This window comes from Hevea brasiliensis, chromosome 9 (assembly GCF_030052815.1).
Source record: "Hevea brasiliensis isolate MT/VB/25A 57/8 chromosome 9, ASM3005281v1, whole genome shotgun sequence".
NCBI lineage: Eukaryota > Viridiplantae > Streptophyta > Magnoliopsida > Malpighiales > Euphorbiaceae > Hevea > Hevea brasiliensis.
In genome coordinates, this window is record NC_079501.1 from 26608947 (window position 1) to 26681035 (window position 72089).

General features: G+C 31.6%; 5 protein-coding genes and 1 long non-coding RNA gene across 14 annotated transcripts; 5 read left to right on the forward strand and 1 right to left on the reverse strand.

The window, feature by feature from the left end:
• Nucleotides 1-2044: 2044 nt before the first annotated feature.
• On the reverse strand, nucleotides 2045-6864 carry LOC110636333 (uncharacterized). 5 transcript variants are annotated; one of them, XM_021785991.2, is made up of 9 exons: nucleotides 6591-6862; nucleotides 6354-6500; nucleotides 6161-6258; nucleotides 5548-5620; nucleotides 5397-5457; nucleotides 5216-5301; nucleotides 5035-5124; nucleotides 4787-4858; nucleotides 2045-2270 (listed from the first exon to the last, which is right to left on the reverse strand). In XM_021785991.2, the coding sequence occupies exons 1-8, from the start codon at nucleotides 6693-6695 to the stop codon at nucleotides 4796-4798; spliced, it is 723 nt and encodes a 240-aa protein (XP_021641683.2). In that variant the 5' UTR covers nucleotides 6696-6862; the 3' UTR covers nucleotides 2045-2270; nucleotides 4787-4795. The 5 variants fall into 5 exon arrangements, with proteins under 5 accessions (XP_021641683.2, XP_021641685.2, XP_021641682.2 ...); XM_021785990.2 differs by lacking the exon at nucleotides 2045-2270 and adding an exon at nucleotides 2279-2408; XM_021785989.2 differs by lacking the exon at nucleotides 2045-2270 and adding an exon at nucleotides 3924-4320.
• Nucleotides 6865-11482: 4618 nt separating this feature from the next.
• Nucleotides 11483-13930, forward strand: LOC110636318 (non-specific lipid transfer protein GPI-anchored 7). The gene is made up of 3 exons (XM_021785973.2): nucleotides 11483-11933; nucleotides 12105-12137; nucleotides 13576-13930. Exons 1-3 carry the CDS (start codon nucleotides 11609-11611, stop codon nucleotides 13659-13661), a joined length of 444 nt encoding a protein of 147 aa, XP_021641665.1. The 5' UTR covers nucleotides 11483-11608; the 3' UTR covers nucleotides 13662-13930.
• A 908-nt stretch (nucleotides 13931-14838) lies between these two features.
• On the forward strand, nucleotides 14839-22490 carry LOC110636317 (FAM10 family protein At4g22670). Its single transcript, XM_021785972.2, has 11 exons — nucleotides 14839-15076; nucleotides 15166-15217; nucleotides 15338-15499; nucleotides 15625-15712; nucleotides 15813-15893; nucleotides 15992-16056; nucleotides 16184-16324; nucleotides 19239-19355; nucleotides 19443-19646; nucleotides 20000-20057; nucleotides 22152-22490. Exons 1-11 carry the CDS (start codon nucleotides 14967-14969, stop codon nucleotides 22247-22249), a joined length of 1176 nt encoding a protein of 391 aa, XP_021641664.2. The 5' UTR covers nucleotides 14839-14966; the 3' UTR covers nucleotides 22250-22490.
• Nucleotides 22491-32403: 9913 nt separating this feature from the next.
• On the forward strand, nucleotides 32404-35054 carry LOC110636313 (MYB-like transcription factor ODO1). The gene is made up of 2 exons (XM_021785969.2): nucleotides 32404-32826; nucleotides 34050-35054. The coding sequence occupies exons 1-2, from the start codon at nucleotides 32564-32566 to the stop codon at nucleotides 34618-34620; spliced, it is 834 nt and encodes a 277-aa protein (XP_021641661.1). The 5' UTR covers nucleotides 32404-32563; the 3' UTR covers nucleotides 34621-35054.
• A 2020-nt stretch (nucleotides 35055-37074) lies between these two features.
• LOC131183224 (uncharacterized) lies at nucleotides 37075-38319 on the forward strand. The gene is made up of 2 exons (XR_009151353.1): nucleotides 37075-37573; nucleotides 38006-38319. It is a non-coding gene; the product is annotated as an uncharacterized LOC131183224 (long non-coding RNA).
• A 13289-nt stretch (nucleotides 38320-51608) lies between these two features.
• Nucleotides 51609-54476, forward strand: LOC110636332 (uncharacterized). Of its 5 annotated transcripts, XR_009151354.1 has the most exons (5): nucleotides 51609-51774; nucleotides 52593-52685; nucleotides 52781-53327; nucleotides 53988-54311; nucleotides 54420-54476. XR_009151354.1 is itself a non-coding variant. In XM_058153581.1 (4 exons), the coding sequence occupies exons 3-4, from the start codon at nucleotides 52806-52808 to the stop codon at nucleotides 54147-54149; spliced, it is 684 nt and encodes a 227-aa protein (XP_058009564.1). In that variant the 5' UTR covers nucleotides 51609-51774; nucleotides 52541-52685; nucleotides 52781-52805; the 3' UTR covers nucleotides 54150-54370. The 5 variants fall into 5 exon arrangements, 4 of the variants coding, with proteins under 4 accessions (XP_058009564.1, XP_058009565.1, XP_058009563.1 ...); XM_058153581.1 differs by lacking the exon at nucleotides 54420-54476 and having other exon boundaries at nucleotides 52541-52685; nucleotides 53988-54370; XM_058153582.1 differs by lacking the exon at nucleotides 54420-54476 and having other exon boundaries at nucleotides 52541-52685; nucleotides 54075-54370.
• The last annotated feature ends 17613 nt before the right edge of the window (nucleotides 54477-72089 follow it).

The following is a 72089-nucleotide window of genomic DNA, read 5'->3' on the forward strand; positions in this document are numbered from 1 at the left end:
CATCAGAAGAACAAAATTTCTGCTAATTCAGCATTATAATCTTATGCATTAATTAAGATAAACAAAATTTTCCTTGAGGAAAATTTTGGCATCGTCATATTTGGATCATTTGTCAAATCAATCTTAATCTCATAGTAGCTGGGATTCTTCAAGGACTAGAGCAACCCCAGGTGAGGCGTTGAGGCCCCCATGCTCAGGTTGTTGTTTACAATAATTTCACATCTTATTTATATTTTAACCGGGAGCTCAAATTAATGGGTCTGAGTCCCCAGTTGGGGGTCCACAAGCACAAGCCACTCGAATTAATTATGTAGCTTCCCCACTTAGCCCATGAGGCCTTCATCGGTTCTCGCCCGCTCCATTTTCTTTTCTTATCTTTCCTTTTCTTTTCCGAGCACTTGAACCGCATCACATGCTCAGACACCACTTTTAAGGAGACACGTGGTGACTTTAGTGATCATCGCGTCAGCTTTTTCACTCTGAAATTTTGCCTCCCACTATCGTGAGTGAGTCTCCTTTAAAACACCCTTTATTGGGGATGGCAATGGAGTATATCGGGGATGGGAATTGTCGTCTACGTTCACTAGAGATAGGACTGTAGCTTACAATGCGATGCAGCTAACAAACTATTCGCAAAGATATCCGCCAACGGTTCGTTTGTGGGCACATGATGAACAACAATCTCTCTAGCCCCATTGAATTTGTTCTTGAACAAAATGAAGGTTAATTTCCAAGTGCATCATTCGGGCATGATTCATCAGATTTACTGCCAGGTACGTGGCGGTTAAATTATCACGTTACAGTTTAATTAACAACGATAGAGACGCATGGGGATATTTAAAAAAAAAAAAAAAAAAAAAAAGATTTTAACCAGCATACCTCGGCCATGACAACTGCTAGAGCACAGTTGTGAGCGGCCAGTCACAATACCTTTGTAAATGTATAGGTCTAAAGCTATATAAGCTAGTTAATAGAAAAGATTGAATCAAGACATTGATTATGAAAGTGATGGCATGGAATCTCTCAAGGAGGATTGAACTGTCAATTCATCTTAAGATGGGTTTCAAAGTTAATTAAGCTACGAAATGTGTTAGGCACCACAGTTCACCTAAACAACCAAACACCACTAGATTAATTTAGTTTATTTAATTATGTTCCATTAAATTGATACCTTAATCGTGCAATATATTCACACACCACTGAAATATTATTTATGTAAGCACATAATGAACAAATATCATTAAAAAAATGGATATAATTAGTCAAAATAAACAAAACACGCCCCGCACGATTTATGTCGATCATGACATCAGGCAAAAATCATGTTGATAATGGAAATAAAACAGACGAATGAGTAATAAAGCCTTGAGAGGCTCCAAATGGTAGACCTGCAATTAAAAATGGTTGCCTGAAAATAGAAAATACAACCAGAACATCATTTTTGAAATCCTGCAGTACAGAGGACCATACAAACTACGTACAAAGGTTTTTATTTCTGTATGTTCCTTATAAAGGTCCATATAGGGTTTTCTGAAAAATCACTTTTTTTTTTTGTTCTTCGAGCAATGCTTTAGGAAAATGGATTTCTGACGATCCAAAACATACCAGATTCATATAAAAGGTTTTGAAACACATCAATAAAATAAATAGACATGGAATTGAGCAAACTTATTGACTTCAGAGGCTTAACTTCATGAAAAGCTTGCACAAAGAACACAATTGAGTACATTTCAGACTTTTGAAGCAATTTGTGATCACTCCAATGACTCACCAAGACTCAAGGATTGAGAATTGGAAAGGGGTTGGAACTTGTTTGGCCCTAGAACACCCTCAACAGGATTTTCTCTCTTTTATCTTTCTAAAATCTCCTAAATTTTAAGAGGATTCTGCCTCTAGGCTTTCAATCCCCTTTTTTCTGTAGATTTTATGACACATTTATAGGCTTTAGAGTTGGTCTGGTAGAAGAAAATCTCTTTCCTTTTCATATAAGGATTTCTTGAAATTAGGGGTTTCATGCCTCCACAAATGGGTCTTTCTTCTTGCCACTTTCTTTCCTTATTTTGAAATAATGCACAATAGAAAAAGGTTTGCACAAGCCTTTGAAAAGGTTTGCACAAGCCTTTGAAAAGGTTTATACGAAACTAAAACAGGTTCGTACAGCCTAAAGTCAACCAGGTTTCGTTCCAGCACCTCTGAAATTATCTCGATCACTAAAACCAATCGAATTATGCCGTTGACAAGCAGTCATTAGATATCATCATCGGGCAACCCTAATACAAAAATCCAACATTTATAGTTTGCCCCACTTTGGTGAAGCTTGTGCAAGTGATTTCATAGAACAATGGAACAAACGAGGCTGTAAAGATTAGTCTCCATGTAAAGATTATTCTGTCCAAGCTGTAAATAAGCTGTGCAATAAAACTCAGTTTAGAAAATGGAAAATGAAAAACAAAAAATAATGTATCAAAATATTTCCAACCATTTAATTTGATGAGTTGAAAAGTGGAGCTTTTAGGGATTATGAAACCTCTCTCACTCACTTTCTCTCTCTAAACTTTTAACCTGTAAAATGTTAAAGTTCAAGTTTACATTTAGTTATCCAATCATTAGTATTATACTTTCTCTTTTCTCCTCCCCTCTCCCTCCCTCCCTCTCTTTTTCCCTCTAAACTTTGAACCTTTAAAATGTTAGCATTCTAGTTTAACACCATTACTATTACTCTCTGATACTATGACTCTTCATTTTGCCCTGTCGTACCTGTGTCAACACGACACGACAAGACACGACATAAGACACAACATGGAATATGCATCCGACACATATTTATGCAGTCGAACACTCGAAGTGACAGAGATCTCTCAAGATGAAAAGCATATTGAATTAAAGGATAGGTAAAAAAACAAGTTAATAAGAGAATGCAACTTTGAATTAAAGGATAGGAACAAAAAAAAGTTAAAAAATATTTAATATTTCAAGAATCCAATAGTTGCAGATAACAATTAATTGTGGCTAGCCCCCTTTAAACAGATTACTTCAACCGTATTGGTCTACATAATGTATCCAAGCACCCATGTCTAAATTTAAATCCATTTTTATGTATTTTTTGTATACAAAGTTCACAAATCTGACACATGGATATGTAACCATTTCCGACACCCATACCCAAGTCCAAGTAACATAGCTATTACTCTATCTATCTCTATATCTCTCCCTCTCCATTTTCCTATCTCTTTCTCTATAGACTTTGAACCTTTAAAAGGTTAAAGTTCAAGTTTGATATTAAGCAATCCAACCATTATTATTAATCTCTCTCTCTCTCTCTCTCTCTCTCTCTCTCTCTCTCTTTGAACCTTTGAAAGGTTAAGTTTCAAGTTTCATACTAAACTATCCAACCATTACCCTTAATATTTTTCTCTTATCTTTTTTCTCTCCCTCCCTCCATCTCTCTTTTTCTTTGAAATTTAAACCTTTAAAAGGTTAAAGTTCAAGTTTGACATTAAGCTATCCAACCATTATTATTACTCTCACTCTTCTTCCCCTGTACAAATTTATAAGTGAATGATATGTAAAATATATCAAATAACAAGTAAAATTATTACGTAAATGAAATTGTTTGGGATAAAACGATAAAGTGTGATAAGTCTATGATATATCTAATCATAAAAATATTGAAATTTACAAACAATATAATTAATGAAGTAAAACTAATAGATTTTTTTCTTTGAAAAATAAAATTATTGAATTAAAATTTACAATCTATTAAAACTATATATATGTCTTAGCCCAGTCGCAATCTAGCTCTAATACCAAATATTAGTATTGAAACCCTAACATTTCAGTTATTGAAAGAAATAGCAATTACAGAGAAAGACAGAAGAAAGAATTAAGAAAGAGAAGGGAAAAGAAAGAAAAGAGAAAGAGACTTGAGAGAAAGAACTGAGATTTTATTAAAATATCTTGGAGTAATCAGTATTGAGCTTTCCAGCTCTGTTATACAATGATTACTCCTTGTTCCCACCAGATCTAACAGCTGGCTACATTATAACTGCCTCTAACAAACTCACATTCAATTAACAGCTTTTCCCTCCATTCTTTTAACTACTCTTCTCACTTCTTTCTATACCTAGTCCTTCTATTTGTAATAGTTCACAACTTAATGCTTTTAGGTAATAGGCAAGCAACTAGTTTTTACAACTGATTGGCATTAGGTGCCACTTTGCAAGTCAAAATAACTCACATATTGTTCTTATTTCTGACTACTGAGAGGCAAAGCTTCACTCTTTCCCACAATCAGGGTCTGGATCAACCAGATAGTCAAGCCTATAACAGAAACACATTATTGAAATCCACTAAACAACACCGTGTTGCTTGGAACTTAAAATCTTTTAATTGCTTTCCTAGTGAATGCACTTATTTTAAGTAACTATTGCTCTTAAGGGCTCAACTCCACTGTTCATGACAAATGCATGATATGAATGCATGCACATGCTATGATGGTTCAGGCATCTGAGACATAGTCTGCATGATACGCGTGAAATCAATCTTAAGGATTATAATGTTCAACAAAATTTTTATCTGTGGCTAAAATTTCTGTTTCAGTACCATTTCCAATAGTGTCAGAAGCTACAATGCAAACGTACATTAAAAAGTAGTCACTAAGCATGACCCTATACAATATTTCATCGATTTCTTCCAACTTTTGGCTCAAAATTTAACCTACCCAATGAAACCTAGAGGCCAATTCATCTCAATAATGTATTCAACTTAGCAGGGAACTATTATTTACCATCGAGTGCTAAACTGTCATGTACTTGAGCATAGCTGCACGAAGCTTTTCCATGAAAGCTGCTGCTTCTTTCTGCAGGGGACAGATCAAGTCTGATGTAAAGTTTAGGCATTTAAATGCAGTGCTACAGTTTTAACAGGTTAGCTAAATGATTTATAGTATAGATGTGGTTTTAAGTTCCTCTACCACAACAATAAAGTCTCAAAAAAAGAGGCATATTACTAAAAGAATTCATCTAAAGGTCACACCTGGTTACTTTGGTTGGCATTTGATATATTTTCATCAAGAAGTGTCAACAAGGATCTATTGAGTTCATTCTTCTCAACCATCTCTAACAACTAGCATACATAGACAAAGCCATAGAGTAAACATAACTATGCAGAAAGTATACAAATCAAAGGCTGCATGAGTGAAAATAGTAATACGTACAGTTGCTTTCACATCCTTCGATGTCAAGATTTTGGTTAGGCTGTTCCTTGCCTTTACAAGTTCACCTTGCATTTTATCATAGGCTTCTGTAGTGGGACAACAAATCATGATGGATCTTTTTTTTTTTTTAAAAAAGGCAAATTTTAATTAATCAAAGCAACAGTTTGCCGAGAATATTGACCTGTGCCTTCCAGCAGAGCCTTCTGCAGTGCTTCCAGTTCAATCAATCTATCCTCCATATCCTGAAAAAAAAAACATTAGAATTGAAAACATTTGCTTGGTTTTTTAATGCAAATACGATCCAACTCTCATGTGTAATTTGAAGAACAAACCTCTGTTTTTGAGACAGCAAACCGAAGCTGCCCCAGTTCAAATTGTAGATGTGAGAAGAATTCCTGATTCAATCTGGAAATTACATGTGTTCAAAATTCAAATGGCATTATTCAGCTGCAAATTCTTATCTTAAGGAAAGAAAAAAAGTATCGATTCATAATGGAAGCATACGACAATGCTACAGAAGGAAAAACATCAAAGGGGAACTGCACCTGTAAATCATATTTAGAATCTTAAATATCCTATACTTACTATGCAGAGCAGGTTGGTTGGCATAACAAATTGCGGCCATAAAAGGTCCAAAAAAGAACCCCTCAAAATGGGTGGGGAAAAAAGGGAACTAAATCAGAATTAACTTAAAAGGTCAACTTCTAATTTATGTTGTACATTTTAGAGAAGTTTCTAAGTTATGTGCATTTCATAAAAAGCTGCTTATTTGAAGTTGATGCTCCAATCCCAGCTTGCCTAGACTTAAACACAAACAAGTAACAAACTAAGTCGAGTCATCAGTCATACTGTAGGCCATATGGGTTAGCAAACTTGATATATCCATTTTACGTCGTAAGAAACAAACTCTCAAACACATTCTGTACATTAGCAGTAGGCACTAACCGGGGCCTCATCCTCGCAATCTCAAACTCGATCTCCTGAGCCTCAGTTTCAAGAAAGTACTCAATAAGCTCCGCTGGAGTATCCGGTATAACTCGAGACTAAACCAATAAGAAATAATTATAAAAGCATGAACAATGATAATCACAAACATGTAGAAGTGAACGTTAAGAAGGGCAAGAATATATAAAGTTACTCGGCGCAGAGCTCGGCGACGCTCTTTCTCTTCGCGGGTATGTTGCTCAAATGCCTCACGAACCTCGGCGTCTCTCTCCAGGCGTCTTTGGAACTCGCGTCGGGCGATGTGGCCCGTCTGTGGAGGACCAAATAACCCCTCTGGATCCTTCCTTCGCATAATGAAATTATAAAAATATGAAGGAAAAAAGAAAAGCAGAAAATGAAAATGAAATAACAGAATTTTGTAGAAACTTACCCATCCAACGCAGGAGATTCGGGGCCTGCGACTGGTTCTTGTTATTGGCCTTGTGCGGACAGTGACTGTTGTGGAGAAGGCGATGCCAAGGCTAAGAGCGGCCATTTGCAGCCCCTGGAAGCTCAGTCCAGTGAAGCAGGAGCTCTGCAGTATTATGTTATCCGTTTATCTAAAATTGAGAGCTTGGTTCAGTCCGGTAGGTATGTTGACAACGAGGATTACAACCGTCCCATTTTTTGTACGGTTACAAGCCCCATCTGAGCCGTTTGATCTGGCAAAATGTGAATAGCCTTCACCCCTTCGGCCTATTTGTTAAGATGGGCCTTGCTACATGTTAAACAAACAGTTTAAGGATTTTAAGCCATTCAGACGTTATGGGTATTAACTTTGTCTTCTAATTTTCTGGTTGTGGGCCTTTTTATCTATTATCTTTTCAGAAATTATTTCATGCAACCTTGATCTTCTCGGCACTTCAAAACAAGCCTTGATGTGTACCCCAAGAAAATAAATTTTAGAAGGTCTCGCAGTAGCATGTGGGATTTATTGGTTATTGAAAAGACTCTGATTCGAGTTGTAACTTAATAATATTGATTTTATCATTATGAAGTTGAAATTTAAATTCAAATTTTACTTATTTGATCACTGCAGAGGAGTTTAAATTTTAGTTTTTTGGGTTTTGATATGAACATGGTTCAAGTTCAATCCCCTAAATAAGTTTTAAAATTGATTATTAATATATAATATATTATATAATATATATTTTAATTCTTTTTCAATTTTGTAGTTTTAAACTTTTTAACTATAATATACATATAAAATTAATTTTTAATTTAATTTCAGTACAATATAATTATAACTTTATTTTTAATAAAAATTTAAAAATAAATTAAAATAATAAAATAAATTCAATTTAATATAGTACATACAATTTTTCAAATCAACAGTCTACCCATCAAAAGATCAAACACAATTACCAATGAGTGTATGCGCAAAGATATGAGTCAACATTTGTGTTTTGATTCTTTTGCACACTCATACACATTATCTTGCAAGCTATGCATTGTAAGATGAAGTCTTATAGCTTGTTAAGAGAAGCTATAGCCCCAAAAAACTGAGATTAGATTTCAGACTTTAGCCATTTCTTAATCATAAAGAATCAATCATATTATATAATTGGCATTATCAACACTATCCTATCCATTCACAATAATTTGCATTAGGCTACATCCTGCAGAAGAAGAAATAAGCAACCTTTATTCCACTTTCTTCAAGTTCACAAATCAACATAAGGACAACAAAAGCCAGCTTGACAATGGAAATAAAAATTATTGAGAAATTAAGAGTCAGTACTAGTTGTTATTGGAAGTGTTGATTAATGAATAAGCAATTAATTAATAGAAGCTCACATGAGAATTCACTGGCAGCCATCCATGTGAATGGGATATTTCTACATCTTCTCTTCGTTCTACAATCTCAATAACAAAGTCCTTTTTGGAATAAAATTTATTTTTATGTCTCGTTTTTTAATAATATTAAAAAATTTATATTGACTGCATCCTTAATCACACAGCAAAAAATAAAAAGAATCATTAATTATTTATGCTTTTATTTTTGAGTTAGTTGTGGTGATTCAACGAAAACAGAGTAAAAGACTCAGAGTAGGCGGCCAGACGCATTTCCTGACCCTGACAAATGTAATTATAGGTAATTCGCCGTCCATGTGTGAACGTGACCTCCCACCTTAAAATTCTTCAACTTTTCTGATAGAAAATTAAAAAAAAAAAAAAAAAAAATCAACTTAAGCAAAATCGCAGCTCCTATAAATATTTCAAAGCTTATATGCTTGTTTTCACACCTCTCAGCGCTCATTTGACTTCTTCTTCGTATTTTCATTTTTTTTTACCGCAAATTAATATTGATATGTTATATTAATTTACATAATTTATTATTAGTTTAATAATTAAATATTGGTCTTAAAAATTAATATATATATATATTAAAGTTAAAATGTATAAATAAATTAATAAATTAATACTACTTTTTTAAATAGTTGATATATGATGTATTATAAATGGTAATTGATACAAATTATTATTTTGATCAAAGATATTTAATAATTAATATTCACGTGGTAAAAAATATACAAATAATATATAGATGATAATTATTTAAAATTCATTTAAATCAATTTATCATTTTAATTTTGAAAATTTAAATTAAAGAAGATAGTTGAATATTGGTTCTACTTTTTTATCTGTTAATGTAATGTGTATATATGAATTAATTAAAAAATATAAATAATATATTATTTATTAAATTTTAAATATTAAATTTTAATAAAATTTATTAATATTAAAAAATAAATTCATTTCTCACTTCTCTTCACATTGAATATGGTGTTTATTAAAATCACCCTCTTTCACTCACTGTTTTTGATAATTTAATTATTTCTTATATAATTATATTTTCAATTATTTATTATTATTTTTAAAATTTTGATATTTATATTTGATATATTATCTATCAAATTTCATCAATTTGTGCACGTAAATATATATTGTGCTTTAAAAAATAAATATTCTTATAAAAGATTTAGAATTTGAAATCACTTAAGGCCTAGAAAGTATAAAAATTATAACTAGTTTATGTTTGTAATTTAAAAAATAATATATTAATTTATTTATTTATTTATGTGTATTTAAAATAAAATTATAATTAATTAAAAATTTTATAATATAATCATATAAATATAAAATAAAAAATACATATAAATTTGTATTATTAAAATAAAATAATAAATAATATATGTAATGTTGACTAATTTTAAATTAAATTTTACAGTGCCATAATTATCCATTGTATGGTAAGCCATGCATTATCCTATTATGATGTTACCCATCTCTCTGAAGATTTGTACCTATCTCTTCTTTGAAATTTTGAATGTGAACATGTTCTACCAAATTGAAATATTCAGCCATTGTTGGACATGTATAAATATCAATTATCTTATTGTGGACTAGAAGGGCCCAATTACGGCAGCATTTCCTTGCAAACCGCTAAAATGAGACACATGTTGCCCTCTGCGTCTTCCCATTGAAGCCTATAACTTTCGTGAATTGACCATATATCTATGTTGTTAAAATTATATATTGAGACGACAAGACCATTCCAATTTCGCCTATTCAAACCCCTTCTAGAGCGTTGGTCATTTGATATTGCGTTTGGCTTTTGGATCTATTGTACGACCCTTCTGCAACAACTCTAAATTTATTTCCATTATTCAAATTTTCAACTGGCCAGCTTTTGTCTCCTTATTGCTTCCATTGCCTTCTTTTTCAAGCAAAAGAAAATTGTGCTGTACCCTGTTCGGATTTAACTCTAAATATATATAAAATAATGAATTTAATCTATTTTTTATTGAATTTTCTAATTTATCCAGCAATTATACTAATACGAAGAATTATGTGTCTTTTGTGTATTATTTTCACAGTTTATTAAAAAAATTGATTTTTTGAAAAAAAAAATTTTTTTTTTTTTTTTTTTTTTTTTTATTATTAAAATATAATAAAATTTACTTATTGAATAAATGAATTTACTGTATTCTTATATCATTTAAATAAGAATTTTTTATCACAAGATCCTTGCCTGGCCATTGCCCTGGCCCCTTTCTTAATTACTCCGGATACCTCATCTTCCAACTCCATGTTATCCAAGCCCAAGACATTGCTTTGGTCAATGGTTCTCACCCAACCATTCTGCTTATGCAGGAAGGTTTAGAAGGTAGCAGTTGGCAAATTTGGGCATTAAATTGGAGTTGATAGAGGAAAGTAAATAAATTGAGTAACATTTTCTTTTAATAAAAATCTGATAAGAGAATTAAAGAGTTTAATTTAAAAAAATATAAAAAAAAAATTAAAAATTAAGTCTCTTACAATATATTAACCCATTAAGACCATATTTCAATAACCATTTAAAAGAATGATAATTTATTAGATTTTTTATTGGTTTTGTTTACCTAATTTTCATTACCAGTTATTTTGTTTTCCATTAGATTATTATTATTATTTTCCAACTGGAGCGTGATTAGCGTAGATCTCTGCCACGTGGGCCATTTAATTTTCTCTCTTTTCTTATACGAAAAGAACAGCGTCAATAGGAGACTGCAGCCTAAAAGCTTATTTTTCCCCTCAATTCTTTAATAATGTCTAATTTTATTTATTTTTAAATTATCAATTTAATTTACTTAAATTTTTATATAAAAATATTTATTTTTTAATTTTTTTAATATTAAAATATTATTTTAATATTTTAATTTTATTAAAAATAATTTAAATCTTATTTAATTAAATATCAATTTAATTTTTGTTAATAAAAAAATATTTTTATAAATAAATTACAATTTAATATTTGATGTTTGTTAAAATTTATAAATTAATTATTGTATTTTTAAAATTTACCGATTTAATTTTTGACATTTTAATAAATCTATAAAATAATTTTTGATAGAGCAAAATTAAAAATTTATAATTGTAAATTACATATTAAAATTTTTTGACATAATTAATATAGTTAATCTTACAAAATAACTATTAATTATAAAATTAATTATTTATTAAAATCTTAAAGACTAAATAGATGAATTTTAAAAATATAAAAATTATATGTAAATTTTATTAAATATTAAGAACTAAATTATAATTTATTTTATTTTAATGAGGGATTTATTTGTAATTAATTAACATTTTAAAGAATGTTAAAGTAATTAACTTATATTTTAATTAATTAATATTAAAAAATTGGTGCATGAATCTCACTTCTACGGAGAAGGGTAAATTTGATATAGGTCAAAAGATTTGAGTAAATTGAGCTAAAAAGTTAAAATTGAATAAAACTGGATATTGACAAAAGTTAGGGGGTAAAAATGAACTTTATCCCCTTATAAAATATAGAGGAAGAATTGAAAAACCAAAAAGAGCCAACTACTTCTCGCCCACCCTCTCTCCTTCGCTCCCAAGAAAATGGCTTCCTCAACAACAATGTCCACGGTGGTGATGATGGTGGCCTTCCTACTTTTGAGCACCAGCACAACCACAACAAATGCGCAGAACGTAGCATCTTGTGCTCAGAAGCTAATCCCATGCGGCGACTACCTCAACACAACAACCACCCCTCCAGAGTCTTGCTGTGGCTCCATCAAAGAAGCCGTAACTAACGAGCTCCCTTGCCTCTGCAACCTCTATAACTCCCCTGGTTTGCTCCAAAGCTTTAACATCAATATCACTCAGGCCCTGGCCCTCACCCGGCGATGCGGGGTTAACGCTGATCTCTCTGCTTGCACCAAAGGTAAAATTAAAATTGCGTATTTGTTTTCAGAAATCAGGATTGTGTGCGAGTTTTTTACTATTGAATACGAAGCGATTTGGAATGGATAGTGGTTTGTTAGTTGGGTAATTGGGTTGTGGGGTTGGGTTTGGTTAGTTCACTACTAATCGCCTACTAAATATTTTGCTGCAGCTGAATCGCCAGGTTCCGTGCCCCCACCTCCAGGTAAAATTCTGCTCCTATCCTATGGCTTCAAAACAACTCTCTTTCTCTATTCAAATTCCTTTATTTTTTTTCTTTTTCATTTGTTTTTGGATCTCTGGAGCTAAACATGGCCTCGGTTGGAATTATGAACCAAATCAAGTTAAAATTGAATTAGTTTCAAATCAAAATTAAAACTATCTTCTAATTAATATTATTGAAATTGAAGTTAATATCGAAATGAAAATCAGCTCTGGTTTTTCGGAGCAAATGTTGCGTACTTTGACTTAATGAATTATAGTGGCCACCTAACACATTTTGAACTGGGGCAGTTAACTTTTGTCCCCATGTGGTTTCCTATCTATGCTTTTTCTTCTTTTTTTTTCAAATTCAATGGAGGGCAATGATGATGACTGTACCATGGCAAAGATAGTCCTATTCGTTTCTTATAATGAAATGAATAGAAAAAATTATTATTTAATTTTTTTATTTTAATAAAATTAATTATTTAATATTTATATTTTTTAAAAAATATTATTTAATTTTTATAAAAATTAAATAATTATTTAGTCATGAATTAAATTTTTTATTCTCATTATTAAAATTTATTATTTAATTTTTTTATTTTAATGAAGTTAATTAATTAATTTTTATATTTTAACAAAATATAATAATTAATTTATGTAATTTGACTTTATAAATTATTTAATTTTATAATTATTTTTTAATATTTAAATTATCTTAATTTTCTTACCTTTATTTGTTTTTTATTATTTTTTATTTCTCTCTATATTTTTTTTATGCATTCACACTTTTCTCTCATTTATTCTCTCTTTGTTTTCATTTGTCAATAAATAAAAATAGTATAAGTTATCTACACAAAACAGTTAATTAATTTCTTTAAATTTTTATGTAGAAAAAAATATAAAAGTGATGTTTAAATAATTATAAACTAAAAAAAAATTAAATTAAGATTTAGTCTTTACATAGTAAAATCTTAATTTTTATCTAAGAATATATTTTTCAAAATACATGAACTAATTAATTAATTTTACTAAAATAGAAAGATTAAATAGTTATATTTTTTAAAATACATGGATCAATTAATTAGTAAATAATAATATGAGTAGAATGGGTAACGAAAAATTTAACGAGGACTAAATAATTTAACAAAAATTTTTACTTAAAGTAAAAGAATCAAATAGTTAATTTTATTAAAATATAATAATTAAATAATAATTTTTTTAATAAATAAATAGAAATATTCTAACTTGAGACTTCTCTATATTTTTATTTTAGAGGTAAATAAAGATTAATCAAATTATTCTATTGATCGGGTTTTATATTTTAATTTTGCAAAATTATGATATGTATATATATAAAGTTTAAATTGTTAGCTACGCTGCCTTTCCTCTGAAATGATTGGTGTTGATATTCAAGAATGGCATGCATTTGTTTACAGGAGTGCCAGGAAATGATGGCAGCAGAATGGCGTGGACTGGATTTTCTGGCTTGCTCTTATTATGGGTCTCTTCTCTATTTTATTAGGCCACTTGCCACCAACATTGGACTTTGAAGATATGATTATTATAATAATTAATAGTAATATATACGTATATACATACGTGATGATGAGATCATTCATGCATTAGGGAGCTGTATTACTATTTCCATCAGTCGGAGATTTTGTTATTCTCTTGTTTAATATCCCATTTATTTGAACATTGTTGTCGCTGTAATTCTCCTATTTGTTATACTTTCGATACATTTATGTTGTGATTTTTACTACATTAGTGTTGAAAATTGAGTTTTTGATACTTTCTGCTCTTCCTTCAGCTATGCATGGTCATTTTTTTGCTTTAATTTCTCTGAAAGTAGTTGTGGATGATCATATTTCTCCTGTAACGCAACATGACTTTATATATATGCACTCTACCTTGTCAAGTTTCTCCATTGCCGTATCTTTCAACTCTTCTTCCATCAACAACTATTCATGGTATAACTAATTTCTCTCATCTGAGAATACAATTTTCTTCTTAAAAAAAAAAAAATCCTGCCACAAATCGAGCACAAAAAAATTCAATTAGGACAGGAACAACCTGATGCATAGTTTTAGGTGTCCATGGGGCTCAGTTTGGGCTGGGATTTTGACTGAGGTCGTTGGAGTTGCGCCTCGTAAGATAGAAGCTTGTTGATCCCGTGACCTGGGTCTGTAATCCACTTTTTGTAGCATTTCGAGTTAGCGGGCCGGAGTCATTGTGATTATATAATTAAAGCACTCTGTTTTAAATTTTGGGTCGAGCCCGAACGCTAACCCAACTCATTGCTAGTTTGCTTTTTCTAGTGGACCTGCTTCCTGCATGTATCTAAAGATGATAGGTTTGAGCTTCCACAGTAAACAAACAAAATGAAGAACTCCAGCTCACCATATGCCGAATTGGTGGCGGAGAATACAAACAGCAAATATGAGTCTCGATTTGGTCTTTTCTATAACCCAAATATGTAAATTTGGCAAAAATCCCATATTATATTTAGACCATTTTAATAGAATTTTCATCCAATGAGCACTTGATAAACCTCTGGAGTGAGCCTAAAAATTATTGATCGATTCGATCTGAATTTGACTGGATCGGTTCGGAGCCCAACTGCAACTATGTCTGGGCCCGCCTCACTGTGAAACAGATGAATCCTCAGACTGCATTTGAAAGCCATTAAAAATAAAATGAACTCCACATCCGAATAGAAGGTGCTAGAAGAACCGTGCGTACTTCGTCACACTTTTGTCTCCTCAGTTTCCTTTACTCCGTTCTCTACTCTTTGATCAATTTCTGCCTTTGCTACACCACACGCAAAATGGACGCAGCTAAAGTCAAAGAACTGAAGCTTTTCATCGAACAATGCAAATCCAATCCCTCCATTCTTAGCGATCCTTCCCTATCCTTCTTCCGCGACTACCTCGAGAGGTAAAAACTCTCCTATCTATTGGAGTTTCACGCACTCTCTCTATTTTTTTTCTCTCTCATTTTTGGTTTTCTTGGATTCATTCCTTCAGTCTCGACGCTAAGCTCCCTCCATCTGCTTACAACCACGCAGACTCCAAATCGGTACTGTTTTTATGCTCCCTTTTCACTGGTTTCCTGTTTCGGTTTTGTGCAAATCAATTGTTTTCTGTATGTGTATTTAATTTGTTACGTGGCAATATTTGTTGTACTTTGGGGTTTCAGAAGAGCTATGTCGTGGAGGAGAGCGACGAGGAAATTGAGGATAAGGAAGCTCCACAAAGAGAGCCCGAAGAGGAAGAAGAGGAGGAGGAGGATGAGATAATCGAATCGGACATTGAGCTTGAGGGCGAGACTGTTGAGCCTGATAATGATCCTCCTCAGAAGGTATTGTTTGGGAATTACATCCTTTATGTGGTTGATTTTATTTTATTCTTGGAATCTGATAATTATTTGCATGTCCCCTGCCCTCTATTTCTCTTTCCATTGCGTATGGGTATGGCTGTTTGCAGATGGGTGACCCGTCAGTAGAAGTCACAGAGGAGAATCGCGAGGCTTCGCAAGGGGCAAAGGCCAAAGCTATGGAGGCCATCTCTGAAGGTATTAGAATGACTGTGTGGGTAGATGCTTTTGTATAATGTTAGTGTTATATGGTTTGTAAGTTTATGACTGTAAAATCTGGTGTTCCTTTTCACTGCAGGTAAACTGGAGGAAGCGATTGACCACTTATCTGAGGCTATTTCCCTCAATCCGACTTCAGCAATCATGTATGCGACCAGAGGTAAATGTTGATTAGTGGTTATGGTTTACTTAGCTTGGGATTGGTGTGTGTTTTCTTGTTTTTATTGATTAGTTTGGTGTATACCTGATATGTTACAGCTACTGTTTATATCAAAATGAAGAAACCCAATGCTGCCATCCGGGATGCTAATGCTGCACTTGAGGTTGTTACTAAACTTATTTGCACAGCTTCTCTATGTGTCCATTTTTTAAACAATATATAAATTATGAATAGGGTGGCTATGTGATACTTTAAGCCAAAGTTTGAATTCTGACAATTTTCTGTTTCAGATTAACCCAGATTCAGCTAAGGGCTACAAATCTCGTGGCATGGCACGAGCAATGCTTGGTCAGTGGGAAGAGGCTGCCAAAGACCTTCACCTGGCATCAAAGTTAGATTATGATGAGGAAATAAGTGCCGTACTCAAGAAGGTCTCTCTAACTCTCTCTCTCTCTCTCTCTCTCTCACACACACACACACACACACACACATGCACACACACACACACGCACGTGCGCAAACACACACACTGATTTACGTGACTGTCAGACATTCAGCTCTTAGAATTAGACAAATAACTCGTACTATTTCCTGTCTCTATTCCAACCACATCGCTGGATAACATCAAGGAGTGGCTTAACACAATTGATCTCAAGTGTTATGAGAGTAGATTAAATCTGAACTTGCTGCCTATATTGAAAACTGTCACACTGATGAGAGTGAAAAATTCGTAGAGGATGGTGGTTGGGAATTTCGAATCATGGAACTTAGTGATTTGCAATTTCAAATTTGACTCAGGATCTGAAGAAGAAGATGATGATAGTGAGTCACTGCTGGAGTCTGATGATGGGGAGAATGAGGATTCTGAGAGAGACTCGGGTGTGGATGAACCGATGAGGGAGGTATGAGGAGAGAGCGTAATTACCTAAGTCGCTTGCCCTTCTCTCTCCCCCCCACCCTTCTCTTTCCCTTCTTCTCTTCCGAACCATGAACTAGGATGTGTGTCCCAGAACGCGATACTCCAGTGTTCCAAAAACACATGGGAACATGCCCTGGTTCCCTGAAATAGGGGTTCCAAACAAGCAGGCAGCAGCAACACAAGAAAGAGAAAGACTAAGAAGGGAAAGCAAAGAAGAAGAAACAATAAGTAGATAGCGGCAACTCAAAAGGAGAAAGAAAGGAGGAGGAGGGATGCATGCGTAAATGGCGTTCAAGGACTGCTTTTTTCATCTCTGCATTTTAGTGGGTTAGCTGGCACTTGGCAGTAGGTTTGTGTAGAAAAATGTGAAATGAAGACCTTGGGAGTCCTTTTTCTTTTTTTCTTGATCATTATAGGTGGCAGTGAAAATTGTGAAATGTCTTGAAGAAATGCAATAAATATTTTTAATTAATTTATTAACAGAAAGATAAGAGCTTTTAAAAAATATAAATTTTTTAATTTTAATTATATTTTTAATTATTTAAAATTGTATTATTTCATTTAATATTAAATAATGTTCATATTATGCTGAAAATTTATCATATAATGAATTTTTAATTTTTTTATAAATTATAATCTATGTACTGAATAAATATAATTGGCAAACCGCAAATCAAATTGGTGTACCAATTGAGTCTACCCCTACATACCTGTATTTCATTAAGTGATGTACCACGATCCAGAGTATCGTCCAGGTAACTATGGGAGAGAGGCATCACAAAAGGGGTTAGGGACTTAGGGCTGTATCTATATAGAGATTAAACAGTAGTCTCTTTCTCTAAAATGACAACACAAATATAGGTATTAAGTAGGGATAAATTTTGGTTCGGTTATATATGTATACACACCTTAAATGAACTGAAATATCGAAATTTATCTAAAATATTAGCTGAAACTGAATCAATTGATTGAATAACTGAACCAAAAAATTGAAATAAATCGGATCGGTTCAGTTTGGTTCTTGGTTAAAGTTGTAATCTGCTCAGCTCTAGTTAACATGCTATGTGGATCCTTTGTTTCAGGATTTTGGAGATTGATTCTTTCTTTCTTTTTTTTTTTTAAATTTTTATTTGCATAAAAAAAACTCTAACATGTTATTTAGGTCCTTTGTTTCTTGATTGTTTGTGAGGAGGATGTTAGTCATAGGATTAAAGCCGGATGGTTGAAATGGAGATGTGCCACGGGAGTTTTATGTGATCGTAAAATTCCTAATAAATTAAAAGGAAAATTTTACCGTACAGCTATACGACCGGCTATGTTATATGGTAGTGAGTGTTGGGCACTGAAAGAGTCGTATGCATCTAAGTTAAGAGTTGCAGAGATGAGAATGTTAAGGTGAATGAGTGGCCATACTAGACTAGATAAAGTCCGTAATGAAATTATTAGAGAAAAGGTAGGAGTGGTGCCAATTGAAGATAAGTTGAGAGAAGGGAGATTAAGGTGGTTTGGTCATGTGAAGCGTAGACATACGGAGGCTCCAGTTAGACAAATAGAGCACATTAGGTTAGAGGATAAAAAGAAAAAAAGAGGTAGACCTAAATTGACTTGGAGGAGAGTAGTTCAACATGACTTAGAAGTATTACACATTTCTGAGAATTTAACCCAAAATCATTCAGAGTGGAAAAAGCGAATCCATATAGCCGACCCCAAATTTTTGGGATAAAGGCTTAGTTGAGTTGAGTTGAGTTGAGTTGAGTTTCTTGATTATTTGTCCTCTGTTTTTAGGTTATCTATTTTTTTTTCTTTCTTTTTGCTAACAACACTAATAGTGCTATTTGGGTTTGTTAGTATATATCTAGAATGCCAATATTTTGGGTTTATATTATTTTCTAACAAATTATTGTATTGTTATATTAAAGAGGGGGAAAAAAAGGAAGAAGATGTCATTGTGAAGTCTATATTCATTTTATGTATTTTTTTTTTCTATGTTTATTAATGCTTTGTAGATTGGTAATTTTGATAAATTTGGTTAAGTGGAGCTAATATCTATGATTATTTGATTTTAATTTTAATTTTTATTAAATTTTTTGGCACCTCACCTCATTCAGGTGCAAAGTGCACGAAGACCCCTTTGTGCCTTATTGGGCCTTTCTCCTTTAATAAGTGTGTGTAGCATTCAGTTTCTGGATATTACGTCAATTGTTGATTATGATATATGTAACATGCTATATGTAGTTTAAGGCTTAAGTGGGTCACTTATAGTTTGCTATTTAAAATTCTCAATTTCAATGACATTAAAATGGGAAAAAAGGAGTTTAGCTGACTTGTTTCCAAAGAAATAAGTTAATTTGATTGAAGGTGCTTACTTGAAATTTTATTGGTGCATGAAATTTTATTTATCTCACACCAACTGCTTTACCATGTAGGTTGAACCCAATGCACACAAGATTGAGGATCATCGGAGGAAGTATGAAAGGTTGGGCAAAGAGAGAGAGGATAGAAAGATTGAACGTGAGAGACAACGTCGACGTGCCAAAGCACAGGTAGCTGTAATCATGTTCATTTTTCAACACTCTTGTTTACTAATCTCTTTACATGTTGATGCTTATTTTGTTGAACCCTGTATACAGGCTGAGTATGAGAAGGCAAAAAAGCAAGAGCAATCTTCTTCTAGCAGAAAACCTGGAGGTATGCCTGGTGGATTTCCTGGTGGAATGCCGGGAGGAATGCCTGGTGGGTTTCCTGGTGGAATGCCAGGAGGAATGCCTGGAGGTTTTCCAGGTGCCATGCCAGGGGGAATGCCAGGAAATGTCGATTTCAGTACAATCTTGAATGTAAGTATATTTGAGATTGTTTATAGTTTTCCTTTTTATATTCCCTAAAAAATTTGAAGGTTTTTTTTTCCCCCTCTTGAACTTGCTCATATTTGGGGAAAAAAATTGCTCTTATACCTTGTCCCACTATAATGGGAGTGACTAATGACCACATGTTTTACTTTGATCATATGATAATCTTTCTTGCTGTCAGAGATGTGCAAATGCACATGTACAAGCAAATGGGCACACTGCACATGCACACGTTGACGTGGATGCATAGATATAAATTCAGTCTTGCCTAAATTGTTGTAGATAAATGAATTCTTAAAGTCAGTGAAAGCTCTGTCCTATAATTTGTCCTTTTTTGGCAGGACCCAGAACTGATGACTGCTTTTAGTGATCCTGAAGTCATGACTGCCCTTCAAGATGGTACAATTTTTGTTTTTTAGCATTACTATTTTTTTATTTGTTTTTCATTCTCATCTTGTATTTTAAACCTTGACTATTTAACAAATTGGCATGTTGTTGAGCATTTATTTTACGCTACCCATTGAATTATAGTGGATGTCCCAGTAATGATGTTAAAAGGTGGCACAACCTTTTGAAATTTGAACAAGTTATTTATGCTTCTATATTTAATGGAAACCGTGGTTTTGCTTTTCAATAGGACTTTTTATATATTAGATGAACCTTTTCTTGGATGTAGATGAAACTAGTCATGTTCCTGAATTTCTTAGAAATATTTAATGCTTAATTTCTGTAGGATGCAAACAATGCTTGCTTTTTTGATTTTGGTGTTGATCCATTCCATATTGGGTACTCAATAGTATCTCAATAGCTAAATGCATACATGGCCAGCTGATTCTGCCCTGGTTTGGGCCTGAATTGGTGGTTCCAGTTCAAGGGGACTGAAACTGGTATTCCGGGATATTCCTGGTTTGGTTCCAGTTTAGTTCTGGCTTTGATCAAAGCCAATGGTTGAATTTTTTTTTTCTTAATTTTTTTAGAAGGAAGAAAAAAATCCAGTTGGGTCAGGAACTGAACTGTTAGGTTCTGGTCCAGTTCAATGTCATTTTGGTCAATCCAAATTTTGACCTGCATCAATTTGAATCAGTTCAATTTGAATTTACCCAGTTTGGCTCTGGTTCTGAATCGGCCCTCTGCCAAGTCTAGCTACATGTTATGCTGCATAAGTGAATCTTGTAATACAATGATAATAATCGAAAATTCTTGGTGTATATCTATTTTTTCTACAAGTTTGATTTTGTAATCAGCATTATGTGCGGGATAAATTATTGAACCATGTATTTCTCTTAAAATTTTAATTTTCAAAAAGAGGATCATGGAATTTGGCATATCTAATTTTTTAAGCATGTTTTTGATGATGGGGATTAGAGAGTAGCATATTTGTCAAAGAGGTGTGTGGTTTGCCTCAGGTTCAAGGTGCACTGGGCCCAAGGGTCTGAGCCTCAAAGGTAGGTGATGTTACTTAGGCGCATGCCTACTTGTTGGGGCTGGGAGGCATAAAAAAGGCATACTTCATAAACCTTCACATTCAGCGAGCTTCTTATACTAAAAGATCACCATCACTAGACCTGGAAATTGGATGCCCGTATCCGGCATTGATATGCCCCAGAATGTTACCGGAATTTCCATCTCTGTTGCCAAGATTATGTCAGAGCACTTTTTCCCAGGTCACCCGCAGCTGATCTTTCAATTTATGGGGGTGCATAGGTCACATGCGGCTGATCTTTCAATTTATGGGGTGTACACGCCTTAAATCCTTTTCCTTCTGTCTTGTTTGGATCGTCTTTGTTTCTATCTTCTGCTGTCCTTGGTTACTGCTGCTTCTGTTTTCATTATGCTTTTTTTTTTAAAAATTTTTCTATTTCTTTTTTTCCTCTAATTCATGAAATTAGCACAATTAACTCCCTTTATCCTTTATTCTTGACAAATTTATTTAAATTGATGGCTTCTATGGGAATGCAGTTCCCTCGTGTGGAGATACCGGAAAGACACATCTTGATTGGTGTGCTAATTTGGCTAAATTGTGGCAAATTTTAATTAGTAACTTCCTCCATTCTCTATTATTGACAAATTTTAACTCTTTTTTGAATTGTGAGTGTATGTTCAATTTTTTCAAGGTGTTTAATTTGTTGTATGTTCAATTGGTGATTAATTTGCTTACTTAAGATTTATTATATAGAATTAATTTCTTTATTTTTTTTGAAGGTTGATTATTAATTTCTTAAATATGTTATGAAATTAAATAATATTGAATTTCTGTAGAATTTTTTTTCCATCTCGTGTCACTTCGGCGTGCACTTGCACCTTGTGCTTAGGCTCAAAGATCTCTTGGTGCCTTGGATACTGGGCAAGGCCTTATTTTACAATTCTTCTTTTCTCAATCTAATGACCATTTGCATGTCTACACATAATATTTCACTTGTGGTAATTTACTGAATTTCCCCTTGTGCATATCTGATCATTATTCTTAATGTATTTGGATGATGGTGTCTGCAGTAATGAAGAACCCGGCTAATCTCGCTAAGCACCAAGCGAATCCCAAGGTAGCTCCTGTAATTGCTAAGATGATGGGCAAATTCGCTGGCCCAAAATGAATGGTGCTCAAAGTTGACTTTGTAGGGAGCCTGGTCATCCCGGTGTCACATCTTTGATACTTGTGTAATTATTCCTCTGCAAGTACTGTTCAGTTGATTGGCATGAACCATGCATGGTTATTACATTTACGTGTGGGATTTTTTTTTTCCCTGTGGACTGAACTGATTCATTTCATAGGATGAAAATGTTTCATTGAAATTTCAGGTAGTAAGTTTTTGAGGCGTGATTATTTGATGGTAATAGTTTCTCGGATTCAATAAGTTGTTTTTATGTGTTTTCAAGGAGCCATTCCTCATATTTAACCGATTGATGATTTGGGTTGACGTGGTTAATTGAGGCTGAGGGAAGGCATTTCATTATTACTAGCATTCTTTGTACAGGACAATTCTAATAAGCAATATTCCGAAGAATATTGACCCTTCTAATTCATTGAACGTTTTGGGCTTCTGCGAAACGCCCTGGATAGAAGCCTGACCGTATGACAATGGTTTTTCATTCCCCTATTGAATCGACTGCTTGAGAATCACAGGTACCTGGGGTGATTTCTGGATGTAGGAAAGGGTTTTTTCATGAGGATATTAAAAGTTAATTTAAAATTAAATTTAATATATTTTATTCATTAAAATTTAAAATAAATAAATAATTTTTTCTCAAATTACTTTTTCAAGCTTTGTATAGCATCTTAACTTCAAATTGAATTTGAAACTTATTAATTTCAATACCTGAATTATTAGACCAAGCCTTTATTGGTGGATGTATATTATCCTCTATTTAAAATTTTATAAGAATTTAATTTAATTAATTTTTATTTTATAAAAATTTAATTTAATTGATTTCTGTTTTGATGATTTTCATGTTTAGAATAAACAAATTTAATTATTTTTAATTTAAAAAATATTAATTTAAAAAAATTAATTATAATTATATGAGAATTTAATTAATTTTTTTTTAATTATACAAAGCTGGAAAGGTGTTTCGAAACACCTTGAAACAAGAATATAACATGCGAGTATGATTATTAAATTATTTAATCAGTGAATTATTAAAAAAAAATAATTAAATATTATATTTATTAATATAATTAAGCAACTAAGTTTTACTTTTAGTATTAATATTTCAATATTTATTTGATTATATTTATATATATATTTTAATAATATTATTAAAATTTATATGAAAATATTAAAAAATTTAAATTTTAAATAAAATTATTCTCAATATTTATAGTTAATATATAAAATAAAAATAATGTTATAATCGAATAATGATGTTCTTAATATTTGTGAAATATTAATTATATATAAGAATAAAAAAATATATACATCATTTTAATAAATTTTTTGAATTACTATAAATAAAAGACTAATAGTTGAAAAAATATCTTATTTATTGACTAAATATAAATATAAAATTTTAAATGTTAAAATATCAATATAATTTATATTTTTACAAATTTTAAATTATAAAATTTTAAATGAACAAATTAATGGTTCTCAAGTGAATGGGTTAATGATTCAATCATTAGGTAATTTGATTTTTGTCAAATTAACTTCTTATTTAGTTTAATAAGAAAATCAGCCTGATCTTATATCTGGATCACCAATTTATTGAATCGACCCGCCAAATTAGTCTAAGTTTAATAACAATACATAGGATAATAACATTCCATGTGTGTTATGCAATTAATCCTAGGAACTGAATATACTTTTTGTATTTGTACGAAACACTTTTATACTGATTAAAGAAAGATTATAAAGACTTAAATACCCTTGTGCCTATTCTTTTTGACAATTTTCTTTATGAAGCTTTAAGGAAAAAAAAAAAAAAAAATAGCCCACAAAAAAATTTAAGTTTAGATAAATTTATTTTGCTGAAAAAGAAACCTCTCCTTGTTAGCATTCCTGTGCTTCTCCCCACCAAGCCCATCACCTTCAAAATCTCCCTAGCACAGTTTGTTCTGTACTTAGCAATTTCAAAGTTCAAACAGTCATCCAAGGAAAACGACCTGTCACCCATTGGGAATTTACCGACCAATGACATGTCTTTGTTGCGTCAAAAGATTGGTCAATAAGAGATGTTGAAAGTTTCAGTTCAGATATCTGCCCAATCGCATCCCAGAGGTTACCTACCTATCTCACCCTTTGCTTAATTTAGCCACCAAACCCATATAATAAGAATGCACCAAATTTCATCTTGCTGCCGACGAATCTGTGAAAGTTTCAATACGAAGATAGCTAATTCAAGCAAAAGTATACATCTCAATTACACAAAAAATAGAAAACCCTAACAAGATTTCTCAATCATTTCAATGGGTCTTCACCAAAATTCACAGATTAACAGGTACATGGTAGATCTCACTGGCTTTTCTTTTTCTCTACCAAGCACCTTTTTTCTATGTGTCCTTCTTTTTCTTGATGCAAATTAAAAGCAGCAATTTGACCCATCAAGGAAAATTTTATCTTTATTGGTCATTATTTTACTAATGGTGGAGTAGATTTTATGGAGCTTTCAGTTGGTCTTACCTCTACTTGATCATTTTTTACTAATTTTCCCAGCGGGCTGAGCATGCCCTTCCTCTCATTTTCTCCAGGATTGCCCTAAGTGTATCCATTGTTGATTGCAATTTCGAAAACAACACTGCATTTGTTTTCAACTTCTGTGGCTGCCATGGCAACCGCTCATAGGCTTCTAGCTAGGGCTATCTTTCTTCTTTTAGTTTCCAGCTAGGGTTATCTTTCTTCTTTTAGTTTGTTTGTTTTTACGGATTTATGTATTTTTAATTTGATTAGCTATAGTGTTCTGCTAATGACGACTAGATTACTCAAAAATTACGTAATTAATTAGGGAGTGTAATGATTTTTTTTTTTTAATTGATTCTACATTAATATAGCAAATCTGGAGTCCAAATTCTGTGGAAAATAGTAATTGCAATGCTTGTGAAGAATTCCTATTTGGTAGTTCACCAGTCGCTTTAATGTGTGCTTGATGATGTTTGAGGCATAATTATGCAATTTACTCCTTGGATGCTCATTATTGACGCAAGTGGGATATTTCAGTTGGTTTAAATTAATTGAGCCCGTTAAAATGTCATTAATATTATATATTTATTTATTTATTTATTTGTCACTTATGGGAATCAAGGGTAATCTACTGATCTTTCTGCACTGAGAACAGGGAGATATTGAATTCAAGTCTTTCATGTAGATCGAAGGCTACCTTTTAAGAATGGCAATAGGATGGGTACTTGATCTGACTGAACCTTAATAGAATAAGTTAGGTAGTATATAATCGGGTTTAGAATGGATTTGAGTTTAAATATTTAATACCCATGTTGTGTTTAGATTTTGTATGTTGGGTATGAGTTATCCAAATCTGTTTATATGAATATTTAACTAAAAATAAATATATATTTTTTATAATAATATTTATAAATTTTATATATTTTATTTTATATAAAATAGAATTTAAATATTTTATGAAATTATTAAAATTTTAAAATACAAATTATTAATAAAAATAATTTTTTATATAAATTATTAATTTATATGTATAAATTAAATGAATTTGAGTATTTTTCGAGTAATAATAAGAAAAAGTTTGGAACGAGTTCAAGTAGTTGGGAATAAATTCTAATCGAATTTAGGATGAGTTTGAATTTTAAAAATATTAATTAAGATCGTATTCGAATAGGATGATTTTCACGAGTGCTCTACCCGTTGTCAACACTACTACCTCCCACTGTATAAGGCTTACTTATAATCGGTCCATCAAGCCTCCATTAAATAAAAAAAGCACTATCACTTTTTAAAAAAAATTATGTATAACAATTCGAAAAGATATTTTAATTCGGAAAAAGGAGAGGAGAGATATCAAAATTGCAATGAGTTATATTTATTTATTTATTTTTACGGCAATTGCAATGAGTTGGGATGGGCACAAAATATAATTAAGTAAAGATAATGTGATAAAAAAAAAACTATGTTTGATATTAATTACAAATGGGGTGTGTGTGTTTCAATAAATATCATAGTTTTTCTTTGTCTCAAGCTATTGTTATAGTTAAAATGGATTTATCCTCAGCTCCATTATAATGCGAAAATATTTAACATACATAATTAAACTACATACAATCTTTTAGAATTGTAATTTCATTTGCATTAATAAATATGATTAAGATAAGGAGATGATTAACTTCCATTGAGTAATATTCACCATCAAACTCTAAAATAAAAAAAAAAATGGTAATTTGATATGACGAATACTCCTAAAATATTAGATATTATATGTAGTTATTTGTATATATATGTATAATTAATGTAGATTGGTAATAGAACCTCCTATAAATTTCAAAAATATGTTCTAATTCCATTTATTTTTTAGTTACAATTAGAAGTATTTTTAAGTCAGTTTTCGTACATGAAAATTAAGTATCTTCCTCAAATAATTTTAAAGATACATTTTCTCATATTAATTTGGTACATTCAAGATAAATAATTTTAGAGTGCTCTTTAGCAAAGTCACATCTTAATTCGTAAGAAATGAGAGTTTTCATCTTACCAACTAAACTAACCATATTAAATTTTTCTGATTTTATTTTGCCTATATGTATTGGGCTATTAAAATATAAATTTATTATTAAAACTTTAAACTCATAACTTTAAGTTTGTAGAATGAATTTTTCGATTGAGTGGTTTCATTAAAATTTCTCAAATTAAAAGATTTAGAATTTAAATCTTAACTTATTTATTAATTTAAAATTTTAATTAGCATAACATAAGTTTAATGTACTTTAACATGCAAAAATATATTTGAGATATAAAATTATTTTTGAGATGCTACTCATAAATTTCATCTTTTCTATTGGGGATTTCTTGACATTTGTTTTGTAAGGTAAGATATTATAATAATTCAATTTCAAATTTCAAATAATCTTATTAATTATCCTTAAAAAATTGAAAAAATGAAAAAGAAAAGTTTGTGCATGATTAGTCAAGTAGTATTTATTCATCATCTATGTTGTTAATGTTCACATGATTCTCCTTATTACTATTGATGGACGAAAGAAATCCTTTTAATAAAGGAGAAGCTTGCAACATCACATTTTTTATTCAGGAAACTGTAAAATTGAGAATTTTTTTTTGTACGGATTTATTATGAATCAAAATATAAAACATATTGATATTTATATGAATTTTATATATTTATATTTTTAGTAATTGCCTAATTTTAAATATTGTCTCACATCGACTAAATATAAGGCAAGAGTGCTAAATATAAAGATCGGGACAATTCTCTCTTAAGTTAGTTTTTGAGATTGAGTAATGCTCGATCCGTTTTCTCTATAGGAAACTTCACATTTAAGATGTTCATTTCTAAAAATGAAGGGTATGAGTATAAGGTAAAAGTATTAAATTTAAATATTTGAACAATAATTTTTCTTGAACTAACTTGTGTGTTAAATCCTGTACATTCTCTTTTACCTTAAATAAAAAAATGGGTAAAATTAACAATGGAAACATGCAAGTTGGGACCCCTACATGGTGGTTGAGGTGATCATGAACTCACAACTGCTACAGTTGTGGCTAAGCATAAACCAGAAAAACCCAACCATAGAAGCAATCTCATTCTCAGCTACCTGACCACACAGAGTATGTGGTTCGATCGTACCTGTTTCTCTACCTACAAATATATAAGTTACGCAAAAGTGTATACCTAAAAGAACATGAAAAGTTTGGTGGGTTTACAAGAAATATATCTTCAATCTGTATTCTTGCCGGGAAAAAAAATAGACGTGGTGGATTTTGCATTAATTCGATTGTTGGGAGATTTTGAGCGCATCCCAAGTGTTTTTATTCATAACCTACAATTTGTATCCCTATCCTTTTGCTTAAATATATTCTTAATCATCAAACATGGGCAAAATTAATAAGTAGAAATTAATATTAATTCAATAGATTAATAATTAATATCACAGGTGCAGTGCCTTGCAAGTTATTTGAAACTTCCCATTTGAATTTTAACACTTGTCGAGAGGATAGAATAGCAGAAACAATTAAAGGAAAAAGATTCAGATTGAATCTGTTATGATTATACAATTGTGGCTACCAATTACTTAGCTTGACGAATTGAATTAATCAATATACATTAGTGGCTATTGGGGGGTGTTTGAAATAACAAAATAATTATTGAGGGATAATGATATTTTTAATCATCTTTCAAAGCTTAAACAAGTGATACTAAAGAGGGTAAAGGGTCCACATTGAACTATACTAACCTAAGCATAGAGATACAAGTCAAAGACCAAGAAATTGGATCATGAACTACTCCCAACCTGCCTATATCTTTAGATAACAAGATAACAAAAACTCATGGTTTTCATCAAAACATGGACATAGAAGCCCCTCTAGGAAGACAAGTGTAACGGAGGGCGATGTTAGTCACCATGATCAGAACTACGAAAGCTTGTTCTAGATAATCACCGTTTTCCACCTGAACTGATTAACTTGCATGGTCTGGACTTTAGGTGCCTCACGAAACCAAGAAACCTCAAACGTCGACGACCCTGTTCATGAATCGAAAAATTCAGAATGTTTCTTGAAGCTTTTACGTACGTGTCATATAGCTTGTATTGGTGCGTATTAGGGTTAATATAAACGTATGTTGTCCGGGTCAAATGAAAACTATAAATCATTTTCTCTCAATTCTCTTTTGCCAAGATGTGCACGCATGTCTCTGAGAGTGATATTCTACATATGCTTAGCAGAAAATGATTAAATATATAAAAAAGAACCTCTAATTATGTACGGGGTTCCATAAATATATGGTGATGAGCAAATTAATTAATCCTTATTTGCCCATCATCATCCATAGTGCGCCCTAATCATATGCCAAGTATAATCAATAACTATAAAACAAACTTTGTTTGATTAATAAAGAAATTAAGAATGAATAATGAGGACATGTAAAACGTCATTTGGTGAATGATTATAGAACTTAGAAGATAAGTAGTGATTTGGTAAGTTGTTAATCACTCTTGTGCTCTTGATAGTGAAGGGAAGCAACTCATGTAATGCATACTCGAAGGAAAACAAGGAGAGAGTTTCTTGACAATTTTCTCTTAGTACTACCTTGTCTTTAGACCAAAGTAAACAATATTTTTCAAATGTATAATGATATTATATATATATATATTAATTTCCCTATTGAGTAATGCATAGGTGGTATACATACATAACAATTTTATTTGGAAAATTTGACTTAAATTTCATTTGAGCATGCTTTCTATTTTTTTAAAAATAATAAAAGTTTAATTACTTGTCTCCTAATATAAAAGGTTAGTGATTTAAATTTTAATGATTAGTGGTGGCAGATAAGTTGGGTCTTATATGATTATAAATTCAGATCATTTGAGTTCAAATTGACTATTAAAATTGCAACTTGTTTCAAATATCTATTGAGTCGCTAATAGTTATTTGAAATGATATTTTTTAATTTGAAATTTATTTATTTATCTACACTTTAAACTTAAAATATATATATAAAAACCTTCAAAATTGATTTACAAAAATGTACTACCTAAACTAATAGGGCTGTTTAAAAAAACGTCATGTGCTCAACTTTTTTATAATATTTATTTTTTATTTTTTATTTTTCAACATAAAAAATTAATTTATTATATTAAATATTATTTTTTATCTATAATTTTTTAAATTTCAACTATCAAAATCTTATTTCCTAAAAAAATCTCTAAAATTCTTTTTTACATCTTTTAACAATTTTAAAATTTTTAAGTTTATAATTTCAAGTGTTACAAAAACTTTGCTCACCATTCATATATATATATATATATATATATATATATATATATATATATATATATATTCACTAAAAATTTATTTATAAAAATTAAAGTTTAAAATCTAATGGTTTATAGTTTTATATCTTTAATTTTTTTTATTTTATATTTTCAAATCACACTATTATTTTATCTTAAGTTTTTTTAGAAATAAATAATTTTTTAAAAGCAACTAATACAATTTTATATTTAATAAAATATACAAAAATATATGTATTATTTAATTTTAAATTTTGAAATAAGTTGATTAACATGATATTATTTTCTGTTATTTTGAAATTAATTGACATATAGTACAAAAGAATAAACGAAATAGAAAAAACACATGCCTTTTAGTGATTTTTCAAATATTATTATTAAAATTTTTAAATTTTTAATACAGGAAATATTTTGAAAAATATATGCTTAAGTTTAAATTTTATAAATAATTTCTTATTAAATAATTACTTAAATAAATATTAATATATTTTTAAAAAAATAAATATATTTTTAAAATTATTTTGAATAATAGTAAAATTTAGAGATTTTAGAGTAATCCACCCTTTTTATAATCCAATCAAAAATTTAATTAAATGATTGTTTTTAGAGATATAATAAGATTAACAGAATTTTAAATTTTAAAATTATAAATTGAAGAATTATAATTTTTTTTAATATGAGATAAGATTTTAGTAATTAAAATTTGAAAATATTTTAATAAAAAATTGATGTTTAATATAATAAACTATTTTTTTATATAAAAATATGAAAATAAAGATTAAAAAAACAGTCTACAATACTCTCTCTCTCTATATATTACTTGTTTTAAAAAATCATAAACTGGTAGGTTTTAATTTTATCTATTGGATATAGTGCCACTATAAAAAGCAATAATTTTTTGTTAATATTTAAATTGTCATTAAGAAATTTCTCATTATTTTTGTTATTATATAAATGTCTTCAATAACACACATTGAAGAATAAATTAAGGCTTTAATAGACAAATCAAAAGAAAGCTCAGAAATGAATTTTTCCCCCAATATTTTCCGTTTCTTTGGTTGCACATTTTCATGGATTCTTTTTCATCCTTGATTGTGCATATAGAATATATACAATATAAGTTGAAACCACTTGCAAGAACAATGATCAAATTACAAATGGGAGAAAGAAATATATCACTATGAAAGAACTTTAATTCAAATTCCAAGGATTACAATTTCTTTAGTTACGTTTCTATCCTTTTCGATGACGTGATTTTTTTCCCCTCCTATTCCACAATTTGCCTCTAAGATGCCATTTATATTCTTTGATATGTCTTCCAGTTAAAGGGCAAAAAATTATTTCTCATTTAACCCATCATCCTATCCCACATATCTGGAAAAAAAAAACAGTAAAAAAAAAAAAGATGGGTGTTTTGTGGGCAGTAGTCGAAAGAAAGAAAAAAAAAATTCAACAATACATGCTTCTTTTCAATATAATAGACGGCTTATATGTTGATATGAGTGTGTTTGGGCTATAATATGAAAAATCTCAATGGTCTGTTAGTTCTTTCTAATTCTAGGATGGATATATCTCTCCTACTTTTAATTTTTTTTTATTAAAAAAATGTCAAAATTCAAATTTCACTAACATTAAAAGTTCACTACCCTAATATAAAAAAAAAAGCTAATAAATTGTGTGTATTTTTAACCAATTAAAAAAATAGTTGGCTTGAGCTAATGAAATTAAAAATATTGTGGTTAATTAATTATTTTCGGGTTTTAGGATTCAGGGTGGAATCTTCTCTACTTCTCTTTATATCTAACAAGTGTTGATTGCCACAAAGAAAAAAGATACCAAAAGTAAAAACCCATCTGAGAGATTGATTTCTCTGTAAATCAAACGGTTAATGTTGCTAATGCAAATTAAGAAATTTTACCTATCAGCCACAAGTTATAAAAGACTATCCCAATAACGACACGTAAACTTGGTGATGACGAAATGGGTGATGGAATGGTTGAGTAAGAGTGCAATCAGGAGGAGTAGGGTTGTAGGAAAATGGGAATATTTTTCTTTTTTTCTTGTGACAAAAAAAAAAAAAAATCTCCGTGAGCTTCTTTGATATGTATAGTTCATGAGTCCTTTGGTTACTTATCATTCTTTTGTCACTCAAATTTGCGTATCCGCACATACCCTAACAAGCCATTTTAGTTCCCATGTCCCTTTCGCAAACCAATGGTGGACCCTTCTCTCCATCCATACATGTTTTTCTATATATATATATATATATATATATATATATATATATATATATATATACCCACATACCTGTGTATATTATTTTAGGGTCTACCAAAGTTGAGGACTTTGTATAAAGGTGGGTGTGGGGCTTTTGTGTCTTTAAACGGGAGAGTTGGTGAGACACTATTTTTGCATTAGTGGAACTTGTTCATAGCTAGTACTGGTGGTGCTTCCCTCTAGCTAGTGTTGTGTGTGTAATATGGGCAGGCAACCTTGCTGTGATAAACTTGGGGTCAAGAAAGGGCCATGGACAGCTGAGGAGGACAAGAAACTCATCAATTTCATTCTCACCAATGGCCAGTGCTGTTGGAGAGCTGTCCCTAAGCTTGCCGGACTCCGGCGATGCGGCAAGAGTTGCCGTCTTCGTTGGACTAATTATCTTCGTCCTGACTTGAAGAGAGGCCTTCTAACTGAAGCAGAAGAGCAGCTGGTTATTGATCTTCATGCTCGTCTTGGCAATAGGTTAAATCTCTTAATTATTCTATGCTTCACTAACTAATTTGTTATTAGGGAGAGATGATCATGCATATCTTCAAAGCATTTTTTATTTAAAATTTTTAAGTGTTTTTGGAACTTCTTTTAATTAATAAACTTTTATTTTGGATCTTCTCTTCCTTATTTTGGTCTCACATTTTTCAATAAATTATATATTGTATTGTATTTTGAATTCACCCTCATCTTAATCCCATATTTCTTGGTAATTTCATATAAATGATTTTACAATTTTTCTTTTTTAGAATTACATTTTTATTTCTAATTTATTTTTAATAATAAAGGAGCACCTTTTTTTTAGTAATTAAATTCATTTTTATCCTTAAAGCAATTATTTTTGAATAAACTCAACACATAGTTTTGATAATTTGATTTTAGTTAGTGGCTTTAGCGTCCAAATAGATGTGGATGCTGGTGTACGCATTTATATAAATTTTATTTGATTGTTATTGTTAAATTTCCTTACATTTAATTTTAACTAAAACTTTGATTGATTGTATATATTAAAATTTCGTTTTGCATCCGCTCTTGGCGTTTGGCGTGGTGGCTTCATCGGGCTATTTATAATATACTCCTTGAGCACTACAAAATAGTGCTCTGCACACACACAACATTACGGTTATTCTTTAATTTTAGGAGAAATGGATCCTATATATTGTTAGAAAGCATGTGCTACAAGAGCACTAAATGATCTCTCAGCTTCATCATTGATGTCTTCTAAATATAATAGGACCTCAAAATATTTTTGTTACTGTAAAGATAAGCTTTGTTTTCTTTAAAGAAGATAATGCATTTTTGAAATGAAGTGTTTGACAAGGTGACTTGTACAGTCTCTGCATTTGTGGGGAAGGTCCGCCTAATATTTTGCCAAAGATGTGACTGATTATGATTGTGATAATATCTGTATTTCAACAATAACTAATATTTCAACCTTTTTCTCTTTGTATTCTTTATAATATGTACTTTTGAGCGAATAAGCAGGCGGAGCCATAAAAAGTTTTGTCGAAGAGTGTGAAAGCTAGCATAAATTAGTATATTTAATGATGCCGTATCTTGATTTTAGCTTTCCAATTATTAATTTTCATATAATCTTCAATTTGCTTAAGATTCAAGTGATTAATACTTGTGTAACTCTGCATTTTCTTGCAATTCTTTGTCTGGTTATTCATTTCCATTTGTTTTTATATACTTAGGTGGTCAAAGATTGCTGCTAGGTTGCCTGGAAGGACAGACAATGAGATCAAGAATCACTGGAACACCCACATCAAGAAAAAGCTTATTAAGATGGGGATTGATCCTGTTACGCACGAATCCTTCCATAAAGAGCCCAGGACCGAGGAAAGTTCATCGATATCCCAGACTGATAATCTTTTACCGGAATCTGGCAGCAAGAACAACAGTAGTATGCGAGAAAATGATGGTGGCATCGTAAACTCGGAGGAAAATTCAAGCTCATCGCATGAAAATTGTTGTAGTGATGAATCGATTCTATTAGATAGTATCTGCAACGACGAAACGTTATTGAATAGCTTGTGGATGGATGAGCCTCCTCTAGTTGACGCATCATGGAACAATAATAATCCTCCTGCAACAGATAATACTAACAATAATGGAGAATTGGGTTATCCATATCCATCGTGGGAAGATAATTGCACCTGGTTATTGGATTGCCAAGACTTTGGAGTCCATGATTTTGGCTTTGATTGCTTCGACGACCTGGAGTTTAAGTCACTGAACGCATTAGAGATGGAACAAAAGCACTAGAATAATCGTATGTTACGTACGTACGTAGTGAGAAAATTTTAAGGTTCAAATGGGAGGAAAAAACAAAAGAAATTAAAAGGATACAGAAAGAATCATGTATAGCTGAAGTTAGGTTCTGGAAAGTGCTGAATTTTTATCAGTTATGCATCAGATCATAGTTGGGGGGTCGAAGCAAAACCTGTCTTCTTTAGAGGTTTCTCACCAACCAAGTCAAAAACAGTCCCAAAAAAATATCATTAAAATTTGACATTATTATTCTTGGTGCTTTTTACGAATTTCGTAGTCTTATGTGTAACAGATAGGGACCCGTTTGGACCATTGTCTAAAAACAAAATGTTAGTGGGCTTGTCTGAAAATTATAACATTATTTGTATATAAATGTTGTATGATGTTGCGAATAAATTAAAGTGGATATACAATTTATATTTATATTATTTGATGTTCGCCTGATGGAAATTGTTTTTTTTTCTCTTTAAGTTATGTTATTTTTATCGATATGAATTGTATTATAAAAAATTACCAACAATTAAACTCTCTCATATAAAAATCTTTTTTCCATTTCTTATTATATATTCTTGATGTTATCATGGAATATATTAAAGATTTTTCTGAAGAAAAATTCAAACGCAAAAACAAATTCAAATTAGGAAAAGCAATTGTATTTCAGATGTTGCTTATAGCTACTTATTTTACACGATATGCTACCTAATGTACTAATCTAGGATATATCAAACTCAATAGAAGCATACAAGATTTGCCTTCTCAATCTCTAACAGGGAATGCCGGCTTAAATCATGCATCCTAAATTAAGTATATCTCTAGCAACCACTAATTAATTAAATCTGTTGATAATCTATGGCCACTAATTAATTACATGTCACCTTAATCACTTGATGAAAAAGATTTGCTATGAAATAATGTCTAAGAAAATGAGCGTTACAAGTTAATCTCATCAATATATTTTATATAATAATGACTGGATTGTGGCTTGAAAATAGACCTTAAATTCAACATAGGTATCAATCAAGCTTGAAAGGTTGACAATGGGTTTATATAATTTTGAGCCCTCAAAAAAATACTAAAAATAATGTTTTCAAGAAAAGGAAAATTAGCATATTAACAAGTGTAATCTAAAACAACTTGCTATCAAATTGCATAATCATGATCTATAGGCTTGTGTCAATGTGAATTTTCTTAAGAAACAAGTTATGGTAGATAATAATTGCAATATAAAAAATTATTTATGAAGTCACATGGGTTAAAAGTTTTAGACCTAATATATATGTTCATATCTATTTAAAATATAGAATAAAATATATGTATATATATGAGAAAGGTATAAATACAATTGTTCCTAAATTCGATTCGATCTGTCTCGAATTCATTCAATATTTTATAACACTATCTTGATTTCGGTATTGTTTGGGACAGAGATGGGAAGAGGGTCTCTTCAGCCTGAAAACTTAATATTTACTAAAAAATAATTTATTTTTATGTATTTAAGTATTTAAATATTATAATTTTAACAAAAAGGATAATTATATTATTAAAATTATATTTAAAACTTACATTTTTAATCTATAATTTATTTTTAATAAGTAATTTTATATTATATAATGCTAAATTAAAATAAAAAATGAAAGATTTTTTTTTTTTTGGTGGGGAAACTCGCCTTACTCATCTTTGGCAAAAATTTTTGCCCTGACTTCAATATCCCATGGCTTCATGTAAATGTACTGCTTATGGTGGAGTAGCTAACTAGCTATAGCAAGCATGGGCTCAAAAATTAAAATGGAATGATTAGAAAGTGGAATGTGGAATGATGATGAGGCACTGGTGTTGGGTTTAACATTGTGAGCGATACATTTTTGCTGATGCTGCAGCTTTCACGTGTTATTTTGAAAAGAACAAGAGAGTCCATATTATGGTTGGGGCGGGGGTGATGGCGGGGATGGCGGGGTGGGGTTTGCGGAAGGTAGCCCATCTCTTTTGATGTTTGTGTTCCACATCTAAAGCTAAAGCAATATGCGCCCATGGGCCTCCACAGTATATATATGTGATATAAAGGATTACTTAGGAAGAGGTGCCCATCCCTTTTGACGTTTATGTAACATATCTAAAGGCTAAAGCAATATGTGCCCATGGGCCTCCACAGTATATATGTGATATGAAGGATCAATTAGGAAAAGATGCCCATCTTTTTGTGTGAAAAAGCACTGGTCAATAAGTTTATTCTGATAATTAATGACAGAATAATCTTAGCACTTCTGAGACTGTATGGCTTCTGCAAGTAAAAATATCTTAATTATTAGATACATATTAAAAAATAATATATTTATTTTATAAAAAAAATAAATTTAATATAGAGAGTGAATCTCATATAAGTAGTTGAACTTTAATTTGTTGAACAATGAAATCACTTTAACCAGTTTTCGTCATGGTTATTCCATATGGCATATTTATCCTAAAAACATAAACTATTTTCTCTCCTCCATACAAGATGTATTTGACCACAGGAATATGAACATTCTATCCTTTCCTTCTTTTCTTTCTGTCTGTAGTTTTCTTCTCCAATCTGTGACCCATTCTTTCTCCTTCTTTCTTTGCAATTGCTTCTTCTTCTTCTTCTTCTTCTTCTTCTTCTTCTTGACGTTTCAGCCTGCAATTTTTTGCTTTCTTCTTCTTGTATTTTATTTTATTTTTTTTATCGAGTATCTGATTCGGTAATAGGAGTCGATCAAGTTCGTTGTCTCTAAACATAAAAACACAAACGATCAAGAATTTTGCAAGATTCCATTTCTTTTTCGCCCGTTTGACATTTTTTAAATTTCTTTCTTCTTCTCGCCAGTGAGAATGGGAGAATAAAAAGGAAGCCTACACAACTGGATTCTTGTTTTCTAAGATGTTAGAGTGCGGTCACGGGACTCCTCCGACGGTGATCTTAATTTCAAGAGTATTTGCTTTATTGTCCCTTTTACTTGATGGGTTTTTTATTTCTGGTTATCGTGAATCCGGTAACTGGGTTTTTTTTAAAGATTTCTAATTGTGATTATGTGGGAAAACTTAATAATTAACATGTTTTAATACCTTGGTAAACTGATGCTACTATCAGCCTGTTTGTTTGTTGAGAAAATTTAAGATAAGAAGAAAAAGGAAACTTTATATTTCATTTGGTCTTTTTCCCTTTCTGATGAATAAAATGAAACATATAGTAGATATCATTTTTTTTTCTTTTTTAGGATTTTGATTATTATTTTGAAAAAAAAAAAAAAACTATGTTGCCAACTATGTTAATCATTCATTATTATATCTTCCTTTTAACCCAAATAATTGTTCATGTTTAAGTTGAGAACTTTCCTTTATATGGTTTGTTGTGTTATTACAGTTTCTATATGAAGATGGTGCCTTACAGAAAGATGAATACTCTGCTTCAGCTGACGGAAGACGAGACTCTTTATATATTGTCTCAATGGAACATTCGGGTAGAGGAGTATAGCATTGAAGATGGGTTTTGAGTGTGGGGAAAATAATGGTTTAGCAATAGGAGCTGTGATGGCATTGAAAGAGATGAACTGGTCTGCTGTGTGTTGAGCGATGCGTGAATAAATGGGTGTAAGGGAAGCTAGTTTTTGGGTAAAAAAAGAGAGATAGATTTGACCTCAACATGTAGGAGAGATAATACAGGAGAGAGAATATTTTTTTTTTCAAATAAAGATGCCACATGAATTAGTTATGTCATCATATGATCAGAGCTATTGATTAACAAATTGAAATTCAATTACTTTTAAAAAAATTAAAATAAAATAACTTTATTGTAATTACTTTAAAAATTGAATGACCTTTAGTAAAGTTTATCCATAAAATTGTTTACATAAAACTATTGTTTATTATTGTATTACATAATTTCTAGGTATCTTAAGCATCATATATGATCAAGAGTATTATGTCAAAAAGATAATAATAATAATAATAATATGGAATTTTAATAAAATTGTGATTGCCCTGGCGATAAAGTTCATTAATTATATTTTAGTAGTTAATGTATTGATAGATGATAGATCATTTGTGGAGGAGAGTTCATCAAATTTCATATATTCAGGGGTTTCTCACCATTAAATTAGTGTGACATTCTGCACACAAAAAGCCTTTCGAAATATGCATATTTAAGGGTGGATGCAGATTAAACGTGGAGGAAGTTAAAATATTAAATAGTTATATATAATTATTATAATCAATAAAAATTTATAAATTATACTATTTAAAATATGAATGAGATAAAATAATTAATTTTTTTAATTAATCATTTAAAATTATAAATTTCAACTTATAAATCGAGATTGAAAATTATGAAACTCGATATTTGAAAATTGAGTCAAGAAGCAAGTTAAGGAAAGAGAGATAAAAAAAAAAAAAAAAAAAAAAAAAAGCAATTCAATTTTTATTTACGCCAAGATCAAGGATGAAAATAAAGAAGTCTAGAGATCTACACAAACTTTAAAGCATATATCATTTCAGGTTTTTTTTATTTCTAGAATATTTTAATTGTTAATTTATTCACACTTTATAGTATTTAATTATTATTATTTATTCAATTGCAAAATAATTTTTTAACATAATAGTATCTTAACTCCATAAATTATTTATTATTATTATTATTATTATTATTATTATTATAGAGCCAATGCGTTCTTGTACAGAGGCCATGGAGATAAAATATTTTTATATTGAGTTCATCATGTACATCGAGCCCCTTGAATTCTTAGAGATGGCTTAAGGGGCAAGGTCTCACATGGACAGCAAAAGATGAAAAAGAAGGGACTTAAAAGAAATACTCCAAGATAATCTATAAGAAGTGCATCATGATTTGTTGGAAAGAAGTACTTCAATGCAAGAACACAAAAATAAATTAAAAATTTTTTTTCCTAATGACCGGTGTTAAATTAAGGAAGAAAATATTAGAATTAATTCAACGATCTAGTTCTTGTTATTTGTTAAATTTAGATTTAATTCCACAATCATGTGATTATGGTTATAATATGTTGAGATAATTTAGAGTTTCTTTAATTCATTAGTTAGTGATGTTAATTTTATGTAAAAAATACAAAATATAGTGCTATATGAATAGGATCTTTTGTTGGGTTTTAAAGTGAGATGATGGTACAACAGTGATTATATATAGGGTGGCTTATAGGGAATGTCAAGTTAATCATAAAGTAATAATTAATTTATAATGAATTATATAAAATTTAATTTTATTCATGTGTTAAAAATAGTTTTTTTTTTAAATAATAATTACCGCTTTATACTTAATTATTACTTCATAATTAATTTATCATTTCATATCAAATGTTGACATAGAATCATAGTTGTCTTATGTAATATCTCGTCAATTGCACCAATACTACAACAAATTGTGGTTTAATCTCTAGGCTGGAGAATTTATTAAATACAAAATTATCATAGGATTATTAGAGAGAAGTGCTTGGAAGAAATTTTTTATGAGAAATGCAAAAAAAAAAAAAAACTAATGAAAAGTGCATAACAATAAAGATTTGAGAGAAGTATCCTACAATAATCAACAATATAAGAAGTTAGTGCAAAGTGTGTCAACATTTATTGAGAAGTTCACCAATATAATTAGTTGAAGAGAAGTGTTCTAACATAAGAATACAAAACATAAATCAAGAAATTTTTTTATGATGAACCATGTTGAATTAAGAGAGAATGTTAAAGGTAATTCAACATTAATTTCATCCAATCATTTTAGATTAATTTGCCAACACTTATATGTTGGGCAAGACGCTTTAGCACCAAAATATACCTTTCTACTACTTTCGCCCATCCCTTCCCTCATTTCGGAAACCCCACACCACTCTGCCTCTATTGCAATGCACGACCCATCCTCCCTTTCTACCTCATGTCGCCACCAAGCCTCCCTCTATCCCTTTTGTTTCCTATGACAGCCCACGACCCCATATCCTTTGCTGCCTATTGCGACCCAACCCTTGCTAGAATTCGTTGTAATATTTGGTAATTGGCGAAGTTAAAGGAATTTTATTGATCATGATTTTGGTGTGATATCGAATTGAAGAGCAAATTGATTTGATGAAGATTTAGATGAATTTATATTTGGCGTGCTTCAATCAAGATGGAAAGTTAATGAATAATCAAGGTGGGTTGATTCTTTTAATTTGTGATTTTCATATATATATATATATATATATATATATATATATATATATATATATATATATATATATATATATTCATAGATGTTAAGGGCTTTTGAGTTTGACATCCCATGAACACATCTTTGATGAGAAGAGGAGGTGATTAAGGTAGGAGTTTCTATTTCTTTATCTGGTTTTTCCCTTTTGTTGTTTTTCCTCCACTTTCTCGTGGCATTACTTTTCTTTTTCTTTTTTCCACAATTTCTTTAACATTTAGTCAACAAATGAGGAGTTTCTTTTTATTTAAAATTTTTATTTAACCTTAATTAAGTGAATTTTAATCGATTAAATTATTTATTTTGATAAAAAATTTAATTATATGTTAATTTATATATAAATATACATTGATTTAGTAGTATTTGATCTAAATCAAAATAATTAAACTAAATTAAAATAACTATAGTAGAAATTCTGTAAAAAAATATTTTTAAAAGATGGAATGATAATTCTTAACTCAAAAGATAATTAGTAAAAAAAATCTTTTAACATACCTGGGAATATGAAATAATGTGTATATATTAAATAAAAAAATATGATTAAAGAATGAATATCACTAAAATAAAAAAAGTATATTTTTCAAACATAACTGATAAATTATTTTTAATATAGTTATATGGAAATAAAGTTGAAGATGTCATCTGTGTTTAATATTTTTAAAGTGGCTTTTAATATATCAAATTTTCTATTCTTAATTATAATAATAAGCCTGATAAAAATTGAATTTATAATTTAAAAATAAATTAAAATGAAATTTAAAGTTCAGTTAAGAAAAACTTATTAAGTTAAGTTTTATCTAATACTAATAAATAAATTTATAAGTAAAAAAAGGTAAAATTAAAATTAAAATTTAAAATTAATTAAGATAAAATTATTAAGTTAATTATTCTTTAATACCAATAATTAAATGAAATTTTTTAAATAAAATTAATTTTTTTAATTATGTCAAGTGTCAATTAATGGTGGATACAAGTGTCAAATTTTGATTAACAATTTTTAGATTTTAGCTTTCATTATATATATATATATATATATATATATGTTAATTAGATGGCTGAACTTTTTAATATTATTAATTATTTAATTCTATATTTATATTTTTCATAATGTCAATTACAAAATATAATTATTGTAGTATATATATATTCAAATGTTAAGAAAGATGAAGTGTTAATTTTAAATGCATAACTAGAAAAAAGATAAATTAAAATGAATTTTTTGAATAAATTATTTTTTTAATTATTTTAAATTTCAATTAATGGTGAATACAAATGTTAATTTTTTTAAAGAATAAAAAATTAAAATTTAGAAGTTTACATATGATATATGTATATTTAACTATTAAAAAATATGAAACACTCATATTTTATTTTTAGTGAAGCGTTTGTGTCAATTTTTTTATTATACTAGTAACGTGATTTTATATAATTTATAAATATAATTATTTTTATTTTTGAATATAGTATTTATAGTTTAATTGTATATATAACTCATAAAATTATAAAAAATTTAAATAATAAAATTATTTAATATATTAAGAAAATTTGAAGTAATATTATTAATAAAATTATTAATAATGTGGACCATATAAATAAAATTTTTTATTTTTTACTTAATAATTTTTTATTTTAATTAATTATTTCTTATAACATTTTATATTTAATTGAAGTTAACTATAAATAGAATTAAGAATTTTAAATTTATATAAATGCTAATAATTACAAATTTTAAATTTATATGGATATTAAAATTAATTTAAATAATAAATATAATTATAATTAATTCGAAAAATAGAGGAAATTTTTTGCAAAGCCAATGTCCTCTTCTTTCCACATTTACATAAAATATAGATAATATTTATCTGATATTGTATTCACACCTATTTTATACATATTTGTACATATTAAAAAAAATCTCAAATTTAAAAACTTTTGAAATATAAAATAAATATAACTTTATTTATATTAATTATATCTTATAGGTACTATCTATAAAATAAATTATTAATTTCTTTTTTGAAATATATAATTCTTAAATTTTAACTTATATACGAGGTGTGTGTGTTTATGTGTGTGTGTATATATATATATATATATATATATATATATATATATATATATATATATAATTAAATTTATAATTAGAAAACAATAAATTAAAGTAAAATTTTAAATAAAATTATTATAAATTATACCAATTATCCCTCAATTTTGAGAGTTATTTCGTTTCGGTTACTAAATTTTAATTTACTAAAATATATCATTCAACTTTAATTATGTTAAAAAAAAGTCACCTCAACTTATTAAAGCAAGTTTCCCATTAAAAAAAATGAAATAACCTTGATTTCACTCTCTCTCTAGCTCACCTTCTCTTGTCTACCATCATTTCTCTCTCTTACCCTCTCATTTTTGTCTCTCTTTCATCCTTTTTTCCTTGTGGCTAATTATATAATACACCAGAAGCACTAATTTTTAGTGCTTCCTTAAACACAATTTTTTATTTTTTCTATGGTTTTAGGAAGTAGGATCCATAATTTTATATAGAGAGAGTATGTGCTCTAAGAATAGACAATAATTCTTCCTTGCTTGTTATTGGTACTCTTTTCTCTCATGTTATTTCTTTATCCCTTGTATCTCTACCTCTCTCCCCCTCTCCTCTCTCTCTTTAGCCCTATTCAACAATATTAGCTGTTCTAATAATTGTTAGCTGTTTTAATAGCTGTAAACTGTTTTACTAGCGGCTAGCTATTTTAGTAGCTGTCCATTATTTTACTAGCTGTTAGCTATTAAATATTAGCTGTTAGTAGTTAACTGTTTATATAGTGATTTAAAATAGAAGTTTTCGATAAAAATAGCTGTTGAATTAGCTGTTAAATGTAAAAATAGTGATATCATTTTATTAATCTTAGTCAAAGCTAAGAAGGATAAATTTTCATAAACCATAACCTCTAAATACCACTTTAAATACTATGTTACCAAATAATATAATTAAGAGAAGTAGTGTTTTGACTATGATCAAAATAAATGCTACCTATTGCTAGACATGGTGTTTATCCCTCCATCTCCCCTGATTTTCCCTGCAGCCCAAAAATCATAAAAAAAATAGAAGTCCTAGAGAAACTCCAAAACTAGAACTCACATATCAAAACACAACCAAAAAAATTGAAAACCGTTGATATTGCCACCGTAAAAACCTATAAGAGACCAAAACCATTGTATTCAAAACCATCAGAGAACACAAAATCCCTAATTGAAATTTTCATTCAATCAATAAATGCACAAATTTTGATCCATAGTTCACAACTATTGTTGTTGCCATCATAACCACAAACACAAACCCAAACATATAATCACATGATGATTTATACACAATTGTAATTAAATTCACAAAGGAAAAAAATAACAATTTTCAATTATGAATTTACCAGAGAAGATGGAACAAAGTAGAAAATATAAGAAAAATGAAAGAAAGGATGAATTTTGTAGCAGTTTCAACTGAAGATTGTTTAGAGGTCCCAACCACCAGCTCCCAACCTCTTTGGAGTTCCTCTTCACCAAGGAACCTTATGATTTATCGTTGTCTTGGGTCATCAAATAATGCAGTCCCAACATAGAGATTCAAGGGAAAAAGAAAATAAAATTGATAAAATTATAATGACTAAGAGCATAACAAAGCTTCAACCTTCAATTATAAGAAATTGGGCCGCGTTGGCTCCATCATCCATAAACCTTGGTTTTCTAGGTAGTAAATGGTGATGGATGGGGAGGGAGAATGGAATGGGGAGAAGGAGGAGGGTAGAAAACTGAATTGAATGAATCAAGCCCATAAGATGAAATTGAGATTGTTCAATAGATATCAAATCGAATTTGTTGAAGGAGAGAAAGCTTTAATGAGAAGGGAAGGAGGAGAAAGCCATGGCATAGAAAGGCTATGGAAATTCACCATTATTTACATTGAGGGAGATGGAAAGAAGATAAGAGAACAGAAATGTGATTTATCAAATTTCCTTTATTTGGATATCAAATAGATGACAGTAATGAAGGAAAACCTCAAAACATTTCTCTTTAATTTGAAGTAAAATAGAGGGAAATAAATAAAATTAGATACTATTTATATTAAATTAATTATATACCCTTAACATCATATAATAGTAAAATCACAAACTTATGGCAATTATTTAATTTTATTAGGAGATAAATTTTATTTCCCCTCTATTTTAGTAAGGTATTCAAATAATAATAAAAAAAATTAATTTCCCTTTTTTTTCCATTTTTTCTCTTTAATTTTTTCCCATTTCTTCTTGATACAGTATCAACTCAAAATATCTGAGGCCTAATCCAATATAAATATTTTCTACTAAGGATAATTATTCTACTTTATTGGAGATTATGAATCCCACACTCATTAGACTTCCTCTAAAATAAGAATATCATCTCAAATACTAAATCTTACTCCAAATAGGAGTCTTTCCAATGCCTATATAAGCAGCTCAAGCCTCCACATTCAGGGACGCTGTTCTCTTTAATCAATTTTATATTCAACTTAGTACTCATACTGACTTAAGATTAGAGAGGTTGCTTAAGCTAACTCACCTGGTGTTCTCTCTTGCCTTGAAGGTCCATGCCCACAGGAAAAATCTACAAACAGCATTAGTGCCGCCGTCTGTGGGAAACACGACACAAGAAGCAGTTTATTTCTCACTTTTTTCATATTAATCAAATAAGTTGACGGTTTGTGGTTTGCAACAACGCAATTGAAAAATTCTTTATCTTGTTTGAATAATTAAATTCAAATATTTGTATTCTTCATGTATTTTTAACCTTTCGTGTTAATCTCCCTTGTAACACCCCTAATTTTTAAATTTATTATTTTATGAGTAATTATTTATTTTTTATTTTATTTAAATTTTGAGAAATTATTTAAAATTTTTTGGATTTTAGAAATTGGGTCCGATTTTCTGAAAATATAAAAATTTGATGATTTTTAAAAATTAATTTAAAGACCACGTGATAAAACTAAAAATATATTTAGACTCTACGAATTTTTCTGAGTTTTTTAGAATTTTTTTGGAATTTTTTGATCTCTTTTTCGGTTCCAAGGCAGAGTAAAAATTCAAATTTTTGTATTCTGAATCGGACAGGCCGAATCGAACCGCTCGAATCGAACCGACCCTCTTCCTCTTTTTCTTTCCTCTTCACACGTCCCCGACGTCAAGAGCTTCGCGGCGATACCAATTTCAAATTTTCTAACATCGTTTTTCAGTGGGTCCTGCGAAACTTCATAGTGTTTTTCCGAGCACTAAATGAGCTTAGAAAATTCCATAAAAATCATGTACTAACCCCCGTGTTGTGGGTTTCGTGTAGGTACCTTCAATTCGCGAAAATTCAACGATTGCCCGGGTTTATAAATTTCAAGCTGGACAGATAGGCTACCAAAAAAGTCTCGGAATTGGGTCGAGATTTTGGCCACCCCACCGTTGTCAAACGTCCCGAACGCATTCTCAAGGTCGGAATCGGCATAGATAAATCCAAACCTTATTTTTTCTTAATTATCTAGTGCTTGAATTCGATTAAAAATCTATAAAATATTCGTGATAGCTTAGAAAATTATAATTCTTTTTGCATTAGCTTTGTAATATTGCTAAGGACCGCGGGGCAAAGTTTTAGAATTTTAAGAGCTGATATGGGTAGTTTTTGCAAAAGGGATTAATTATAAGGACTAAACTGTAATTTTTCACATTGTGATTGTTGATTGTTTGGATGGGCACAGAAGGGGCCATGTGATGTGATTGAGTTGTGGATGTGTGATTTATGGATATAGAAGTATATTTTGAACCCTTTTGCAGGTTGGGTAGGTCCAAAGTATAGGGGAGACTCTGCCGGATTTTCGACACAACTTAAGGTGTCTTTGGTCTTTTCCAAGCTTGTATCGAGTCAAATATATTAAATAATTGCTATGAAATTGTCAGGTGAGCCGGGACAACCTTCCTCCTCCGCTCAGTAACTACAGTGACTTCGGTTAAGTCTGTGAGTAAAATATTAATTTTAATTATAATTTCGATATTATTATATGTTTAAGCATGCTCATGCATCACTTATAAATATAGATCTATATAGTTAAATACTAGGCATGAATTATATTGCATTTTAAATTGATGAAGTATTATGGATGTTATTTGTGGTAATTTGGAGCAGTGTGTATGCGTTGGCGTGCGTGTGGTATGATATTAGATATGGACAGGACCGGTAGACACGGCTTGAGAGACACTCGCTGGGACCCGGTCCTTTATGGATAAGTCGGGGTAGACACGACTTGAGAAACACTCGCTGGGACCCCGTATTTGGTTTATTAAGCGAAAGTCCAGTTTGAGAGACACTCGCTGGCAGAGGTTGGATTAAGAAGACTGTATAGGGGATCAGCTCCCATGTATATATTGCTTGACAGTGTTGGGTGTGTGAGTGCTCCAAATTTGCCTTTTTGCTATTATGATATGAATTGTATGAAAATAATGACGATGTTGCATTTCACTCCACATGGTGCATTAGCTTTAGATAGCTATAGAGATTATGATTAAAATTGATATTTTACTCTCTAAGTCGAACGCTCACTCTTATTCACCTTATTTTTTTCAGGATACAAGAGGTTTATTTTTGAGTTTTAACCTGTCTTCCTCCCTCGCAGGTTGCCTATTCATGTTATGATATTGTATAATTTTTATTTACTCCTAGAATTCCGCATGTGTTAGAAGTACTTATTTTTATTTTGGGCCTGTATTATAAAAGTTATGTTGGACCTGTAAAATTATTAACTGTATGCATGATGGTATTGAATGAGGGAGCTGAGCTCCCATTTGAGTTATGGCATTTTGATTATGTGGAGGGTGAGCTGAGCTCTCCAATTTATTATATATTGTGTTTACAGGTTGGGCGAGTCAAAAACTTCCCATTGAATGGTCCATTTTATGGCTGAATTTTATCCGGTTGAATTCTTAAAATTAGGCCCAAATGGACCTTAGAGTTAAGTTGAGGAATAGTTAGGCTTACTATCGGCCTCGGGGGTTTTAGGCTGGCCCAGGTCCTAGTGCCGGTCCAGCGATAGGTTGGGTCGTGACATCCCTCCACTATTTTGGGCCCAAACGAGATTTTTAAAAAATTAGTTTTAGCCGAGTTCAATTTGGTTTTTGATTTTATGGTAATGAATATGTATATATAACAGAAGGAAAAAAATGGTGTTTAAGGAAAACCACATGGTTGTCCTAAATTTAAGCTGTAAAAGTATCCATTAATTGCTATTTGTTGAAGATTTGAGTTCATAAATAACTGCCCAAAATAGTCCTATATTAGGCAAGGTTCCAATAGCAACAGCAATGGTGCTGTTAGCCATCTTTTTATTTCTTCTTTATTACACAAAAGTGCCACCTTTTTTTTTAATTGAGAGAGAGAGAGCTAATTTCCGCACCCATTTTTACAATTACGCCACCATTAGTTGGCTAGTAAGAGAACACCCTATTTTTTTTTTTTTTTTTTATTTAGAGTTACATCTATGTCACCATATAATAGTTGACCAGAATTTGGATTAGTTATGCGTGAATATCAAGAAGTAAAAAAACTTTCATCCCCAAGCTAAGCTTTCAAAACTTCCATCCCCAAATCAAGTTTTCGAAATCTAAATCTCTTATACTTTCAAAATTAGTATGTTTTTATCCTGCCACCTTGGATAAGGCTCTTTCAGTTTTCGTCCAACCTGATCGATGGACAAAACATCAAATATTTCAAGCTATGAAGATATTTAATTTTAATACCTAATATGCAATACAATGAGCTTGTAAAACAATATCTACGTGATGGTTCGACTATATGAAGATAAATTCTATGACAATATGTTGAGTCTTGAGCAATAATAGCCCATAAATATTAAAGAGTTTATAATATTTGATAAGTAAAAATACTGTATGAAACTCAAATTTCAAAGAACTCAAGGTTGGCATGCCTTACTATTTCAACTTCTCTAATTTATTACTATAAATTTTTAGTTTTATAGTATGATATATGCATAGAGTATATGCAGTGGATGAAAAAGAAATATTCAATAACAAGAGATTTTATTTGGTACATGGGATAATATAAAATAACTATTTTATGCCTCCCATACTTTTTGGTCATTAAAATTATTTTCAGTATGCCACCATTTTTTCTTCTTTGTCTATCATGGTAGTTTCCTTATTTACAAGCATGCCATCATCGTTCATAATATTACAAGTGTATCACTGCATTCATGATTGGAATAATGCTCTTGGTTTTGACAATTTACAAAAGTGTCATATTGCTGAAATTGGCCTTCCATTCAAAAAAGAGCTCCCATGTTCTAGAGATTACAAGATGTCATAGTTCTCCCCTTTAATTATCTACGAATGTCATTGCAAGAATTAAATAAAAAATTTATTACTTTAAATTTTTCTATTTCAATATCACCCTTAATCTTAAATGAAGATACAAGCTTTTAATTGAAATTAAATAAAGTTACATATGCATGCATGCATAAATATTTCAATACAAGTATAATGTGTTACTTCCAAATATGAAGGCCTTTTATTATTGATCAAGATCAATACTTTGACATACTTAAAATATGAAATACACACTTGATATATTACATTATTTATTATTTGCAACAAAATTTGCACAAGTATTATTTTTGCAGAAAAATCTCTAAGAGCCACAATACTCACCAAAGAGCCAATAGTGGCAAAGAATGGAGGCATCCATCTACTTTTAAAAAAACTTAAGGCGTTTATTCGCCTGTAGAAAAAACAAAGGCACACATCTACCTAAAAGTGTTGACAAGCCAATCAAGGGCACATGTTCATCTAAAAAGCGTTGACAAGCCAATTAAGGGCACACATCCACCTAAAAAAGCGTTGACAAGCTAACAAAGGATACACGTCTACCTAAAAGGCGTTGACAAACCAACAACAAGCACACGTCTGCTCATGAGGCGTTGACAAGCCATCCAAGGTAACGTTTGCCCATGAGGCGTCGACAAGCCATCCAAGTCACACGTCCGCCCATGAGGCATCAACAAGCCATCCAAGGCACACGTCCGTCCATGAGGCGTCTACAAGTCATAAAAGGCACATGTCCACCCATGAGGCGTCGATAAGCCATCAACAGCACACGTCCACTCATGAGGCGTCAAAAAGCCATTTAAGACATAAATCCATCCAAAGAGGCGTTAACAAACCACATAAGGCATAAGTTCACTATCAAGACATTAGACAAGCCACTTAACAATGGCGAAAGTTAGCCACATCAAGGAATTAGAATGCCCTGCTTTAAAGGCAATAGTCCACCACTTTAATGTTTTCAAGACAATAAACAACCACCCATTAAGGCAACAATATGCTAACAAATATATTTGAGATGATAATTCACTGAAAATTTTAAAGTAATAGTTTTCCAAAAAATCGTAAAAGGTTTTATGATATGGTTAGAACTTTGTCATCTAATACATTATTAGGCAATGAACCTAAAGATTTATACTCGAGGGGGGAGTAATGATACAATACCACCCCAAAATATCTGAGTCCTAATCCAATACAAATATTATCTACTAAGAATAATATTAGGGATTATGAATACACTTTTATTAGACTTTCTCCAAAATAGGAATCATCTTTCAAATACTAAATCCTACTCCAAATAGGAGTTTTTCTGATGCCTATATAAGGAGCTCAAGCCTCCATATTTAGGAACGTTGCTTTCTTTGGTCAATTTTATATCTACTCAATACCCATACTTAAGCATTAGAGAGGTTGCTTAAAACAACTCACTAGGTGTTCTCTCTTGTTTTGTAGGACTATACTCACATAAAAAAATCCATGAACAACATCACTTTTATACGATTAAGAGTCCGTCATGAAAGAAGAGGAGATTTAATAGAAAGAAGAAGAGGATATTCAGCTAAGGTAAAAGGAGGAAAAGAAGGCCATGGCATTGAGAGGGTATGATGAGATTCAAGGGAATGTTTGATTTCGAAAGGAAAGGACATGATAGGTGAAGATTGATTGAGGAGAATATGGGCTGGTTCACAAAGTGAAAAATTGGGCTAATTTTCTAAAAAAAAAAAATTCTATGAGAACTGGAAATAGGGTTTCGTGTTTACATGTATCTATTTTTGGCTATCCAAACTTTAACTAAGATTAAGAAAATATTTTAAAATTGTTTTCCACTATTTCCCTTTATAACAAAAATTCTGTTTTCTAAATAGAAAAAAAAATGATATTTTTATAATTAAAACTATACTAGAATTTTTTTTTATAATTAAAATTGGACAATTATTTAAAACATAATTGTTTACAATAATAAAAGTATCATATTATTTTAAAATAAATTAATATCTCATATTAAAAAAATTAAAATAAAATAAGTTTTTAAATATATTTTATAATGATTTATTTTTTAATATTAAAAGATATAAATAATTTTTTATTTATTTGAATTAAAAAATTATTTTTTATTATTAATAGATGAAAACGTTTTTTATATTTTTTTAATTTTTTCATAAAAAATAAAAATTAGAGTTTTTTAAAAAAAATAAAAAATAAATTATTTTCTACAAGTAAATGGGTATTGGAAAATTCACCACGGCTGGATGACCATTTTGAATGCAAAATTAAGTGATACAATTTTAATAAATTAAAATTGAATGATCAAAATAAGATAACCCAAAAGTTAGGGATGATTAATGAAATTTAAGAAAAAAAAAAATTCCGTCGCTACTTGATCCTATGCTCATCTCAGTTCCCACAAAACGAGTGGGCTCGTTTATGAAATAAACAGTCGATTCTCCGAGTAGAAAGGAAGAACCCTAAGTGGATCGTGATCGAGAAGCGATTCTGGAATTATTGTCTTGATTTCTTCTCTTACTGGTATGCAATTTTGCACTCGATTTTTTTTTTTGGGAATTTCTTTTCATGCCTCCGAAAAAAAAGAAAGAAAATCGAAATCTACCAAACCCTAGAATCTTCAATTTCCTTTGGAGAAAAGTTACATTTTATACGTTCTGCTTATTAATTTAATTCAATTCAATTCAGGTTTTCGCTAATTTTTGTTTTTTTTTGGGGGTTTTGTATATGGAGTATGATAGCGGTGAATTGGTGTTGCATACATTGTCTAGGACTTGAAAAATGTTAAGACATTGTTTTAGAACTTGGATTTTGTTGGATTGATGTTTGCGTGTAATTTATCATAGCTTGAATCTCATTCTCAAGCGAAAAAGCGAAAGACAATGCCGCCTCTGCCTTCTGCAAACTTTTTGAAATTTCAATTTATTTTCTTAACTCAGTTAGCTCAGAATTGATCTGGTCGACGTATTTATTGATTTATAATTACAAATTTGAGTTTGATGAAGGTTCCATTGGAACTTTTATGTTGTCTTGTGTCAGTAGTGTATATCTTTGATAAACTTGTTTACTTACTATCATGATCAACTTGAATTTAAGCATAGTTTTATGGGTACCTCAAATATGTACCTTGTCCCTTTGTTGGTCTAGATTTATGGTGGTTCTAATTGATAAGGGTTGTGATTAAGCTTTACTTTTTCAGTTTCAGAGTATAACCACGTGCCTGCACATGTAATCTTTCTAGCGGTTACTGGGTCTTGTTAATTCATCCTCCTTTCCTTTTTGCATGCAGATAAAGAAGCACCTTAATCTTTTTCTTGGTATCCTATTTTCTTATTGAACAGATTTGATGGCCTTCAATTAATGCCTTTTCGGAATTCTGATTTCTGACTAGTTCGTCTCACCTACCATCAATACAAGCCTTTTGCTAAAATTAAGTATGTGAAGAAAGTGTGCTTTGCATATCGTGTATAGTCATAAATTTTTAATATTTATTTCTGATTAGCAAAATATCTTCTGTGGATGTCTTCAGGTAAAATTTCCAGATAATCACTATTATGGGTGATTTTTCAATTCAGATTAGTTCTAACCTTGTTAATAGACTTACTGATGATGGTGAGAAGTTAAAGAGGAAACCAAAGAAAACTAAAACTAAGGTACCCCGAGAATTTGTCCATCCCGAAACTAAGGTGAATGAAAAGCAACTTTGTGATGATCCTGAAACACTCAAAGGGGTTCCTTCTATGGGACGGCCAGTACAACATCCATTGTTCTTGCCAGTAACCCCACCAGCTCATTCTGCGAACACAGAGTTAGATGCAATTAGATCTGTCATTCAAGAAAGTGAAAGGATTCTGGAAAAGTTGCAGAAGCAGGAGGATAGCATGGTGCAAGAAGTAACTGAAAGAGCCAAGGATCTTCGTGATAAGGAGTTCAAGCTTCCGTATCAGAAGCCTATGCCCTGTTTGGCTGATTATGAAGCTTGTCGGGATTGTTACAAGGAGCATGGTAATGATATACTGAAATGTGCCCCTCTGACTAGGAGCTATTATGATTGTGTTCGCAGAGTCAAGCAGCATGTAAGTTTGGCTGGTCAATAGTTTTTCATGAAGGGAAATTTTTCCAATTCATCATATACATGATTCCAAGCCAATTGCTAGTTTGAGAGATGAGCTAATTACATTTTCGGAGTGCAAATAAACCAAACATTTGATTCTCATTGCTGTTATCGGAATATATGCTGTGCTTCATGATGTCATTTAGGATTTTGTTAAATCCATTGCTTCTTTTTATCCCAGAACTATGTTTTAGTTGGCTTCCAACAAGTCAACTTTCAGTTTGGACATTGTACTAAGCTTTTGATGCCTGCACATTTCTACATCACAGCTTTGTGCTGTTGAAATCAGAATGCTTCTTATTGCCCTCCCAATGAAATATTAGACACATGATACTTTTCACAATCTTTTATCATGGAGAATTGCTTGTGCTGTTATATTACTATATTGTGTTTACAGTCATCCAAGAAAGTTGATATGCTCTCATATGGCATCCTCTTTGGTTATCATACAAGTAATTTGATTTCAACATGGTAGGTTTATCTCTCAAGTAAATTCATAATTGAATTTACAAATACTTGTATAGTTGATCAATTGGTGTTTCAAACCTGATTGGATAGTATGCTATGAGGTAGTGTCATAATCATTCAAGTTTGCTAATGGGTGAACAATGATTATACTCAGTTTGGATTTGATTACGGATCTTATATTCAGGCAGACTGGAGAAATGATCGAGCAAAATACTTTTTCTTTGTTTCTTCGTGGGAGCAGGTTCAAAAAAATTGTCGTTCATATGTTCTTTGGAGTAGAGCAACTGGAACTGAAATGTTTGCCCAAGTACATTGACAAGGAGCTGACTAATATCTCGGTTCTTCGATTCTATGAATTTTTTAGTGTAATTCTATCTTTCACTTTTCTTGATGATGACTTGGTTGAAATTGTCCGGGAAAAACGTCCAAGCTAGTGGCCTAGTTATTTGAGCATTATTTAGATGGTGAGCGCTTTAGGGTAAGGACGTGTAAACAAACTGAATTTTTTAATGCTGAATTTATTTACAAACACAAAAATATTTGGATTTGTGAGCAATTGTTGCCCTGAGTTCAATCCTGTGAGCAGGGGCAGCAGGTACTGAATTGGTGATTCTAATTTAAGGTTTAGGAGGATTGGATTCGGACAACAAGGTACCTCTCAATTTTAATTTTAATTTTGATTTTGAAGTTTTGATTAAATACCATATTTTTTTAAATATTTTCTTTTTCAAAAAATAAAAAACTTTCGTTTTGAGCCAAAATTGGATTGGTCTGTAGTGCCACTGGTAGAATCTGTGGTTGGTGAAGGACCTGTTTGGGAGGCTGTTGGTTGAGGATCAGCTATGAGCAGTGTCGTGATATCCATTCGTTCGTTCTTCTTCTGGTTCTGGCTCAGAGGGTATGGATACCATATGCTGAGGAGGAGGATCAGGATATATTTTGTCCTTTGCTTTATCAATTTTCTTTTTTGGAGAATCTCTTCTTCCTCTTCTCAGTCCATACAACATCTATAGACGATCTGGATCTTTGACTAGATCTATCAGATCTCTCATTTCTTCCAGAAGATCTTTGTCAAAAGAATATATTCAGGCCTCCAGAATGGATCAATGCTCTCTCCAGAGTTCATCTGCTGAACAGTACGTAACCTTAGAAATCCCTCCTCAGCTCATCCCCATATGGGGCCAAGTAATGTACAATTCACATGGGGAGGTACTAGACAATAATAGCTGTGGCCAATTTTGACCAATCTGGTTTTACTCGATTTCAATTTCAAATTTAATTGGATTGGTTTTAAATTGGACTGTAGCTGGGTCAAGTTGTAAGAAATTGGAATTGAACTGAAATTGACCGATCAAAATTGGGCCGGCAAATGGTCAATGATTTTAAGAATCGGAGTGAAACCAAATCATAGGTGGGCCTGTTTCGGTCGCCTCTCAATTCTTAAATCAAACCAAGCTAGAGCTGTTGGTTTGGCCACGCAATTTGATTTGGTTCGACCTGACTTCTTAAAAACTTTAGCTTTTCACGAGGAGAACATACCATGTGGTGAACCCTGTACACGACACTTCTCACTTGGCGGTGCAATGTGATTCGATTGTGATAGAAAGAAAAGGTAACAGAAAAATGATTAGTGAAATAGTTGTCTCTACAAGGATATTATATTTATTTGAAAAAATCTTTGCTAAGGTTATTCCACAAGTTGAAATTCTACTTATAAAATGTTAAATGGTCAAACATGTGAGGATACAAATTTATCATGTTCATTTGTTCAACGTCTTTCAAGTTTTTCTTGTGACTTGGTCCTTTCGTTATCCCCTATCAGACGTGAAGTTTACATGTGTAAGAGTTATATAAAATAAAAACTCCCTTAAAATTATCATAATTTTAATAATAATTAATTTTTATTATTAATTTATATGTATATTTTATTTATTAATAAAAAAAATTTTATCTAAAAATAAAAGAGAGATGAGTATTTTAGTGTGATTCTGATTGAGGTTTGTGAGTGAATAGAGCGTGTTTAGGGACTAATCTTTTAAGATTTTATATCAAATATAGAGTGAGTGTGTGTGTGAATTATATAGAAATAAAAACTATAAAAATTATTATGATTTTAATGATCTATTTTTATCACTGATCTGTGTGTGCGTGTGTTCTATTTATCAACAAAAAAAAAAAAATTTTCTTATAACTCCAATTACTAAAGTGTTTGCAAAAAAATTATAATGTTTTATGAGTTTTTAGAAGGTATTTGATTTAACTTGTAAGTTAATTAAATTTACTTATAAATAAAAAATCATAAATAAAGTACTTTTATTTACGACTTATTAATTTATTTTAAAATTATATTTTGATAAAATAAAAGATCATATTATTTTAATAATTTTTAAAAATATCAACACTATCCTTATGTTAACAACCATAACACTCAATGATATATTATGTTTTATCATTTTGATAAAATTAAATTTCTTTTAATCACCTTTTAACCAAACAAAACTATTTAAAAGCCAATTTTAAATAATTTTATTAAATAATTAATTATTTATTTTTAAATTAATTTATAAATTAAAAATATATTTTAAATTAAAAATTAAAAATAAATAATCAAGCTAAATACGCTCTTAATAATAACACACAGGAGCAGGGGCAGGGTACAAGGGGTAGCATGGCCCCCCAAGTCTTTTAAAATATTTATGAAGAAAAAGTTTCATTTTATTTTAATCGTTGGCCCTTTAAGAAATAATTTATATTTTTCATTATGTTTGAGATCATATAAAATATTAAAATATATATTTCTTATCATATATATATAATAAATTTTCATAAGATTGACTCTCTCAAAAAAAAATATTATAGCTTAATTATAATTTATTATAGTCATTTTTGTATATAACATTGGCCTTCTTAAAAAAAAACACTATATATATATATATATATATATATATATATATATATATATATATATATATTTGTTGAGACTTTAAATATTGCAGGTATTTTAAAAGAAAATAAAAATGATGAGCAACGAAGTTTTGGATTGTTTTGAAATCGAAGAATACCCTGCTGGCTATTCCAATACCAAGGTTATCTGATCCAACACTATATGAATTAAGTCTTAACTGTACTCATAATTATCGTACATCAAGTCGTGAGCCGTCAAACCAACAGGAAAAATGTTGCTTTTGAAGAGCAAAAGACAAAGAAAGAACAGAAATCTTGAGGTTTGTGATGCAGTCTGCTATATTCTATGTTTCTGATAATATTGTGAAGGTTAAATTAAATCCCATTTGCAGACTTTGTCGAACTGGTATCTCCTTTATGCTTGAATAGATTTTCAGTGGTTTTTCCAATTCACAAATAGAGATTATTAGGATTGAGAATTCAAGCACTCCTTTACTTTGCCTGAAATATTATATTGCTTTACTTTGCCTGAAATGAGATCGGTAGGCACTCCATTACCATCGTTATTAGTTCTTCGGACTTTCAGATTGTCCTATTACAAAGAAGACTACCTTGAAAATAATCTAACAGATTTCAAAATATAATTAATTTTTTTAATTTTATAAATCATAAGGTTAATTGACTTTTTTAATTTTAATTTTACGACATTGAACTATACATGTTTATTGATTGATGCTGAAACTAGAGAGAAAAAAAAAAAAAGAGATTTACAAAAAAATAATTTTTAAGAGAATGACATGTGATATTTTCTTTGAAAAGTTTATCACATATTACCTTTCATAAATAATTTTTTTATACTAATTATTATTTAATTTTTTTAATTTTTTTTAATTCTCATTATTATTTACAATACTACCTTAACATTTATGATTTAAATTATTAATTTCTTTAAAATTTAATTTTTAAAAATTAAGATCTTTTATAATTAAATGCAATATTTAAAAACTATTTATATTATTTTGTAAATACTAATTATTATTATTTTTATTTCTTTTTTAATTATCATTACTATTTACAGTACTACCTTTAGGGGTGAGCACTATTCGATTTAAACTGAATAAACCGAATAGAACTGAACCATCCTAATTAGGTAATTTAGTTCGGGTTTTAAAGTAATTTGGTTAGGTTCGGTTCGGTTCGGTTCGGTTTTGAAAAGAAAAAAATTAGTTGAACCAAATTGATTTAAATTATTTTATTGATTTTTAAATTACTTTATTTTTATAGAAAATTTATATATTATTTGTATTGTTATATACATAAATTGTTTAATTTCATTGATTAATGGTTATTAGGTTTAAATCAAGGTCAAAATTAAACTAAATAACTTGAAAATTAAATCTAAATAAAAAAATAATCAAAATCTAAAAACCAATCGGTTCGAATTGCATTGAATTCAGACAGTTTGGTTCAGTTTGATTTTTTATATAGTTTGGTTTAGTTCAGTTTCTAAAATATAATAATTCGGTTAATTCGGTTTTATCGGTTTGATTGGTTCATTTCGGTTTGAACCGAATGCTCAACCCTAACTATCTTAACATTTATGATTTAAATTATTATTTTCTTTAAATTTTAAATTTTTTAAAAATTAAGACCTTTTATAATTAAATGCAATATTTAAAAATTATTTATATTATTTTTTTTTAAAATTCATTTATGCAAAAACATTATTTGCTATATGTTACCCCATAATAATGATGATGGTGATGATGATGCTACTCGATCAAAATATCCAACCTAGCAGTCAAAATGTCAAACACCTGAGAAACAAGACATTCGACGTGGCGGTCAAAAGGTCAAATCTTGTCATAGACCTAGCGAGGGACCTCTCAACCGCCAAGTCTAGAATCAATTAGAAAATTGCTCGGTCCAAACCTAGACCGAGCAATAACATCTAATCGAGCAAAGCACATACCAAACAAAAGTATCATCAATTAAGGATAAAGCTAGATTTACAGGAGATATTCCCGGCTTGACAAATCCTAGATTATCTCTGTAATAAGGGCAATGGTTGATTCCCTTAAAAGTCTATAAATATTAAAGAAGACCTAGGAGATAAGTACGCATATTCTTATTCTCGAAATCTCATAACAATTCTTCTTCATATTTCTACATTCAGTTTTCTGACTTGTGTCAGAGTGGCTTGCTAGGAAGCCACCCCCCTCATCTTTTTCTCCGTTGTAGATTTACGTGCCATTGGGACATGGACCTCAGAAACTCATAGAAGCATCAGTGGCGCCATCTGTGGAAAACTTAGATCACCGGCTGAGAACCAACATCTAAAATCATTTCTTTTCTTTTTAAAATTTTGTGCGCTATTAGTGAGTTTTGATTCCTAGTCCTAATTATTTTTTGCTGTCTTGTAGTTTTTTGTCATTCTAATGGCTGTAGATTTGAGAACTCCTAGCAAAAGCATCATTTACATCACTCCCACACTAGGAGGAGATCTGCCTGTGATAATAATGACTCAGAATCTAGCCATAACCACAATCCCATCTGGTGGTCAGATTCCACCACATAACACTATCATGCCAAATCAACAAAAGCCATTTCAAGGGATGACACTAGAGCAGGTGTACCAATATATCTAGGAGATGGAGATCCAAATCACCTTCCTCAAAGGATTGATTCCAAGGACCAGCACCCCACCAGGGACACTTGTCCCAGAAGCAGGATAGGTTGTAATAACACCTACCATGTAGGTAGATCCAGCTAGAACTAAAAAAATCAAACAGGAGATTTCTTGGTCAGTAAACAATTTAGGAAAAAAGATTGAGCAAATCACGGTGAGCAAATAAGAAGAATAGTCTGATGAATTATCATGACCAAGGGTGAATTAGAGATTGGTAAAAGCAGTACAGAGGTACCGAAAGTAGGTGAAAAAGGAAAACTTTGGGATTAAAGATGAGTCCCCACTGTTCGAACCAATCTTGGCCTAACAGTTCCCTTCAAAATTTAAATTACCTATGTTAGATAAAGACACTAGAAGAATAAACCTGAGGAGCCATGTGGCAAACTTTTGAACAACAATAATGCTCCAAAATGGGAATGATTACCACCTATGTTGGGTGTTTCCAACAACACTTACTGAGCTAGCTCAAAAATGGTATTAACGCCTCAAGCTTTGGTGATTCAGAACTTTCATCAGCTCGCCACCAAATTTAAGAATAAGTTTAGCTCGCCACCGAATTTAAGAATAAGTTTATCTCCTACATCCTTCCAAAAAAGCTATCTTCGGACCTTTAGACCTTCAGAAGATAAAACAACAAGAGGGGGAATCTTTGAGGAAGTATATCGCCCATTTTACAACCAAAGCAATACAAATTGAAACCCTAAATCATGAAACAACATGTGAAGCTTTGAAAAAATGTACGAGGAATGTAAAATTTTCAGACTTATTGATAAAAAATCCACCAATAGACTACTACTAGTTGATGGAAAGGCCCAAAAGTATATTAGGCTAAACGATGAGAGACAGGATCTAAGGGAAGAGAGGAAATCTAGGCAAAATAATTAGAGGAAACAAAACAAGAAAAACTATAGCTTGGATCGAAGGGTGTATAGCTCAAACAGAAACACAAAGCAAAGCAGAGAAAGGTTTCATAATTACACACCTTTGAATGAGGCCATATCCAAAGTCCTTATATGGATACAGAAAAATGGTGAGTAGGTCAGATGGCTAAAGAAGCTCAACCCCAACACTTCAAGGAAGAGAGATAAGAGTAAATTTTGCAGGTTTCACAAATATCATGGCCATACCACCGATGAATGTAGACAACTTAAGGACACAGTGACAGAGAAAGATGAGAGTTTAATAGGGGTAATTAATGTCATCACAGGAGAACCCAATAAAGGAAAAACGAGCAACAAAAGGCTGGCTGAACCAAGCAGCAACAACGGCCAAAAAATCTTCTCGGTCAACAAAAATAAATTAAGTAAAGATAACATCACTTTTGGTCCCAATGACCATGAGGTAAAACAACCACCTTTTGACCCTTTGATTGTGTCTATGCAGATGAACAGGTACATAGTACGATTGGTGCTAATCAATATAGGTAGCTCGATAAACCTCTTGACAAAAGAAGTATTTGAGAAACTCGAGCATAAACTAGAGAACTTGGTAAAAGTCATGTACTCATTAGTTGGTCTCAGTGACAAAATAGTACTCGTGCTCGGAACCATTAACTTGGCTTTGGTTTTAGGTGATGAAAGATTCAAACAAGAGGTCTACATGGAATTTGTTATGGTGGATATCCCCCTATCCTACAACATCATCCTCAGCCGACCAATCTTAAATAGCCATGACATAGTTATCAGCATGCAATGGTTATGCATGAAATTGCTCGCTCCTGGAGGCATAGCAATAGTATGAGGAAGCAAAAAATTTTTACAAGAATGTTACAAGAAATTGACAAAGGTGGTCATAGAAGTAACCTTACTAATCGAGCTAGTGGAAAAACCAGAAAGTCATATCTCACTTGAGCTAGCAGACCTAGTGACTGAGGAAGAATTAGAAGAAGGGAAAAAGGTTCATCTCGGTGTTGCACTTAATGGATCAAACAAAGATTCATTGATCCAAACTCTAAAAGACAGAATTGCAACATTTCATGGAAGGCAAAGGACATAAAAGGGATAGACCCAGCCATAATTACACACAAGCTGAGTGTTAACCCAGAAGCAAAGCCAATTCAACAAAAAAAAGAAGTGATTTGCACAAGAGCATCAATAGGTACTTGAAAATGAAGTAAAAAAAAAAATTTATTGGATGCAAGTTTGATTCGAGAAGTTAAATATCCCACATGGATCGCCAATGTTGTCTTTGTTAAAAAGTCTAACGGGAAACGACGGATGCTCGTCGACTACATAGACCTCAATAAGGCATGCCCAAAATATCATTATCCTTTGTCGAGAATTGACAAATTGGTGGATGCCACAGCCGAACATGCAATGGTGTCTCTCGTCGATGCCATATCAAGGTATCACCACATAAGAATGGATCTAGAGGACAAGGAGAATACTGCTTTTATGATAGATTCTAGAGTCTTTCGCTATAAAGCCATGCCATTCGGCCTCAAAAATGTCGAGGTGACCTATCAAAGGTTAGTTAACCAAATGTTCAAGGATCAAAAGGGTAAAATGGTCGAATTATATGTTGGTGACATGATCTTCAAATCTAAAAGGCTAGAAGACCACACAGAGATATAGCCGAAACATTCGATGTGCTGGACAAAACTAGGATGAAATTAAATCCGTACAAATGTACCTTTGGGATTAAAACAGGAAAGTTCCTCAGCTTCATGAAATTTGAGCGAGGGATAGAAGGAAACCCGAAAAAAATTCATGCAATCATGGACATATAGCCACCAAGCAACATAAAGGAAGTCCAACGGCTCAACGGACAGATCATCGCCCTCGGAAGGCTCATAAAGCTACTCGACCAAGAAAGGTCTACCTTTCTTCTAAGCCCTAAAAGCAAGAAACAAGTTCAAATGGGTAGAAGAATGCCAGGTAGCTTTCGATCATTTAAAACAATTTTTATCATCACAACCATTACTTAACTTGCCAAAACCGTGTGAGCTATTGTTCCTTTATCTTGCAGTAACAAAAGAAACAGTTAGTTCGATTCTCGTTAGAGAAGAAGATGGCAAACAAAGGCCAGTATGCTACACTAGCCAAGTTCTAAAAGGCATCGAGCTCAACTACCCACCCTTGGACAAACTTGCCTATGCAGTTTTGACAACAACAACAAAATTGAAACCATATTTTAAAGCTCACATAGTCAAAGTCTAAGCAAATTACCCACTATAGAAAATCTTTCACAGACTATAATCATCCAGATGATTAGCAACATGGTTCGTAACCCTTGGGGCATACGACATTAGATATGTACCAAGGATAGCACTCAAAGCACAGGTACTTGTAGATTTTGTGGCTGAGCTAACAGTAATACTCGAGATCGAGAATAAAACAAAGAAATAATGGAACGTGTGGACAAATGGAGCATCAAGTTCGCCCAGTGCAGGGATAGGCATAGTTCTTAAAGGACCACAGAAAGCAAAGTTGAAGTACATAGCAAAACTAGCATTCTGAGCAACAAACAACATAGAAAAATACGAATTCTCATGGCATTGCGAATCATTAAAGAGGTAAGGGCCCAAAAAGTTAACATTTATTGTGATCACAACTGATCGTGAATCAATTGCAGGGAAACTACCAAGTAAAAAACCAAAACTTGGGAAGATACAAGCTACGGACCCAAAGCATGTTAGTACAAATCTGAGCAGATAGTGAAGATTTAAACATCCTTAAAATACCGATGGAGGAAAATCAAGAAGCTGATATCCTGGCAAAAGTAGCACCGTCAAGCGAACAACATTTTTCTCAACCCATACCTTTGGAAGAAATAGCAGCACCAACTGTAGACAAAGAGGAAGAAGCACTCCCAATTAATTGGAGAAATGTGGATGACACCTATTTTTTACTTGTAACACCCTTCACCCGTCTACAGTGTAGTTGAGCAAGGTGTGCTACATTCAGTGCCGGAGCATCCTATCCTGTCTTGTTATGTATAATATTAATTTAATGTCTATTTAATTTCATTATCTTACGTGTAGATTTTTTTTATCACATCTTATTTTTGTAGAGATCCAGACAGAGTCTCCTCTGTTTTATTAGTGCATGGTGAGTTTCCTTATTTACCTGTTAAATAGTCCATATTCATTTCATATTTTTCATAAACTATGTCATGTCATCATAATACTCATAATCATTTCAAGTAAATAAAATACTTTATTTCATTCATATAAACTCAAGTATAATATTTACAATTTTATTTACAATCACAAAATGACTCACACTGTTTACTTACATACAATAACCAAAATGCATAATTTAACTATACATGAGCCCTACCAAAATAACAGTCTGAGGTGACAATCACTCTGTAGCAGATCTGATCAAAATTCTATCTAGCACGACTGCTACTGCTGCTGCTGATGCTGCTCTCTAGTACCTACGCGATAGAAATACCAATGTGCTAAGCATAACGCTTAGTGGTGCATAAATTGAAATAAAAATAACTAAATAATTGAAATTTTTATTCCACATATAACTTTATAAAGAAATATAGCTTTCATGAGTTTATAGTCATTTACATATTTATAGAACTTTGAACGCAAATTAAGTTAATCAGGATCTTTTCTGTTCATTTATTCCATGTTCAGTCTTATTACTCATATTTGTTATCTCTTCATGTAATTATTTAAAATTTAAGGTTTATTATTGGTATCTGTGCCCAATTAACCTATAACAAACTACAAAAACTGGATATACAGGGAGTATACTAGTTAAATATTCATATTTCTTACATGTAAACATCTATCATGTCAGGCACAAGGCCAGCGGGTAGGCATAAAGCCAGAAATAAAATCAAGCACAATGACCAACGGGCAGGCATAAAGCCAGTAGAACAACCATCTTAGACATATATTGTCTATCAATAATTATTCTTGTGGGCAGTACTATAATCTGTAATCCCTAATTGGTATACCAATCGATCCATGCTATATAAATAAGTCTAGGTGTACTTTGGGCAAAATAGAGTTATTAAGTATTTATAGTTTCATATTATGTGCTAGTTGGATTTAATAACATTTTCATGTTACTTATGAGGGGAAACATAAGTCCCACATGCATATTCATGTCACCTTCTTGTTTAACAATTCATTTTTAACTTCATATCATATAACAAGTCATTTTATGAACCTTTTTCAAGGTCCAGATTTGATGTCTTAAGTTCACCTAACAATTTGGTCAAGGTGTGGCCACTGTTTGGCCACACTTACTTGATGGAAGTTGTTCCTCTATGTCTTATCTTTGTTTTCCTTTTTGAATAATGTCATTTGGAGTTTTAGAACTTATGTTATGGTCAAATAACCATAACTAATTCACGGTCTCTTTCTGGGTCTAGATTCAGGTAGATTCTGCAGTCTATTTTTCCCTAATTATTTGGACATGTTACAGGCACTTTTAGGCAAAATGTTCTTCATAAGAATTGTTACCTATGTCTTTGTTCACTCAGAATTTTGAATCACAATTTTTCAAGTTTTTTAGAATTAGTTATAGCCAATTAACTGGCCTGGACTCAGGTACCCCGTGTTTACAGGATTCCAGGTTCAGGTTAGTGGCTTTGACTCCCATTTTGGGGTTCTTACACTCATAATCTGAGGAAAGTTTCGAAATCAATGTTGAAGCCCTATCTCTTAGGTTTCCAGAATAGTTTGGTTCATCCCATTTGGGATTTCCTAGTGGGAGATATGCTATAAATACTATTCTGGGGTCAAGTGGTGGTTTAGTCAAATTCCAGGTTTTGATGTGCTGACCAATTCTAGCAATTTGGCCTAGTTCCCTTGGATTCTGGATTCTGGTCAAAACATAAATATTGTAGATCTATGTCTTATAAAAATTTTAGCATTGGTTTCATTGCATTTGCAATTTTGTAAACCAAGTTATAGCTATTTTACCAAAACTGGTCGGGTAGGCCTATGTCCAGTAATTTCTAGACAATATGGTTCTGGACAGTTTTTGTGTCCCCACTTGGGTCAGCAATTTGGTTTGGTTAGAGACATTTCTGGGCTCTGTGTTCTTCATGAAAGTTGTAGTCCCACTTGGGTCAGCAATTTGGTTTGGTTAGAGACATTTCTAAACTCTGTGTTCTTCATGAAAGTTGTAGTCTTATGTCTAAGCTTTCCAATGGTATAAAATTCAGGTCATTTAGACCTTCCTAGAGGGAGTTATGGCAAAATGAATATGTACTGTTCATTTGGTCATTTTCTGGATTTAGGGTATGCTCAGCTTGATTGGAACAGTAATTTGGTCAAGTTTTAGACAAAATTTGGGCATGGTCTCTTCATGAAAAATGAGGCATTGTGACCTTTGTTTCATCTCTAATTGGCCTCATACCAATTGGAGCAACACAATTCAAGTTATTGTTTTCTTAGCATGCTGGACTCATTAGTCCAGAAACCCTGCATGAAAACACACTCCCAATTTTCACTTTCCACCAAATTCCCAAACTTTAATTGCATTCATGGCACTTCAATTAGTCAAAAATTAGTCTCAACATCATCAATTTCAAGTCACAACATAAAATTCCCAAATTGAGGTCAAAACCCTAACTTCCATAATCACAATTACATCCAACACATTCCAATCAACTTATTTATCATATACACTCATCATCAATATTAGTAAACTACTTAATTCCATAAAAAATCATCAAACCTTAAATCCCTTTCATGGCTGCCGAAATTCATACATACTCCTACATAAGTGTTTTGTTCAATTTCTCAACAATTTCTCATTTAATTTAACTTCCTATCATAGAATAAAGGAAGAGATGTAAGAATTAGCACTAACCTTATATTGATCACTTTTCCAAGCTTGTAACAACCTCTTAATTTCTCCTCTTTTTGCTGCCTAGAGGTTATTCAAGATGCAAAGAGTAGTTTTTATGAAGGAATCAAGTGGTTTTATGGGAGAAATCAAGGTGATGCAAGGTAGAAAAAAGAAGAACAATGGAAGGAAGGGAGAGAGTGGTTTGGCCAAGGTGATCCAAAATGAAGAAGATAAGTTCTTTTTGTCTGTTTAATTGATTTTTATATCTTTTTATATGTGGTTGTTCATTTATGATTGGTTAGAAATCTTTTTAATGAGGTGTGCTTATGTAATAATTCAATTTAATTTCATTTTCTTTTCTTTTCTTTTCTTTTTCTTTTATTCATTTTTAATTAAATTTTTAGCAATATTTGTTCATATTTTAGGACATAAACCTTCCTCACTTAAATGGACAAGTTGGTAAAAAATCATCTCTGGTGGTGAAATGACCAAAATGCCCTTCATTTTGATTACCGAGTTAAGATTGTCTATACGGATTTAGAAAATTCTCTGAGAAATTTCTTAGCATTATATTGCTATCTAAGGCTCAATAACTCTCCACTGGAATCCCAAAAATTATTTCACAGGGTTTTTCACGGGTTTAGGGTTGCTAACTGTCTTCACAGTCGCTTCTCGTTAGGTCACCCATAGCTGGAGCTCCGGCTAATTTAACCTTAGTATATTTTATTGCTTATATTTTTTTATAAATTTTTCTTATCATTATTTGAGTTATTTATGACTCCTCATTCTAGTTTGAGTATAGTTCCAGATATCCTGGCTGTCCGAACAGACATTAGTCATCGAAACAGTTGAATGAACGGACTACCTAAAGTGAGAGCATTACAATTCTCCCCCTCTAATAAAAATTTCGTCCTCGAAATTTGCTCAGTGTAAATAGTCGAGGAACTGCACCTATCTTCTTTCATTTCATATACTGGGTCTATCAATACATGTACTAAAGCATTATAAAAGAAAATATACCTCTGCTAACATCTGCTGGATCAGGTTCCTCCTGAACCATAGCATATACTCGAGGTGCCACTCGGGCCTCGGGCCGCTCAATTGTCTCAGAGGCTGGTTTCTGTGAGGTACCCATCACCTCTGGCCTCATAGGTCGTCTATCCCTTTGGGCCGCAGGGGCAAATCTCTCTATCAGTGGTAAAATAGTGGAAGCACCTCTCTGTGGGCAATCTCTCAAAAGGTGATCCGTAGATCCACATTTGAAACATCCTCCAGTCAGTAATTGACACTCTCTTCGGTGCCTCCTCCCACAGTGAACACACTCTGGCACTGGGGCTGATCTCCTAGTTACTGTGCTAGGAGAACTAGTTGTAGACACTCCAGCCTGACCTTTCTGGGCCTTGGATTTCTTACTACTAGTAGCTGGTGCACTAGACTGGCCCGGTCCAGGACTCCTCTTATGCTGCTTATCCCTCCGAGTTTGCTCATCATTTCTTACTCTCTCTACACTGAGAGCTGCAGCCACTAATCAGGAGAAGTCTGTATACCCATGTGCCGTCATTATAAGTAAAATATTATTGTTCAGTCCATCCTCAAACCTACGGCACCAGTCTGCCTTTGTAGGCATTATCTCCCGGGCATATCTACCTAACATTACAAACTTCCTCTCGTACTTAGAGACCGTGAGCTACCTCTGCCTCAAGGTCAGAAACTCTTTCCTTCTAGCCTCTAGGTACACATGACTAATATACTTCTTTCTGAACTTAGTTAGAAAGAAATCCCAAGTAAGCGTTGTCGGCTACACTGCTCTAAAAACCATATCCCACCACTGGTAGGCTTCCTCCTGTAGTAACGATAGAGCGCACTCTAGCTGCTGCTCTAGTGTACAATGTAGCTGCTTCAACACTCTCTCAATCCGCTCTAGCCAATGCTTAGCAACGGCTAGGTCATCTTCCTTCTTACCCATAAAATCGATGGCCCCATATTTTCTCAACTTCTCTAGTGGGGACCGCTGTGTAGGCTATGACTGTGGGGTGGCTCCAGTAAACTGGCAGAGCATCTAAGTCATCTGCTCCAAAAATGCCTGCTGCGCTCTACCCACAGCACCACGAGATGACTCCTCTTTCCTGTCTCGCCCTTGACTGTGGACAGGTGCATGGCTACCAATCTCCTCCTCCTCAGGTCTGTAGGACCCTTCCTCTGAAGGATCAGACTCCATCAATCCTATAAAACAAACAAAGAACAGATCTGCATTAGTGTCACCTCGACTCCTAAATAAAGGCTCATGCATGTTATGTACACTGTATCTTTCTGTCTACCTATGCCTAGGAACGCCTAAACCTTTGCTCTGATACCAACAAATGTAACACCCCTCACCCGTCTACAGTGTAGTTGAGCAAGGTGTGCTACATTCGGTGCCGGAGCACCCTATCCTGTCTTATCATGTATAATATTAATTTAATATCTATTTAATTTCATTATCCTACGTGTAGATTTTTTTTATCACATCTTATTTTTGTAGAAACCCAGACAGAGTCTCCTCTGTTTTATTAGTGCATGGCGGGTTTCCTTATTTACCTGTTAAACAATCAATATTCATTTCATATTTTCCATAAACCGTGTCATGTCATCATAATACTCATAATCATTTCAAGTAAATAAAATACTTTATTTCATTCATATAAACTCAAGTACAATATTTACAATTTTATTTACAATCACAAAATGACTTACACTATTTACTTACATACAATAACCAAAATGCACAATTTAACTATACATGAGCCCTACCAAAATAACAGTCTGAGGTGACAATCACTCTGTAGTAGATCTGATCAAAATTCTATCTAGCACTACTGCTACTGCTGCTGTTGATGCTGCTCTCCAGTACCTACGTGATGGAAAAATCAACGCGCTAAGCATAACGCCTAGTGGTACATAAATTGAAATAAAAATAACTAAATAATTGAAATTTTTATTCCACGTATAACTTTATAAAGAAATATAGTTTTCATGAGTTTATAGCCTTTTACATGTTTATAGAACTTTGGACGCAAATTAAGTTAATCAGTATCTTTTCTGTTCATTTATTCCATGTTCAGTCTTATTACTCATATCTTTGATCTCTTCATGTAATTATTTAAAATTTAAGGTTTATTATTGATATCTGTGCCCAAGTAACCTATAATAAACTATAAAGACTGGATACACGGGAGTATACTAGTTAAACATCCGTATGTCTAACATGTATACATCTGTCATGTCAGGCATAAGGCCAGAGGGCAGGCATAAAGCTAGAAATAAAATCAGACACAATGGCCAACGGGCAGGCATAAAGCCAGTAGAACAACTATCTTAGACATATGTTGTCTATCAATGATTATTCCTGTGAGCAGTACTGCAATCTGTAATCTCTAATTGGTATACCAATCGATCCATGCTATATAAATAAGTCTAGGTGTACTTTGGGCAAAATAGAGTTATTAAGCATTTATAATTTCATATTATGTGCTAGTTGGATTTAATAATATTTTCATGTTACTTATGAGGGGAAACATAAGTCCCACATGCATATTCATGTCACCTTTTTGTTTAACAATTCAATTTGATTAACTTCATATTATATAACAAGTCATTTTATGAACCTTTTTCAAGGTCCAAATTTGATATCTTAAGTTCACCTAACAATTTGGTTAAGGTGTGGCTACTGTTTGGCCACACTTCCTTCATGGAAGTTATTCCTCTATGTCTTATCTTTGTTTTCCTTTTTGAATCATGTCATTTGGAGTTTAAGAACTCAAGTTATGGTTAAATAACCGCAACTAGTTCATGGTCTCTTTCTGGGTCAAGATTCAGGCAGATTCTGGAGTCCATCTTTCCCTAATTATTTGGACATGTTACAGCCACTTTTAAGCCTAATGTTCATCATAAGAATTGTTACCCTATGTCTTATGTTCATTCAGAATTTTTCATGTTTTTTAGAATTAGTTATAGCCAATTAACTGGCCTGGACTCAGGCACCCTGTGTCTACAGGATTCCAAGTTCAGGCCAGTGGCTTTGACTCCCATTTTAGGGTTCTTACACTCATACTCTGAAAAAAGTTTCTAAATCAATGTTGAAGCTCTATTTCTTAGGTTTCCAGAACAGTTTGGTTCATCCCATTTGGGATTTCCTAGTGGGAGATATGCTATAAACACTATTTTGGGGTCAAGTGGTGGTTTAGCAAATTGCAGGTTTTGATGTGCTGATTTGTTCTAGCAATTTGGCCTAGTTCCATTGGATTTTGGGTTCTGGTCAAAACAGAAATATTGTAGATCTATGTCTTATAAAAATTTTAGCATTGGTTTCATTGCATTTGCATTTTTGTAGACCAAGCTATGACATTTTTACAAAAACTGGTCGGGTAGGCCTATGTCCAGTAATTTCTGGACAAAATGATTCTGGATAGTTTTTGTATCCCCACTTGGGTCAGCAATTTGGTTTGGTTAGAGACATTTTTGGGCTCTATGTTCTGCATGAAAGTTGTAGTTCTATGTCTAAGCTTTTGAATGGTATAAAATTTAGATCATTTGGACTTGATTAGAGGGAGTTATGGCCAAATGAACATGTACTGTTTATTTGGTCATTTTCTGGGTTTAGGGTATGGTCAGCTGGATTGGAACAGTAATTTGGTCGAGTTTTGGACAGAATTTGGGCATAGTCTCTTTATGAAAAATGAGGCATTTTGACCCTAGTTTCATCTCCAATTGGCCTAATACCAATTGGAGAAACACAATTCAAGTTATAGTTGTCTAAGCATGCTGGACTCATTAGTGCATAAATCCTGTATGAAAACACACTCCCAATTTTCACTTTCCACCAAACTCCCAAACTTCAATTACATTCATGGCACTTCAATTAGTCAAAAATTGGTCTCAACATCATTAATTTCAAGTCACAACACAAAATTCCCAAATTGAGGTCAAAACCCTAACTTCCATAATCACAATTACATCCAACACATACCAATCAACTTATTTATCATATACACTCATCATTAATATTAGTAAACTACTTAATTCTATCAAAAATCATCAAACCCTAAAACCCTTTCATGGCTGTCGAAATTCATACATACTTCTACATAAGTGTTTTGTTCAATTTCTCAACAATTTCTCATTTAATTTAACTTCCTAACATAGAATAAAGGGAGAGATATAAGAGTTAGTACTAACCTTATGTTGATCACTCTTCCAAGCTTGTAACAACCTCTTAATTTCTCCTTCTTTTTGCTGCCTAGAGGTTATTCAAGGTGCAAAGAGTAGTTTTTATGAAGGAATCAAGTGGTTTTATGGGAGAAATCAAGGTGATGCAAGGTAGAAGAAAGAAGAACAATGGAGGGAAGGGAGAGAGTGGTTCGGCCAAGGTGATCCAAAATGAAGAAGATGAGTTTTTTTTGTCCATTTAATTGATTTTTATGTCTTTTTATATGTGGTTGTCCATTTATGATTGGTTAGAAATCTTTTTTAATGAGGTGTGCTTATGTAATAATTCAATTTAATTTCATTTTCTTTTCTTTTCTTTTCTTTTTCTTTTACTCATTTTTAATTAAATTTTTAGCAATATTTGTTCATATTTTAGGAAATAAACCTCACTCACTTAAATGGACAAGTTAGTCAAAAATCATCTATGGAGGTGAAATGACCAAAATGCCCTTCGTTTTGATTACCGAGTTAAAATTGTCTGTACTGATTTATAAAATTCTCTGAGAAATTTCTTGGCATTCTATTGCTATCTAAGGCTCAATAACTCTCCACTGGAGTCCCAAAAATTATTTCATAGGGTTTTCCATGGGTCTAGGGTTGCTAACTGTCTTCATAGTAGCTTCCCGTTAGATCACCCATCGCTGGAGCTCCGGCT

Excerpts from the sequence above, each read along its gene's own strand:
- LOC110636332 (XM_058153581.1), top strand. The coding sequence starts at position 52,806 with ATGGGTGATTTTTCAATTCAGATTAGTTCTAACCTTGTTAATAGACTT. Across the intron at positions 53,328-53,987 it reads TTCGCAGAGTCAAGCAGCAT|TTTGGATTTGATTACGGATC; the intron begins GTAAGTTTGGCT and ends GATTATACTCAG.
- LOC110636313 (XM_021785969.2), top strand. The coding sequence starts at position 32,564 with ATGGGCAGGCAACCTTGCTGTGATAAACTTGGGGTCAAGAAAGGGCCA. Across the intron at positions 32,827-34,049 it reads CATGCTCGTCTTGGCAATAG|GTGGTCAAAGATTGCTGCTA; the intron begins GTTAAATCTCTT and ends TTATATACTTAG.
- LOC110636317 (XM_021785972.2), top strand. The coding sequence starts at position 14,967 with ATGGACGCAGCTAAAGTCAAAGAACTGAAGCTTTTCATCGAACAATGC. Across the intron at positions 15,218-15,337 it reads ACCACGCAGACTCCAAATCG|AAGAGCTATGTCGTGGAGGA; the intron begins GTACTGTTTTTA and ends TTGGGGTTTCAG. Across the intron at positions 19,356-19,442 it reads GTCGACGTGCCAAAGCACAG|GCTGAGTATGAGAAGGCAAA; the intron begins GTAGCTGTAATC and ends CCCTGTATACAG.
- LOC110636333 (XM_021785991.2), bottom strand. The coding sequence starts at position 6,695 with ATGGCCGCTCTTAGCCTTGGCATCGCCTTCTCCACAACAGTCACTGTC. Across the intron at positions 5,621-6,160 it reads ATTGCGAGGATGAGGCCCCG|ATTGAATCAGGAATTCTTCT; the intron begins GTTAGTGCCTAC and ends TGTAATTTCCAG. Across the intron at positions 5,458-5,547 it reads TTGCTGTCTCAAAAACAGAG|GATATGGAGGATAGATTGAT; the intron begins GTTTGTTCTTCA and ends TTTTTTTTTCAG.
- LOC110636318 (XM_021785973.2), top strand. The coding sequence starts at position 11,609 with ATGGCTTCCTCAACAACAATGTCCACGGTGGTGATGATGGTGGCCTTC. Across the intron at positions 11,934-12,104 it reads TCTCTCTGCTTGCACCAAAG|CTGAATCGCCAGGTTCCGTG; the intron begins GTAAAATTAAAA and ends ATTTTGCTGCAG. Across the intron at positions 12,138-13,575 it reads TTCCGTGCCCCCACCTCCAG|GAGTGCCAGGAAATGATGGC; the intron begins GTAAAATTCTGC and ends ATTTGTTTACAG.